The sequence below is a fragment of the Patella vulgata genome, chromosome 3, assembly GCF_932274485.2.
Source record: "Patella vulgata chromosome 3, xgPatVulg1.2, whole genome shotgun sequence".
In the NCBI taxonomy this organism is placed as follows: Eukaryota; Metazoa; Mollusca; class Gastropoda; family Patellidae; genus Patella; species Patella vulgata.
The window spans coordinates 19,389,477-19,461,565 of NC_065881.2; the positions used below are offsets into that span (position 1 = coordinate 19,389,477).

Below are 72,089 nucleotides of genomic sequence, written 5' to 3' on the forward strand. Positions count from 1 at the left end.
GGTTTAGGGAGGTCAAATGGTCTAAAGTGTGACAAACAGGATATTTCCATGCGAATCAATGTGGTAACATGACGTAAAAAAAACATATCTTCTGATTTAACCGTGAAAGTGTTACATGAAGTTTTTAATTTATGTAACTGTAGGTCAAGAAACAGTCTCTTGAACACAAAGAAGAAAGAGAAAAGAAACAAGTGGAACTTGAAGCTGAATTAACATCCTCTAAAAAAATGATTTGTGAATTAGAGCAGGTTCTCGAAGCTCACAAATTAAAAAGTAGAATTGAAAGAGAAGCACTGAGTGATATGCATGCACAGACACTAAAGGTATGAAAACATATACAATATGGTCAACACAAGCTAACACAACCTATGATTGCAAAAACTTTTGAGGAACCTTCCTTTAATCCATGTTAATCCAATCCTGGAGATTATCAACCATTGATATTTTCAATTTCTAAAAAATTATATGTTAAATAATCAATTTGAATACCAATCTGATTAGAATATATTTCGTTTCGTTTTTATACGCCCACATTGAAATGTGGACGTATATTGACGTCACCCCCGTCCGTCTGTCAGTCCGCCCGTCCATCGTCCACAATTTCTTGTGAACGCTCTAACGCCAAAAGTTATCATCCAATTGTAAAATTGATATACGTTGTTTACATTAGTGAGACGAAGAAACCTATTTAATTTCAATATTTTCTGTTTATTATGTCTAGAGTTATGGCCCTTGTTTCACTTTGTTGAACCTTGTGAACGCTCTAATGCCAAAAGTTAACATACGATCTTTGTGAAATTTATATGCAATATTTAAGTTAGTGAAACAAAGAAGCCTATTGAATTTTAACAATTTCTGTTTATGACGTCTAGAGTTATGGCCCTTGTTTCACTTTATTGAACCTTGTGAACGCTCTAACGTCAAAAGTTATCATCCTATCTTTCTGAAATTTACATGCATTATTTAAATTGGTGATACGAAGAAGCCTATTGAATTTCAGCAATTTCCGTTTATTACATCTAGAGTTATGGCCCTTGTTTCACTTTATTGATCCTTGTGAACGCTCTAACGTCAAAAGTTATCATTCGATCTTTCTGAAAATTATATGCATTATTTGAATTAGTGAGACGAAGAATCCTATTGAATTTCAGCAATTTCCATGTATTACGTCTAGAGTTATGGCCCTTGTTTCACTTTATTGATCCTTGTGAACGCTCTAACGCAAAAAGTTATCACCCGATCTTTGTGAAATTTATATGTATGATTTAAATTAGTGAAACGAAAAAGCCTATTGGATTTCAGCAATTTACAATAATTACTTCTAGAGTTATTGCTCTTGTTTCACTTTGTTAAACCTTGTTAATGCTCGATTGATGATAGTTATCATCCAAAATGTATGAAATTTATATGCATCATTTAAATTTGTGAAACAGGTCTGTTGAATTTCAGCAATTTCCGTCAATAATTTCTAGAGTTATGGCGATTGTGAATGTTTGAATGACAAAAGTCATCATGTGATCTGTATGAAATGTATATGCATTATTTAAATTAGTAAATCGAAAAAGCCTGTCAAATTTCAACAATTTCTATAGATTACTTCCAGAGTTGAGACCCTTGTTTCAGTTTGTAGAACCTTGTAAACCCTCAAACCTCAAAATTTATAATCTGATCTGTATGGAACTGTCTTGTAAAGGCCCCCAATTACCTACAAAGGAATAAATATGCGACAACCCTTGACGACCGCTCGGACGATTTAGCTGCTGTGGGCGTATGTTTTGTTGCCTGGCAACCTATCTTTTATACTTTCGATGGCCTACACTACATGAAGGTCTGACCAGTTGTAGTGATAGGTCATGTCAGAGGTCATACGAGCAGGTTTTGACTCTATGATGTTAGATATTTAATTGATCAATCAGCATTGATGTTTCTAGTGGATTACCCACGGTTCCATGCAGCTCACGCCAAAAGCTTGCCGTAACAAACTGTTTAATTGGCTAATCTCTCACATCACCTAGAACACGTCAATGATAACAACTCTTCCAGATCCTAGTGTAGTAAAGATAAGTAAAACGAAATTTTGAACTATAAAAAATGAAACGAAATAGGATCTGTGTTTTAATCAGATTGTTACATTTTAACATGGACTAAGTTGTGGAGAACTCAGTATTTTCAAAATAATGCAAATGAGGGACAGATGTCATTTTAGAACCTATTTGTTCTTTTTTCGACATTTCTAGGTGATGACGACACCAACAAGAGCTAAATATCATTTAAGAAATCGTACTATAGTTGCCAGATGTTCTGGAGATAAACCACCGAGTACATTAATGGATGATTCTATAGAAGAAGAAGATAATAGTTTATTAAATGAAACACAACCAACTGTTATGATGGAAATGGCTAACGAAGCCTTAACAGAGGAAATTAAATTATTACAGGTAAAAAATACATATATCTTTAAAATAGTCGTTATAGTATTGAATTGGGTTTTAATGTCTCACCATCACAAACTTTTTTTGGTTATTTTGAGACAAAGAAGGGAATTTTGTTTTTCTGTGTTTACGAGAGCAAAGCGAGGTATGGAATTTCGATCTACCTGTGTGCTTTAGATCATAAATTTTGTCAATTGGTCAAGTGGTGTAATAAATGACAGATGTGTGGGGGGGTGGATGGCCGAATGGTTAGCACGCGCGCGTTGTATCATAAGGCCTGTTATTAAGTCATCTGGCGTGGTTTCAAATCCCCGGTTGTACGTGACAAGGAGTAGGGTCGCCTGTCCAACCTCGTGGGTTTTCTCCAGGTCCTCCGGTTTCCTCCCACTGCTAAAGACCCTTACGCGCAAGCAAATTATTGAAATAAAATTAAAACCATATGTTAGTCCCGAAATGACCTAGTTTGTGTCGAGTGGATGTAAAAACCCCATCTCTCTCTCTCTCTTTCTCTCTCTCTCTCTCTCTGTATGAGGTGTTCTAGAAGGAGTGTGTATGTTTGACACCTGTCTCTATTTTCAGTTGTCTTCATTGGCCCAGTCTGTGTAGAAAACCCCATTTCATTTCTATTTTCAGTTTTGAGTGATAACCAATACATGACCATTCTAAAAATATCTTTTAACTCACCTAATTATTAATTTCATTTCATATGTTGAATATTTGTTGACGATGTATGTTGTTTGTTTTTTTAAAAGGACACCAATAATAAAATGTCTGAAAGATTAGAAGAATTTGAGGCTGACCAGATTCGATTACGTCAACAAATGACGAAGATTGGACTTGAAAATAGCCAGTTAAATGAAGTAAGGAGGCTTTACTATTTCTGTTAGGGATTACATTTCATTTGACAAAATAAAAACCTCATTCCTGCTGCGGCTGAAATCAGATATTTAGTAATGATTGTATGGAAACAAGAATATTTTTTTGTCATGCTATTTACAGTGAAATAGATTAGGTTTCCATTAGTGGCTTTTATATTAATAGTTTATTGAATATTTCCTAAGATCAGTTTTTTTCATTAAATATTACCTAAGATCAGTGTTTTATTAAATATTACCTAAGATCAGTGTTTTATTAAATATTTCCTAAGATCATTGTTTTATTAAATATTACCTAAGATCAGTGTTTTATTAAATATTACCTAAGATCAGTGTTTTATTAAATATTTCCTAAGATCAGTGTTTTATTAAATAATACCTAAGATCAGTGTTTTATTAAATATTACCTAAGATCAGTGTTTTATTAAATATTACGTAAGATCAGTGTTTTATTAAATATTTCCTAAGATCAGTGTTTTATTAAATATTTCCTAAGATCAGTGATGAGAAACATTTGAATTCATTTCAGATATTAAGTAATGAAAGAAGTAGTTGGACAGAAAAAGAAGAAACTATGACAGCAAGAATTAATAAATTAAAATCAGAATATGATGAAGCTGAGAGTAACTCTAGTAGTAAGTTATATTTCATTTTACATTACTAACATTACATACATCAATCAAAATTGGGACTTTTAGAGGGGGTGTTCTCACTTTCCCAGCAGCTATTGTTTTCCAGGTAAAATCATTAGACCAGTACTAATTAGGGTAACAATGGTGTTAAAACTATAGTCCTTTTCATATCAATATTAACCACTTTACATAAAAGTTATTTTATTAACAAATTTAGCATGTACATATATATTTTTCATATCAATATTAACTACTTATTAACAAATTTAGTATTGTACATGTATACATGTATTTAAAATCCGACTAAATGTGATATCGAATTTCCGTATTCATATAAAGTTGTGAAACCAGTTAATAATCTTTGTTTTTCATCATGTATTCTTCTGCTTAATTCTATGTATTTTCTTTTCTTTGGACGTGAAACGCCTCCATTTCCATATTGTTAATTTCTTCTTGGTAAACTGCTGGAATTGGCTTAGAATCTGCTTTAACCGATTCCTTCATTTGCTGATAAAAACATGTCAACTTTTAATTTGGTCCCCCTTGTCATTGATGCAGGACGGAGGGCCTGACAAGGACAGCTGTCTAGTCATTCGGATGAGACGAAAAACCGAGGTCCCGTGTACACATTGGAGTGCACGTAAAAGATCCCTTGACAGTTGGAATTCGATATAAGAGTAGTCCGTAGTGCCGCTGTCCGGGCAAAATTTCCCTCATAGCACACTGTATGGCGTATGCCCGTCTTCATTAGCCCAGTTCGGAGCAAAACAGTAGGACGTTAAACCCCATTTCATTTCATTTTAATTTGGTTGGATCAGCTTGATAATTATGGATGTTTCTGTAAGTAGTAACGAGGTCATTCCTGGTATTGCAAGTAGCAGGGAAATCACGAACAGTACACCTCCAATGAATGGTGGCTCCTCTTCTTGTCTTAACACTAAACTTATAATTATCATAAACTAGGCTTTGAGAACCTCTCAAGTTTGGAATGAACCTAATGTTTACCTGTACACTAGCCATTTTGGAATGACATACAATTTGAATTTCAACTATTTAATAAACTTTTATCATAAACATTGTTCATCGTAATTAAGTATAAAATTAAACTGACATATGAACGAAAATTTATAGTTCACACATGTCATAGGTTAAATTGAACTGTTCATGCAATAATTAAAACAGAGTATAACTCACTAATCTATAACTAATCCCTAATCCGCTTAATTAGTAGGGTTAATCTGCTGGGAAAGTGAGAACAAACCTTTTAGAGTAACCATGAGTCTTTTAAAATCAGAATCAGTTTTAATTTTATAATGAGTTTTAATTTACTAGCTGCATTTGAGTTCATAATGAATTTTAATTTTACTAGTTGAGTTTGAGTTTATAATGAGTTATGATCTATTGGCAGTGTTTGAGTTCATAATGAGTTTTAATTTTACTAGTTGCGTTTGAGTTTATAATGAGTTTTGATCTATTAGCAGTGTTTGAGTTTATGAATTTTAATTCATTAGCTCTTTTTGAGTTTATAATGAGGTTTGATTTATTAGCGAGTTTAAAATGAGTTTTAATTTACTAGCTGTGTTTGAGTTTATAATGAGTTTTAATTTATTAGCTGTGTTTGAGTTTATAATGAGTTTTAATTTTATTAGCCGTGTTTGAGTTTAAAATAATTTTTATTTCAGTGTATAAACTAGAAGTGAGAGATTTAAAGATCATATTATCTGGTGCTGATAAAGAATTACGGGAATATAAACAAAAAAGTAAATTAGCTGAATGTGAAAAAGATAAAGTTATACAAACTTTAGAAACTAAGGTATGAAGAATTTGTCTCCAGAGATTAGGGCCCAGAATGACTGAATTAATGAAATGGGGGTTTAACATCCTACTTTTCTGCTCCAACGGGCATACACAATACAGTGTGCTATGAGGGAAATTTTGCCTGGACTGCAATTAAATTCCAACTATCAAATGTTCTTTTACAGGCAAGACAACACTTAGGGTTAATAGTCTGACATAACTTAATGAAAAGTAGAGTTATATGCTGAAATGTGTAGGCTTTCATTCAAGTTTTGTATTACAAAACAAATTCATAAAAATAATACTTGATGATAATTTTAGTTGTAACAGCAAAATATCAGGCATGACATCTTAAACCTGATATTTAAAACTTGATGTATTACAAACATCATTGAAAACATGGATAAAAAGACATATCTGGGCCAGATTACGTGACAGACAAAATCATAGGGATTTGGATGACTTATGTTCCTGACAATTTCTATGACACGTATCTTATTTCCAGACTAAAAGCTAGATTCACTTTGTAATGTAAGATATGTTTTTGTAGATTTTACAAGTTGACATGGAGTTAGATAGGTTTTCCAAAGAGCTTGATTCGGTTACCAAGGAGAAAGAAATATTGCAGGTAACTAAAAGCTTTTTATTTATTTTTTAATCTCCAGGAATGAAGGTTTGATTAAATTAAATTACAGATTCAAGTTTTAAACTTCAGTCTAATTATTTAACCTGTTTTTGAAAACTAATTTGCAATACATGTAGAAATCTATTGTAAAACAATTATAAAATAAAATGACATGAGATTTAATGTTGTAAATTTCTGTACCAACCAGTCTACTGAAGATGGGTATACATACGCCATGCATGTGCTATGAGAGAAATTTTGCCTTGACAGTGGTAAACTGTTTTTGATCCCATCCAAACAACTAGACAAGATGTTTGTCCTTGCCAGGCCCTCTTTGACAAAGGGAAACCAAGCAGGATAATCACAAGAAACTTTCTCAGCCAATATCAAGAACGAATCTAAGTCCTTATAGTTAATGAGCCAGCATCATTTTCCCCCAGCTACCAAGCTTGATTGTAGATTATATATCTAGTATTGATCTTGATCTTGATTGTAGATTATATCTAGTCTTTATCTTGATTGTAGATTACATATCTAGTATTGATCTTGATTGTAGATTATATATCTAGTATTGATCTCGATTGTAGATTATATATCTAGTCTTGATCTTGATTGTAGATTATATATCTAGTCTTGATCTTGATCTCGATTGTAGATTATATATCTAGTATTGATCTTGATTGTAGATTATATATCTAGTATTGATCTCGATTGTAGATTATATATCTAGTCTTGATCTCGATTGTAGATTATATATCTAGTCTTGATCTCGATTGTAGATTATATATCTAGTATTGATCTCGATTGTAGATTATATATCTAGTCTTGATCTTGATTGTAGATTATATATCTAGTCTTGATCTCGATTGTAGATTATATATCTAGTATTGATCTTGATCTTGATTGTAGATTATATATCTAGTATTGATCTTGATCTATTTTTGAACAACTAGAAACAACAAGATTGATTGATGATTATTACTAGAATTTTTCTGTTGATCATTTTATATCTAGGAACAACTAGAAACAACAAGAGTGATTATAGATTATTACTAGAATTGATCTTGTATTTAGGAACAACTAAGACAGCAAGATTGATTGTAGATTATTGCTAGAATTTTTATATTTAGGAACAACTCGAAACAACAAGGGAGACGTTGACATTTAATGAAGATTGTATGACAGACCTGAGTGACAAACTGAAAGAAGAAAGTGCATTACGAGAAAAAACTCAAACCGAATTAGAGGTAAAATTATTATCTGTTTTAAATGCCACAAATAATATTGCTTACAGTCCAGAAAAGATTAATGTTTGTTGTATCAGACACAGTATCTGTAGCACTACTGAAGTTGTCCCTGATATTTAAGTCTGTCCGGGGTTAAATGAAGGGAAACAGAGGATTTGTGTGATTTGTGTCTGCAATTGTTTATAAAATATTGCACATTTCCACTCTTAGTGAAAATATTAGGACTATGATTTATTAAAGCAATTACTTAAGATTATTTTATAACAGACACTGTTTTTAGTCTACATTTTAGGACACTATTTAATTGTATTTCTACTATTTCTAGTCAACATTTTATAACAGAACACTATTTGTTTTTAGTCTATATTTTACAAAAGACACTTGATGTTTTTAGTTTATATTTTATATTTTGTAAAGAAGACTGTTTGTTTTTAGTCTATATTTTATAAAGACACTGTTTTTAGTGTATATTTTATGAAAGGCACTGGTTGTTTTTAGTCTATATTTTATAGAGGACACTATTTAATTGTATTTTTAGTCTACATTAGATATGTTACATCTAGAAGAGAGTAGATTACAACAATTGAAACAACAAATGTCACAGGAAGGTCAAGAACAGGTCAGTAACTATAATATATACAGTATTGTACTACATTATTTACGATTCAGGGTCTTTTTCACGAAATCTCAAATAGATTTTATGGTCTGGGAACCTGCTGTGAATGGTAAACAAAGGTCCTTGGTTTCTCGTCCGAACAACTACTTGCTTTTGATTGCACTTCTAACAGAGAGAACCTGGCTGAGAAATCCTCAAAAAATTTCTCCACCAACACAGGGATTAAATTGTGAACTTCCTGGTATGTGAGCCACAACAAACTCACTGAACCAAGATGTAGGATGTACAAATACCAAGTTCAAGTTTTTAAGAAATCTATAAAAATGTGACAAGGACACGTAAATTGCGAAAAACACAAACATATCTTTTGTTTGAAACTCTTAAGATGATATTTTTATGATTTTGAATATGTGCAGGAGAAACAGTTGGTGAATGTAATGGCAGAAGTTACTAGTTTACAGAATCAGAATTCATCTCTACAGAATATGTGTGATGTACAGACACAGAATACCAATATGTTACGCAAAGAATTAGATCATGCTTTAGCAAATATAACAAGCCAAGAAAAACAACTCACAGAGGAAAAGGTTAGAAATCTTAATGGTTTTATAGGATTAAAGGCAAAATTTTGGGTGATTTGTGTCTATGCAAGTAAATATCTTGTCTTTGGGTTTGATAAAATTGTGTTTTGAAATACGATATCCAAATGATTTATGGTTCAGGAAAATAAGTGTAGAGAAGATAGGATGCCAGCATTTACAAATGAATTGATCAAAATGTTGAACTAGTTGTTAAGTGCTCCTCCATTGTAGGTAAATTGTGCTGGATTAATTGCTAGATTATTAAATAATTTTATATTGTTATTGTTCAGGCGGCCATGGCAAGTTTAATTACTAAAGTTCAGGAACTAAAATCAAATTTAAGTGTGGAGAATGAGAGAAATATATCATTAACGTCGGCCCTTCAAACATCTGAACAAAATTCGACAGAACTACAGATACAATGTGAAGATCAACAGATGAAACTTGAGGCTTTACGGAACCAATTAAATGACCTTGGAAGTCAACTTGATCGAGAAAAAAATTCTAATAATGTTGAGGTAAGATATAATTGAACAGGAATTCCCCCCTCCATCTTCAGTAATGTCTAGCAAGTACTACCATAGTGGAGTGGTCATAATTAAACACTTGACAGCTTGGACTTAATGAAGAAAAGTTGGAAATTCAACTATTCAGGCAAAATTGGCCTTCATGGCAAGTTCACTTGCCTTATCAAAAATGACCGACAGTCAAATTTTTTAAGTGGAAGCCCTGCACTTGACCATAGGAATAATTCAAAATGACCGATACATAGTGTTGATAGAGGTTAAAACTCAAGTTTTTAGCCTTTATATGATTTTTTTGATTATGTTGTAGATGAGTATGTTGAAAGATGATTATGAGTGTATGACAGAAGCCTATAATAAAATAAACAGTGAACTTGAATTCTCTCAAAAATCTGTTGAATTAGCACAGGTAAACCTTTCATGTCTTTTTTTTTTACAAATAGTATGATAAATCTTCTTTAGAAATAATAAAAGAAGTAAATATGAGAAAGTAAAACAGGGTTGGGGTGTCCAACTTTAGATTTGTAGTTAATCACATGATGTAGTAAGGTCTTTGAATGTGTAATACACTGGCACCTGGTACACTGGTACAGGTTAGTAGCAAATAGAGTAATTATATGATAGTCAAGATGTGGACTAAAATATGATGTTTTATCCTGCAGTTTTCTTTGAAGGAGAATCTAGAAACTGTATGTGTTGTTATTGTCTCTAATTATATGACCACACATTCAAAGACATCTCCCAAAAGAATGCTTATTTTCTGATGGAAAAATCCTGAATATCTCTGTCTTAAAACATTTAACTGTTCAGTTTGAAATATAAATCTAGCACAATGTTTATTACGATGTTCTATATCTATGTCTATTAAATTAATATTATTTTTTTCACCCCAGGAAGAACAAGAGATAATGAATCAACAGATACTGTTATTAAAGAAAGAGGTATTATAATTGTTCAGTTATTGAATTAATGATATTATAAGGCTATATATAAAAAAAATATTCTATTCTCTGATACCACTGCATCACTTATAAATGGCTGCATGATAAACATTTTTATTGATTACCGCATGTTCATATTTCCTATGTTGAGGTGGGTGGAGGGTACCTCTACGAAATATTTACGATTGTATTCAGAAGTGTTAAATAGAGCTACACTTTGTAATGAGAACTGAAATTATACTCCATGGATATAGGAGATTGAAGGAACAGCATTCACATTAGAACAACAAAATCTGTGCTTAATCTGTAGACCAAGACCACCATTAAATAAACTTGTCTTCAGTTTAAAGTACAGCAACAGTAAAGTTTAGATATGTAAATAGAGTGAATTCCTGTAAACAACATGAATAAATGATGATTAGATAGATGATTGAACTTTGAAATGTGATGTTAAGTAATTTAGCCTCATGATCCTTTCATGAAATAAAAAACAACCCCACCCCGCCCTTTCTCATCAGATTTGTCGAGAACCAGGGTATTGTTTTGTATAGCTTATAGCACACTGTATAGTGTAAGCCCGTCTTTATTAGCCAGGGGGGGGTTGGATGGCTGAATGGTTAGCGTGTGCGCGCTGTATCATAAAGTCTGTCATTGAGTCAACTGGCGTGGTTTCGATTCCCCAGTTGTACGTGACAAGGAGTAAGGTCTCCTGTCCAACCTCGTGGGTTTTCTCCAGGTCATTTGGTTAGTCCCGAAATGACCTAGTTTGTGTCGAGTGGACGTTAAGCCCCATTTCTCTCTCTCTCTCATTAGCCCAGTTGGTGTAGAAAAGTAGGAAGTTAAACCCCATTACATTTTAATTCAATTCAGATGGTCAATCCATTATACTGGTAATAAATGTACATAGACTTTGAGAACTTAATAGCAAAAGCTAGAATTAGAATGTTAATCAAAACTAATTAACTTGGATGTTTTTATTTCTGATTTAGTTGAAAGAAAGTGAAGAAATTCAAATAAAACTGAAGGAAAGTTATGAAGTAAAAATAAAAGAAGTAGAATCAAATATTACAACAAAAGGTTCAGAATCTGAAGCAGAACTCACCAAGATGTTAGATGAAAAATCTCAAGAAGTTAACAAATATCCTTTCTTAAATGCATAAAGTAACGATTTAGGGATTTTGATTTTACAGTTTTCCAAATGATTTGTTTTGATTTTATAGCTTTTTCATAGTATGTACATGCATTAGGAGAAAACGGGGGATAACTTAAATGTGTTTGTTCCTTTATCAGTCACACATTATCAACCACAATAACTCTGCTTTTAGTTGAGGTAAAATGTCCACATATGAATTTTTTTACTGCTTAAGCAATTTGATTGTTTGAGACTTTAGATCACACAAACTTTGGATTCTAGTGAGGTAGAATGTTTAAACTTGCTGTGTATATGAATGGCTTGACTGAGTTTGTTGATGAGCACCTCATGGATATGCTAAACAGACATTAGCAAGTTTGTTTGTCAAGAATTGTAGATCAAAAAAAACTGCTTCGCGTACCACAATTCGCAGAACGCCATTTTCAAAATGAAAATCGGTGGGCGCATGATCACGGTAACGACTTTCCATCCATCCAACATCAATTACAGCTACAAGAAAACAAGCTGGGACTGCCATACTTGATGGTTTGATGTATTTGTGTTAGCAGGACTTTCATGGAAATTTAAAGATGGCTTCAAACCCCACGAATGATAATTAATGACATTGATTGATTTCCTTAATTATATCACTATGAAAGATAACCAAGCCAAACTACAGAAGATGTTGGATGGATATGAATCAAGTCGGAAAGAGAAAAATGAAGAGATACAGACCTTAAAGGTATAAAAAGGCAAATTATATCCAAATTATCGTTGATTTATGAAGGCGTGCCATATTTAATATTTAAGATGTGTCAACTGTCAATTCTTGACAAAATTGTTGTCTTTTCTTCTAAATTCATAGGGCTTAGCTTCAATATTCTCTTCTCTTCTCTTTATCTCTGGAATCAACAGTTCATCACCAGAATCTCCTGTTTAAGACAGAAACTTGACGAAACTCCCTGGAAACCATGCCTGGGTTCTAAATGTAGTTGAAATGTAGCATAATGAGACACATTATTTAAGTTTTTAAGTACATATGTAGATGTTATTGATTAATATATTATTTTTCTTCCTAGAATCAACTGTTAGTAGCAGAGGGTTATAAAACAGAAGTAGAGTGTCTACAGGCTAAAAATAGAGAACATGAATTTAATCTACAAAATTTAAAGACCAACTTCGAGGAAAGGTATGTTATTATAAATGATTAACTTGGTTGGCAATTTACTAAATTAAGACATTAGTTCAATTTATAATCTGTGGTGACTCATTGAGTATGGCAAAAAAGTTTCTCTGGGTGGAAAAGCGTCTAATTGCTGAATGATATGAAAAACTTGCAGCATTTCCCCATAGCACACTGCATGATGACATATGCCTGTCTTCATTTAACCCCCATTTTATTTCATTTTAAAAATGTATCTTTATTGTTACAAAATACAAACTTTTTTTTTCTATTTTAGAATAAATGATTTAGAAGCCAGTGTAAATCTAAAGAATTCTGAATTAGAGAGAGTGGTAGAGGCCTTGAAAGTATCAGAGGTTGAAAGGAAGAAAATCTTTGAATCTAAAGAAGAAATGAAAAACAGGTGAATTTTTAATGATATAAATTTAAAAGTAATCAAGAGTTTACAACCAGGTTGTACTTAAAACCGTTTATCGTCATTTGAGGGATTCTGAATGCTTGTAATACATAATATTGTGAAAATTAAATCTTTAGCGGAAATAGGGGTCTAAGTGAGTAAGCAATGGAAATATCAGTCTAAAATGGTTCAATTCTGTTTGCTATCTTTGGTAAAAAAAAATTAAACTAATTGAATCCATGTTGGGAGATTATCTTCCTTTGATATTTTAGACTACTGTTGTTTTTTTTCTCTTAAAGTTGCAATTTCATATTTTTAAGTTATATTTTTAAAATTTATTAAAATAAAGCCTTAAAATAGATGGTATCTATAAACAGTCCTACCTTGTTAAAGAATAATCCTATGAATCCTATAATTCACTATTGCCAGTTGAGAAATTTGCAAAAATATCATTTTCATCTTCAAATTCAAATGTTTGAAGATAACTACTCCATGGTGGAGAATAGAAAATGAGGGAGGTAATTGTGTTATTATTTCTGGTGTAAATGAGTTTTAAGTGTGAGAATGACACCTATGATCATATAATAGTGAGTTGACAACCTATTGAGCAAAAGACATAGAAATAATTATGTTTTGACTTTCTTAAAAATAAGAAATTGTTACTTTAATTAAAAGTTAATTAATTGATTCCGAGTACATTTTAGTTTGAATTAAACTGTGGAAAATTTGAAGTTGTCTGAAATAATCATTTGAATTCCTGCTAATTCTAAATCCAAATTATAATGGTCAGATTTGGATATTATTGAATTTTAGTGTAGATTTTTTTTTTTTTTTTTTTGAAACAGAATTTCGGATCTCACCCAAACATTTGAAACTCAAAATCTGGTCAGTTCACAACTTCAAGGAGATGTCAAAAGGTATGTTACGCAAATAAACATATACATTTTATATGGCTATTTATTTTATAGCTAAGATTTATTACTTCAGACTGGGGTTGGATGGCTGAATCGTTAGTTTGTGCATGTTGTTTCATAAGGTCTGTCATTGAGTCAACTGGTGTGGTTTCGATTCCATGGTTGTATGTAACAAGGAGTAGGGTCGCCTGTCCAACCTCGTAGGTTTTCTCTGGGTCATCTGGTTTCCTCCAACTGCTAAAGCCCCTCCGCCCAAGCGAATTATTGAAATAAAATTGAACCATATGTTAGTCATTTAATATTTTTGTGATACACAATAAAACCAGCGGCTGCCAGGCAGGATACGCCCACATTTTCGAGAGATCGATTGAGAACAATCTAAAAAGAAAGTGATTTTTCCTACAATCAAGGGCCATAATTCAGAAAATTACACTTCGATATGCACAAATATCGTAAGGAACCGAGATCTTTGGGTTATAAACTTACATTTCAAGTTTCAACAAAATTGAATAAAATTTGTGACCTCTATAGGGTCCACAACCTTGATATACCATATTTTTTACGCTATTTGAGAATGAGGGGCGGCCATAATGTATCTTTAACTAATTTTTTCCCTTTATATTGATATTGACTACTAGAAGGATGCCCGGTTTCGCTTGTGGTCGAAAATTGCCTGGGCCAAAATGCTGGGGGTCACAACTCCGAAACCGGAAGTGGTAGACCATAACCACCAGGCGTATGTTACTCCATGGTCCGAGCTACCTCTACATGTATACACCAAATTTCACCCTGGGGACAACCCTAGTGTAGCCGCCAACCCTGAACAGACAGGCGACAGTTAAAAATATTAGTGTATATAAATTATATCTATTTGAAGGTTAACAGCTGTGGCTACTAAAGATCAAGAAGAGAAACAGAGATTAACAGCATTAAATGAAGAAATATTAAGTGAAAAGACCAAGATATCTAAGGTTTGTCTTTCTTTATACAAGGCTTTTGATATGTATGATGTGGCTTCTGTGTCTTGTCTCTTGAATGGGACAAAAAATCCTAAAGTGCATGAATAAGAACCATTCACATCTAGAAATAGAAGGGGAGTTGGAAACGTCACCTAGGTATAATTCATCTACCATTGCATACATAATCATGGAAATAAAAAAGTTAGTCTAAAAATGACCAAAGTATTTCCAGTCTTGTTGCACATAAACATAAAAAATATTTTCTACTCATTGTATTCGGGAAAAGCTATTTAAGTTTTCCCTGTTCAGTCGTGCTAAAGCCTACTCTTATTTCGATTTCCAACTGTCAAGGGTTCTTTTTTTGTGCAAGCTAATGTCTACACTGACAAGGGGGGGACCACGATGGAAAATTTCACGACCAACACAGGGATCGAACACAGGACTTCCAGGTTAGCGAGTAGTGTAATACTGTGTTTATTGTAGGAAATGGAAGAAATGAAAGAAGAGATGAATAAATTAACAATAGAGAATGCACGACTTGTTGGACATCAGAATCACAAACAGAAAATACAATATCATGTCCAGCTTAAAGAAGAAAATAATACTTTAAAAGAGGTAGATATTTTTTTTACACCCCCATTTAATGCGAATGTATACACACTGTGGTAGTATTCCATCTGTCCAGAATTTCTTTTAGATGCTCCACAGATTAGGTGTTTTTAAATAGGGATTATTTATAAAATCTCTAGTGGTTGTTCATTGGATAGAAATGAAGAGGCCTATCTGAAATCAGAATTTTTTTCAATCGCAAAACAAGTACAGTATAGTTATCTCCCTGTTATGAATTCTTGTGAACTCAATACTAGTCAAAGTTCATGTTAATATCCGACCTGGGTAATGAAGACAGACATACACCATATAGTGTGCTATGAGGTATATTTTGCCCGGACTATGGCCTACTCTTAATTTAAATTCCAACTGTTTGGTTTACTGTCCAATCCGAACAACTAGATAGGGTTCCTTGTCAGGTACTCTGTCCTGTTACACTGTGTTCAGGTTAAAGTGTGCGTGAAAACATCCCTCATAGCACACTGCACATCTTCATTAGCCAGATTTTAGCACAAAGTAGGAATTGAACTGGGTTAATGAAGACAAGCATACACCATGCAGAGTACTATGAAGGAACTTTTGCTTGGACAGTTGTGCTACGGCATACTCTTACATCAAATTCCAACTGCCAAGGGATCTTTTATGAACACAACGATGTGTACATGGGACCTCGGTTATTCGTCCCTTGCCATGCTCTCTGTCCTGCACCACGCAGAAATCGAACACAGGACCTCATGCCATTTCATCTTTTAATATCGCTTTGGAAGCTGGACATTAGAGTTTTATGCATTATTTTAAATTTGAATTAATTGATAGAATGTAGATTGTGTTTTTGTTTAAATATTTGAAATCTAGATGATTTTTTTATAGCAACTGCAGAGGCTTCAGCAAGATATTCAAAAGATGAAGTTATTACGAACACCAGACTCAGCATACAAGGAAAACTTCAGACCACAAGATCTGAAAATGAATGGAAAACCGGCGCAAGCTCGATTGTTTGCTTCTGGAGAATATTCTTTAAATAGAATGGACAAATGATTATATCAGGATCCTGATTGATAAAGTTTAAAATCAGAACTGTAGGTGTCATATTTATAAACCAATATTGGTGCTTTATTTGTGTGTGACAATGATCAATAATATTGGGTGGTGCTTGTATGTTATTATCAATAGCACTATGTTAGTGCACTAGTAAATACTGAGTCAAACTGACTCACAACATATTAATTCCCTTGCAAACTAAACTACAATGTTAACCAACAAGTGCCACCTGTAAGTCTTGGGTAAAATCTTTTGATGTGCCTCTTTTTAATCCAAGCCAGGAGATTATCTACCATTATTATTTTGGATTAGGTAAATGATTAATCTGAGGGTGAAAATTGAGATACTGTCAAAATACAATAGATGATCAGTGCCTTTAATTAATATTTCTTTTTTCTTTATTTTGTTATATTTAATTTGTTACATTTGCACTATTTAATATATATATTTTTTTTAATAACCTATCAGATAAATACATCTCTTTCAACCATGTATTAAATACTTTATATATGTCAATAATAAATTTATTAATATTAATAAAACATTAAAGACAAAGTTACAGATCATGAGCTAAATAGATTCTTAAGAGTTGACCTATTTAAATATATTCTAAGAGCAGGCCTAATTAAAGTTACAGTTACAGCTCATAAGCTAAATAGAAACTACCGTCAGAGTGGCCTGTTTAAAAGTTACAAATCATGGGTTAAAATAGATTCTAAAAGTAGGCCTGTTTTAAATTAACAAATCATAGTTTAAATAGATTCTAAAAGTAGGCCTGTTTTAAAAGTTACCAATCATGGGTTAAATTGATTCTAAAAGTACGCCTGTTTTAAAGTTACAAATCATGGGTTAAATATATTCTAAGAGTAGCCTGTTAAATAGTTACAGATACTAAGAGTTGGCCTATTTAAAAGAAACGATCATAGAATTCACAGAACACTATAAATAATAATGGGTCTAAAGTCTCAGGTTGTTATGGGAGAGATTGTTAATCCTTTGCAATTTGAAATAATGTGAAAGTTGAATCTCTGAAAAGCATATTAGTCCAAATATGTTTCCGTTCCTTTCTCAGTATTTACAAAGATGTCATGGATTGAAAATTTGTAAATATTTGGTATCCATTGCAGACAATATTTAGGATATGCATATCTGGAAAAGCTCCTTTAAATATATAGAACCACAATATTTATTAACTGTACTATGAGTTCTAAGTATTACTTCATCATGTTGTTTAAGGGGAGGTACAGGTCTAATGTTATTTTTGTGCAATGTAATTAATAATTTGTTAAATGTTTGTTATTATTATTGTGTAAACTAGTTTAAAGATAGCGATAATTGTAAATATATCATAATTTTGGTAGTATATAGTGCCATATTATAGTAAAAACTTGTAATGATTTGCATCAAATTTGTACATGTATATTCTCGAGTAAAGCCATTTCAACATAGGGGGCCACAGTGACTCCGTAAGTCAGGCGCTGACTTGTGAATCAGGAGGTCCCAGTTTCGATTAGGGTGCTGTTTGAGAAAGTTCCTCAGGATTTTCCGCCAAAGTTTCTCTTGTCAGTGGTGCGGGATGACATGCCAAGCAATGGACAGCCTTTAGTCGTTATTTCAATTTCCAGCTTTAACATCCTGCCAGTAGTACACACAGGACCTAAGTGTTTTTGTAGCCATCCAAACAACTAGACTCTATTCCTTGCTAGACCCCATGCCCTACACCAAGGAGAAACTAGGCTGAAAAATCCTGAGGAACAGTCTTGGCCAACACTGGGATCGAACCCAGGACCACTTGGTTTATTAAGCCAGCTACATACTTACCTAACCACCTTAACTCCCATCTTCAATTGAACTTCATTAATGCCCGCATTTAATAGATTTATGTAACTATCTTTTATATTGATATCTCTGTAAAAAATACTCATCAAAATATAATTTCATACACCAATTGAAACATTCCCATCTTTCATATACATTCTGTCATACAGAATGATAAAATCATACTTCTACAACATTCATTTGCTGGTTAGTTTTACATCTTCTAAAAAGAGAAGGATTATTCTTCAATGTCAATAACACCTACACCCTGAAGTTGTTACAAATGAAGAGTTAAGTCATCTCTTATGATTGAATAAGATATAGAAGACTTCTGAAATTTATAGACACAAGTTTGTCTTCCACCTTGATAGCTCTTCTAATGTATAACTCAAATCAGCTAAATGTCATCAATTAAAATTGTTTTAAAACATGAAAGTATTTGAATAAATGGGTGGATAGATTGTTTTATATTTAAATAATATGTAACATTTGTTTATTAATACATTCATGTTAATCAATCAACATAGAATTCGTCAAGCGCAAACGATACTTCAGTTAAAAGTTCCATAATATGCGATTTTAAGTTTATATGGATTCTTCTATTGTTTATTCTTGTCAATTAGATGTCTTTAATTGTGATTTAAAGATGCCTAGAATTTTTGATTTTTTAATGCCTAAGGATGGAGAATTCCAGAGAAAAGGTGCTGCAAAGTGAATAGACCATTTTACATGTTAGAGTTTGACATCAGCAATGATCTTAAGGTCATACATGATTCATAATCACATGGGAGTAAATAGACCTTGAATCTTGACTACATTGTGGAGATTGATTATTGAGTATATGTGTGTTTTAGACTAATGTGTATGTTTAATAAACTGTCTATTTATACATTTATTGGTTTTGAGTAAAGAACCACAAATTGATTGATCTCTGATAATATAGAATATACTGAAATTGTAGATTGTTATTAAATATTGTAAATACAAGATAATTATAGAATATAATAGTTCACCAAGTGAACATAATAAATACAGTAGAAAATGGAAGAATATCTTATTTATTTGTAAGATATTGAACAGTGATGTTTATACCTAGTGTTCTCACCGCATGGATCACAAAACACAATCTGTAAGGTATTAACCTTTGCTGTTAATACTTACAGTTCCCACCACAATTTGTTGGTTTTCCTATTGTCATTAGTGTAGGATGGAGGATTTGTAAAGGAAAAGCCTACAAAGAACACCACCGGCAGCACTTAAATATCCCCTGATAGTTGCACACATTCTAATCTGAGCTGTATGCCTTCTGTCCCCACGACAAAAATCACAAGCTCAATTTGTGCCTTGAATTCTCAAATTCCCGAAATTGTATTGCAATATGCAATTTACACTCTGCCCCAATGTATTGAAAACTGTTTGACCCACTTACACTAGGGTACTAAAAATTTGGTGGAACAGTTCCAGGATTTTTCACCAATTGAGGTTTTTATCCCATAACTATACATTAGTTAAGATTTCAATAAAGAATCGGTCGCAGTTCAGAAATAGACTATAAAAAAAGAAAATATTGAAAATTTCAGTCAAGTTACCTTATTCTGGATGAAATTATCACTGTTGGAAGTTTGGACTAGAAATAGGCATCAACTGTCTCCGCGCCGTTTCCGAGAATTGCTGATCGTTTAATTGAAAGACGATAACTCCGCCCATATATTCTTGATTATCAAGTAACATTCTCAATTCGACAGTCAGTGATTAATGGTAAATGTTAGCTTGCTCAGCCATTTAGGGGGGTTGGGTGGCCGAATGGTTAGCACACTCGCGCTGTATCATAAGGCCTGTCATAGAGTCAACTGGCGTGGTTTCGAATCCCCGGTTGTACGTGACAAGGAGTAGGGTCGCCTGTCCAACCTTGTGGGTTTTCTCCTGGTCCTCCGGATTCCTCCCACTGCTAAAGACCTCTGCGCAAGCGAATTATTGAAATAAAATTAAACCATATGTTAGTCCCGAAATGACCTAGTTTGTGTCGAGTATACGTTAAAAACCATCTCTCTTTCTCTCACAGCCATTTAATGATTTAATTGTTAAATGGACGACTATTTAAAGTTACAATTTCATATTTTCTAAGAAAGTCAAAACATAATTATTTCTATGTCTTTTGCTCAATAGGTTGTCAACTTACTATTATACGATCATAGGTGTCATTCTCACACTTAAAACTCATTTACACCTGAAATAATAACACGATTACCTCCCAGTTACCTCCCTTGTTTTCTATTCTCCACCATGGAGTAGCTATCTTCAAACGTTTGAATTTGAAAATGAAAATGATATTTTTGCCAATTTCTCAACTGGCAATAGTGAATTATAAGATTAATAGGATTATTCTTTAACAAGGTCGGACTGTTTATAGATACCATCTATTTTAAGGCTTTATTTTAATAAATTTTAAAAATATAACTTAAAAATATGAAATTGCAACTTTAAATCTAAGCTGCATCCAAGCCATCCAAGGGTCCCTAGAAATTAATAATTTCTATAACATTTGAAGCCTATAGAAAGACTTGCAATAGGCATATTTAGCATCTTTAACAGTTAGCACCATTTAGCAGTAGCACCCATTTAACCCTAACCAGTTAGCGGTAGCACTCATTTAACTTAACGGGGGGGTGCGAATGGTTAGCGGGTGCGCGCTGTATCCTAAGGTGCTACTGGTGTGGTTTTGGTTCCCCGGTTGTACCTGACAAGAAGTAAGGTCGCCTGTCCAACCTCGTGGGTTTTCTCATGGTCCTCCAGTTTCCTCCAACTACTAAAGACCTCTATGCGCAAAAGAATTATTGAAATAAAATTGAACCATATGTTAGACATGAAATGACCTAGTTTGTGTCGAATTTCTCTCTCTCTAACCCCCCAAATAAGAAGCTGTTGGATCTCTCTCTCTCACAAATAAAAAGAAGCTGATGGAATAATAAGCAACAACAATAAACATATTTTTTAAAATAAATAAATTACAGATGTCTTGTAAAATAAAATATCAAAAATATATCTAGTAAATGTCTATTTACACATGATTAAAATGGGTAGTCCCTGTCATTTATAAATGTTTTTTCTGGTCATCAGTTTGAGTTCCTTTATGTATTAACAATAAACCCAGTAATATTAATAAACTTCCTATCCACCATAAAAATTCTAGTACTTCTCCAAATAAAACTTTACCTATAATTGCCTGAAATAAAAGATGCAGATATTCTTAAGCATTAAAATGAAACACATTTAGTGGAGACAAATCCAGAATAAATACATGTACACTCATTTTATTCTGTTGGGGTTATCCCCCTTTAATGCACAGATAGGGTATGCTCGATTCACAGTCCGGAACGTCCCGAATTGACAGAATTGCAATTGAGCGATGCGGAATTCAGTCCTGTCACAGTTCTGTCAGTCCCGACGACGGATGTGGTGTGAGTAGAATTGTGACGTAAATGAACACGACGAACAGGTTTCGGCTGCATGGTTCGATGAGATATTTATATATCCAGTCGACGCATGTGTTGTAGCCCGAAGTACCCATTTTCACTCGATTGTCACTATTTTTGGGATTGAGAGAATTCAATTCCGGAACGTTCAATCGAGTACGCCCATAGTCTCATATATGACCGATACTCAAGCAACTGAGTCTCACATAATGACCGACACTCAAGCAACTGAGTGTTCAGTAGAGATATAGTCATAGAAATTTGGGCAATCATTCAACATACCTGTTCCACTAACCACTTTTTGAACATTAATGGTCAATTTGAAACTTCAAGATTAATATTCCAATATATAATACCAAGAATCTTTCAAATGTTATCCATACTATTCTGGCATATTTGGCTAAATTCATGTACAGGGATATCTGAGTAAAAATAAAGAAATTTGGGGACCTGTACCTGTGCCACCCCTCAAAACATAGCCCCGTCAAATCAAATAATCCTGACTCTGTTCCAATATGTGCGATAAAAATTATTTGGGTTTTACTCACTGAAACTAGGAAATTAGCTGCTGTATTAGTAATGGTGGCCTGTAATGATGGTAAATGTTGTAGAGATTTAGTAAATAAAGTCCACATCAATGCATTGCATAAAAATATTTCACATATTGATATCACTCTGATTACTAACGTCACCTGAAAATAAAACAAAACATGTAAAAATATTTGTTGCACTAAGATGTCTAGCATTGGGGTGGGGAGGGTCGATGGACGATTCCTGTTGGTGGTGCCCGCTGGGCTGAAAGTTTCTTGACATTTGGATGGACTGGCAAACTAAGGTAATTGGCTGTTGCAAATGATGACATCCTCTCCTGTCAACTTCTTACTAAAGGCGTTTTTATCGACCACTGATTAGCCAAAGTGATTTGCATTCAATCAAATTTTCATCTTTAACGTCCATCTAATTCAAATTGGTTACCCTGATCAACGAATTTATCGACACCGATTTCCGAAGCGATTACATCAAATCGCCAAATCACTTCAGGGTGCGATTTGATCAGGTGATCACATGTTTTTTTTCCAACTGTGTCCAGCCACAACAATTGTTTATAGCTAATCGGAGCATTTAACAAACTCGCCAAAGTACTTTGAAATCGACTATACTGTCACATGACATCTCCACTAAATTCAAATCGATTTGGCAAGTCGATAAAAAAGCCTTAAGTTAAGTAAGTTACTAACATTAAAGGAGCTTAATCGCTAACATTTGGGACCTAGAAATTGACACAAGTGGGTCGCAACTCATATAATACTGTAATATGAATGAATATAAACTGATTTACATTCAATCGTTTCCGTTTTTACTCTAATTTCAAATCAGTTATGTTCCGTGAAATAAGCCAGCAGTCTCAATCGAATGCAAATTCCTAGCGTCTGGTTATTCCAGTCTACAAACGGCGTTTGGTTTGGTGCAATATGTCTAGCCTTGTTCCTCGAGTCTCTTGCTAGAACTGGGGCTGAAACGCATTATGGTACACGATTCGTGTACCAATGGTAAAATATTTATTTTGTCTTAAATATTGGATATCAGAAGCCAATCTTTTTCCGGTAAGATCATAGCATCAATGTTGATTTAAATTAACAAATAATTCGTTTTTTCAATGTTGAAGATTTTGGATGATATTGAGTTAGAGACTTAGCTACTTTAACAAGCACTTACAGAATCTTGGTCAATTTGTTTGCTATTATCGATCAACAAAATGAATTTGCTTAATTTATCTGCTTCACTGCTGGTGGCTAACTTAGCACTGACTGAAGCTAAAGCTGCCGTAGTCCCCGCTGACAACGATAACAATATGCCTTTGCTTTTTATATCTGCCATTCCTGAAAATAGTATTTATTTTCTGTAATGTCAGTCACCCATGGCGGAAGAGGGACAACTCCATTTAAGGCCAAACCTAGTCGCCTCCCTTTGAATATTGACCTGTAAACTTTCAGATTAAATTGCTAATCCTTGATTCTAAACAATTGTAAAAAATTACAAAAACACAAATTCTTCTAGTATGTGGTACTGGTAAATTTTATGGAGCAGCAGACTTATTAACTGGAAAAATAGTTTTTGACATGAAGCTCCGCAGTAAATGTGTACCGTATGTATTAAAAATGGCGGATGTCACGCTGAACGTGCAAGCGTATTGTAAAGTCATACTTCACGCCGCCAAATATCCACATGCGGGTGTTTGTGGTGTCTTGTTGGCAGAAGAGAATAAAGTAAAGGAATCAAAATCTCTAAAATTCGTAGACTGTGTGCCTCTCTTCCATATATCGCTTGGTTTGGCACCGATGTTGGAAGCTGCACTTCTTCAGGTACAGCCACTTATGAAAATGATGGAGATGCGATTGTGCTATTGAAGTTGACCCGAGTGATAATTGATTTCAAATAAAGAATAGTCTGAATGGTTAATTTTATGGTTTGCCATTTGGGAATTTGGAATTCTGCATATCAGTGATGTTCATATCAAATTTTGTAAAGCTCGAGTCGAAAGAAAGAAAGACTTTATTTTTATTTTTGTGTTCTTTTTTGTTTGAGAAAGAAACAAATTGAAATTTGGGCTGTTCAAATTGATGTGACAAGAGAAACGTCTCAATTCCAATAAGTTTTGATAAATAATTCCCAAAACATGTCAAATAGCAAATCCATTACAAGCTCATAAACGATGCACAAATAACTCTCAAAACATGTTAAATAGCATATATATCTATTAGTATTATTAGTTCATGACATGAACAATGAACAAATATACATAATACAGGCATTTAAATATAGAACTGTGGTTCTTGTCACACTACACTGGTCAACTTTTATGACACCGGTTGGTATGTGTATATTATGATACAGAGATGCATTGGCTTAGTAAGGCACCGGCTCACTAACCAGGGGGTACGGGATTTGATTCCAGTGTTGGTTGACAAAGTTCCTTGGAATTTCCTACCGTGGTTTCCCCTTCTCATTGGTGCAGGATGGAGAGCCTAACAAGGACAGGGTCTATTCGTTCAGATAGGATGAAGAGCTGACTTCCCATAAGTTGGTCTGCACGTTAAAGATGCCCTTACAGATGTATATCCGGGCAAAATTCCGCTCATTAGCCCAGTTGATGCAGAAAAGTAGGATGTTAAACCCTCTTTTTTTTTTTTAAAACTACCATGTACAAAATGTCGAAAGCTCTGGTGCCAGGCCAGTGTAATAAATTTAATTTTATTTATATTTAGTTTTCTCTTAACTTATTTTAACAGATTCTGATATATTAGACCCACATACTTAAAGATGATGTACAAATATACACTTTGTATTTGTGTTGAGAACCCTGTTCTACTTTTATATATTTTACTTATTTCAGATTGAAGGTTATTGTAAAACAAAAGGTTTAGTGATAGGAGGATATTATCAAGCTAATCCAAACTATGATGATCAAATGTAAGTAAAAGGGCAGTTTATTTATGTACATACCTGTATATTGAAATAATATATTTCGGTCCAAAATTCGTCATTTCGTATCTTTTCATTATTTACAATGAACACAAACCTATGATTTTCTCTGAAATCTTTTGATGGACCTACTTTTAATCTGATTTAATCTAAGCCGGGTGATTCTAATGTTGATATTTTGATTTTGTTTTCTTAATGAAATGTTCAATAATCGATTAAAGTACATTTTAGGATGGATTTAGCCAACTAAAATTTAAAGTTTATAAAAAAATGCAATTGATGCTTAGAAACTAGTTATATATAAAATTTATCTTCAAAATGTCGACATGTTGTAAAATTGTTAATAATTTTTCTTCCTATTTCAAGGTTAAATCATTCGGCTAAAACAGTAGGAAGAAAACTATCTGACCATATACCTGAAGCATGCGTATTTATGGTGGGTTTTATATAACATTGAAATAATAAAATTCTTTAGCATCTTAAAAATTATAACTCAATCCATCCAGCTTTGAAAGATGAAATTAAAGGGAAAGTTAAAGCTGACGTTCATGGTTTGGGGGATTTTGAATCCCTTAAAAAGTACAATGTTGTAATATTTGAATCTCTTAAAAAAGGGATATCAGCCCCAAAATAGTTTAATTTCTTTCAGTATTCACCAAGACAGAATGAATTGCTAATAAATTGAGTACAAATTTTTAATGGGCCACTTGATTGCATTGAGTACTCATTGCCTATATATACATGGTCTCAAAACAGACCCTTTACCAATTCTCAGAACATTCTCAAACCTAATTGTCTGACAATCTGTGGCACTGTCAGTTTTATTTTTTGGGATATTCCAACCTTGTTTCCCCTTGTCAGTGGTGCAGTACGGAGGGCTTGGCATTGCAAAGCATATAGTTATCTGAAAGAGACAACTAAAACAATTCCTGTGTATGCCAGGCTTCGTTAGCCTGGTTGGTGTAGAAATGTACGACATTCAAACTTCATTAGTCATTTTTCTTTTAATGTATACAAGTACTTGTATGTTTTACAGAAACAGTATTTTGTTTAATCCTTAGAATGTACAAAATAATTGTTGATTCTTCCAGATTGATAATAGAAGAATATTTCCTGAAAGTGTATCAGAAGCCTATAAGGTTTATTTATTTAAGGATAATAATTTTAAAGAATCCGATAAAAGGTTAGTATTACACCACAGCAATTTGAATTTTTTTTCTTCAGGAATACCTATTAAAATTTTTACTTGCTATTTTTCTGGGAAAGGAAAATATGCATGGAATTTAACATCTCCCTATTTGGTGCCAACCATGCTAATACGCCATGCAGTGTGCTATGAGCGAATTCCAACGTAAAGGGTGCACATCAACATGTCGACAGGACCTTGTTTTTTTGTACCATCTGAATGATTAGGCACTGTTCCTTGCTGGGTTCTCCGCCCTGCACTGCTGATAAGAAAGCCATTGTTGGAAAAATATGAGATTTCTTGGCGAACACCAACACTGTACTCACTGAGCCACAGTGGCTCCTATTATCAAGAGCCCAAAAAACTAAAAATTACATTGACTTGGACTTGCAGTGCATTTCAATATTTTATAAAAACCAACCTTTTATTGCCAAATTTTCTTGGCATAATATGGTTTTGCAGTTTTACCAATAAAGTATTCTATTGGAACAGTACATTCAATGCAGTTGCTTGATAATTCACAATTATATTGAACTTAATTTTCCTTTAATTCAGAGAGTAATTTTAATTTAATTTAATTTTCTGTATTTTCAGAGAAACAGTAGAAGAAGACACCATACAGAAAGCATCAGATTTATTACGTGCAGAAGCTTATAGAAAACTAATAGACTTTGATAATCATTTAGATGATTTAAGTAATGACTGGAGAAATCTAGAAATTAATCAATTAATTAGTCAGTGTGTCTAGTAATTAAACAAATTATTTATCTTATTATGAATATCTATTATCAAAAATAAACATTGTCATACATTATTAAATATATTTGGGTGATTCTCTTATCATATCTTGTAATAGCATTTAAGGAGGTTAATTCTTTAAATGCCATCTAGAACTATGGTATGTGTCTAGATATAACTACTTCTCTGTTATAGGAGTTTGTCAATTGTTATTCAAATCTCATCATATTAATACACACAATATACAAAATTTCATGGTCACTGCAATTTGTAACCTTGAAGTTGCTGATCGTGGGGCATTATTCTTACAATTTGCATTTTCTGTGGCTTAATCCACACTAAAATGTACTCAAATTGATTATTTAAAATTTAATTTAAAGAAGAAAACCAGTAGATATCTCCTGGGTTGGATGCAATTGGTTTAAAAGAGGCCCATCAAAAGATATTACCCAGTAGTTATGGCTGGCTTATATTGTCAGTTCACTATATCTTTTTAAATACTGAACAGAATTAAACTATTTTTGAACTGTGTTCCTTTTTAAAGATTTAACTTTCACAATATTGTAGTTTGCAAGAGATTAGAAATCCTGCAAATGATGATCATCAGCTTTAAATTTTTATGAAGGAATCTTTGTGTTTTGTCCTTAATAACACAATTACAGGACATAAAGCACTGGACTTTAGTAATTGATTGTAATAATGAATATTTGTAATATTTATTTCCTCATACATCTTTTTTGAATTTCTTTTATTTTTGATTTAAACCATGGATTTGATTGACTTATCATTTAGTTGTAATCTAAGTTGCTTAATTGTGTCATGGGTGAGATATAACCATTTATTTATACTATTTGATTCTAGTGAGAAGGGGGAGGGGGGGGGGGCATTAAACTTCAGGCTTATGCAAAACAATAACTAAATGCAGTTGGAATCTGCTGCTCAATTTATAATTATTTTATTTTTTTGTATTGGTAGGTTTAATAATCCGATAAATTGAATGGTTAATTCCCTTGTATAGGGTTTGTTGTTTTAATTGCTATAGTATACAAAGGATATATGTTATGTTTGTATATAAATAATTGTACATTTATGAATGTATAGCATTTTATTTCCCCAAAGAAATCGTGGAATAATAATAATACTGATATTGTATATACACGGTATATAAGCACGGCTGTAAGTAAAGCTGATTGTCGATGAGCGTACTGAAATTGTCTGTTATAATGGTAAGTTGAGAGGAAAAATGTGTTTTATTTAAAGGCATGAATTTTTTTTTGAAAAGGAATAGAAATGAAAGTGGCTAATTGAACAGATCCATATGGACACAGACTAGTAATTTTTTCTCCATTGCAAAGTGGGTAAGACGCTGGCTCACTACTAGCCTGGAGGTCGCGGTCTAGTTGTTCGGATGTGACGAAAAACCGAGGTCCCGTGTACACGTAAAAGATCCCTTGACAGTTGGAATTCGATATAAAAGTAGGCCATTGTGTCACTGTCCGGGCAAAATTTCCCTCATAGCACACTGTCTGGTGTATGCCTGTCTTCATTAGCCCAGTTCGGAGCAGAACAGTAGGACGTTAAACTTCATTTCATTTCTCTCCATTGACTTCAATGTTAAATGCATGCCATTTATTGGCCTATATGTATAACATATTTTGGAGCATTCTGATGACTTTAATCTTTATAACCACAAAGAGCCCAACATTTCTCAGTCATCTGATAACAATATTGAAGGGGGGGAGGGGGAGGCATCCAGTCAGAGGAATCTATAGTCTCTGACATGATTTTCGTACGGTTTCCCTAATTCATGCCTGTTGATGTCCCGTTATGTCTGCATCAGATCATTAATATTCACCAAAACTGGACAAAAAATATAAATTTGATTCAGAACCAAAAGTATCCAAAAAAGGGGAGAAAAAGAATTGCTATAAATAGCTGAACTACATTCATGGTTACAGAGATACTAGTCTGAGTCCATATCCACAAATATAGACACAGGGTTATTATTTACTGCTGTCAATTTTTTGTTTAAAATTGGTGAAAGAGAATATAAATGATAATATTGCTTTATAAATATGATAAATTTGCGGTTGTTTAATGTCAAAATTCAAAATTAAGGGCATTGATTTTAGATATTCAGTTAAATATAAATGATATTTTATGTATAAAGTATGGTAATACTGTGAAATATAATTACTGTGTAATGTTTCAGGTAGGATTCATCTTTATCAAAGGCCTGTATTTTCATTTTATTTACTAAATGCATAAAACAGTTTTATAAAATGATAGTGTGCTTAAAAATGTTGATTCATTGAAGTGTATGTATGATTATCACATGTAAGATATAAATTACCATATATGTTAGTCTCAGAATGACCAAAGCATTGTTTTGAGGTGTATACTCATTCCTTTGATTCTCCTGACAATTACAAAACAATCTGATTAAAACACAGATCCTATTTTGTTTTTTTTTTTTTTTTTTGTAGTTCAAAATTTCGTTTTACTTGTTTTTACTACACAAGGATCTGGAAAAGTTGTTATATTACTGGCATTCTGATTGAAGTGAGGGATTAGCCAATGAAATGGTCTGTTACAGCAAGTTCTTGGCGTGCGTTACACTGAACTGTGGGTAAACCACTAGAAATGTCATCGCTGATTGATTAATCAATGTCGGACGTCGTAGGGTCAAAAGCCGCTTGTATGACCCCTGACACGACCTTCTAGTACAACTGTTCAGATCTTCATGTAGTGTAGGCCATCGAAAGTATAATAAAATGAAACGAAATGTAGATCTGTATTTTAATCAGATTGATTACGAAGTAGAGAATTTTAAGTGTTTAACATGAAGATTCTATAGCATTTATTTCATCATCACAAATTAATGTTTGGTAATGACATTATAAAAACAAAACTCTTAAAACTTACACAGGATATTTTTTGTCACTAGCCTTTCTAGAAAGCAGGGGTTTATTAAAGTTGGTTTGTTTGTCCGTTTGCTTAACACAATAACTCAATCATTTTTAAAATTGGTTTAGATATTTAGGTGAGTATCTAGAGTTTAATAAACATTTTTGAGGATGCAAGACCAATTAACAGTTGGTTTTGTCAGTGCTTTGGAACATGATCATGAGAGTGATGAACCAAAAAAGTCCTCCATGCTTTATAAAAACAATCTTTAAGTAATTAGTTAGCTATTTTGGGATTGAGGCGGTGTCCTCACTGTTGACTTTTCTCCCAATTATTATCCATTGTAACTTTTGATTGTCTTGAGCTGTGGTGACTAAGATATATTTGATTAAAAGCTAACCCTGCATCGACTGAGAATGGCTAAATGTTTCTCCTTTTCTTTTTGAGTGTGAATAATATGAGAGATTGTTATTTGTCTGTATAAATATGTTTTAGATGGATCTCTTGTATATATATATACAAAAAATGAATTATTAATAATTGTATATGTATATATGTCTATTATTAAATCATACACTGTTTTATTTATTCATCCTTTTCTAAATAAATTAAAACTGTATAAAAAAAGATCCATGTCAAGTAATGTGTTCCCCGATTAGTTATTGTTGTGCTTTACATGAAATGGGTATGACATTCTACTTTCCTGCACAAACCGGCTAATGAAGAAGGACATATGCTATACAGTGTTCTATGAGACAAATTTTGCACCCAGGATTAAAGGGGTACTATTTATATGATTGATCAGTCTGCAAAGACTATGCAATAGATTTAATCTTGAACCTAAACATTGTACTAAACAAGGGGGGTTGGGTGGCCGAATGGTTAGCACGTGCGCACTGTAAAATAAGGTCTTTTATTGAGTCAACTGGCGTGGTTTCGAATCCACGGTTGTACCTGACAAGGAGTAGGGTTGGCTGTCCAATCTCGTCGGTTCTCCAGGTCCCCCGGTTTCCTCCCACTGCTAAAGACCCCGAATCAAGGCACGCTCACTCACATTCTCAGCACTGACACCCATATGGCTTTCACTCTCATCCACACGGGGGATCACGTGGCTAAGTGGGTAAGACGCTGGCTCGCTAGCCTGGAGGTCGGGTGTTCGATCCCTGCATTGGCCGAGAAAGTTCATCCCGATTTTCCGGCGTGGTTTCTCTTGTCAGTGATGCAGGACAGAGGGCCTGACAAGGACAGCTGTCTAGTCGTTTGGATGGGGCGAAAAAACGAGGACCCGTGTACACATTGGCGTGCACGTAAAAGCCCTTGGCAGTTGGAATTCGATATAAGAGTAGGTCGTAGTGCCGCTGCCTGGGCAAAATTTCCCTCATAGCACACTGTATGGTAGGACGTTAAACCCCATTTCATTTCATTTTTCTCATTCACACTTTCAGACTCAGCTCCTAAGCAAATTATCATTGGTGAAAGTTCCTGATGCACGCCATCAATCTCTCTTAATTTTGTTTTCCACTTCATTGATGATATGCAAGCAGTACCTTTCTCAATCCTCCTGGATACCCCTTTCTTTGGCTTCTCTGTAGAGTGTTTCCACATCTGCAATTTTGAAAGCCGCTGATGATGTAGTCTTTTTCTTTGCCTAAAATATTAAAACAGAAATATAAGCTAAAACGCACTTTATCGCTACCCTCAATAATATTTTATAAACATAATATTAACTACTTGTACAAAGAGGGACAATCACTTTTGGTAACTCTTAAATCGAACATACTTATACATCTGACACAAATCTGCACATATTTGCCGACGATGCGCCATGTGCAAATATCAAATTTTCACAGCTGAATATACGCTAAAGTAGTCAGATTGACTATTTAAAGGAGCTAAATCGCTAATATTCTGGACCTAGAAATTGACACAAATGGGTCGTAACGCATATAATAATGTAATATGAATATATATTAACTGATTTACATTCAATCTTTTCTGTTTTTATTGTAATTTCTAATCAGTTTTGTTCGGCGAAATACTCCAGAAGTCTCAATCGAATGGAAATCTCTAGCGTCTGGTTATTCCAGTCTACACGGATAGTATTTATTGCGTATGCTCTTAAGATAAGAATATTACGTCACCGTTTGAGATGACTTGTGGAATATGCCTAGCCTCGTTCTTCGAGTCCCTTGTTACAAATGGCGCTGAAACGCATTATGGTACACGATTTGTGTACCAATGGTAAAATGTTTATTTTGTCTAATATATTGGATATCAGAAGCCCATCTTTTCCCGGTGAGATCACAACATCACTGTTGTTTTAAATTTGCAAATAATACACGTTTTCAATTCCAAAGACTTTGGGCGATATCAGGGTCGTATTTAGCGGGGGTGCAGGGGGTACATTGCACCCCCAGAAAAATAGGGCGCCCCGAGAAATTGCACCCCCCCACCCTATCCCAAAAAACAAAAATTATTTGACAATCTTTCAATTATAAAATAATACACTTGATTATGATCACACAGTAATGCTCTTAAGGCACTGATCGGTCGATCGGTTTTAAGGGCGATCACACGCCAATGGGTTCGTTTGCCCTGATCGAAACTTTCTTATATCACATACGTGGAGGCTATGGGGCCCCACCACTCGGCTGCATCCCCACTTTTAAAATCCTACATACGGCCCTGGGCGATACTGAGTTAGAGACTTAGCTACTTTAACATTCAGAAAACATAAATCAAAATGTTAAATTAATATGTTTCCGGGCTTGGATTCAAGTAAGGACTTTTGAACAGTTTCTGTTCGACGACTACAAAATGGCGCCGGGCTTTTTACTTAGTTTCAATTCCACATATTTTTGCAAATATAGAACTGAACGGAACAATTTTTAACCGATATTCTTATTAGAGACACATCTTCACAATTTTGTTTGTAAGGGATTCATATTGCTTAAACGGAAGCATCGAGACTTAAAGGGGCATTGTGGGAGATTAGATAAAAAGTCGACAGTTTCCGCTATAATAGTTAAAAAAAGATAACGTAAATAGAATATGCTGACAATTTTAGTTAAATTGCCCCACTCTGAACCGAGATATTAGCTTTTGAATTTTAGGCTAGCCTCGATCATTATTACTAAAGTCGGTACGATAAAAAAAAAACAAACTCTATTATCCATTTCTACATTTAATTATTTTTCAAAAACTGTATTCCAATCCGCTAAATATCGAAGACTGCATCGAGAGTTGATTATGGTCTGGTTAAGTTAAGTAACGTCTAATTAATAATGTAGATAACATTTCTGGCCTAAAGAAAGACCTGCAATAGGCAGATTTAGCGCCTGCATAATGTATGTCTAAGTTGCAAATAGGCTAAAGAAAATGCTTTACTTTATGTAAGTATGTGAGTAGATGTTTTTTTTATAGTTTGTCGAGTCAATTTCATTTTAATTTAGGATGATTGATAGTGGTAATATTTCTTTAAATTAAAAAAAAAGCCACCTTGAATGTTTAAATCAAATTGGTGACACTGGAAGTCTCCTGATTAAGTGGCCGTTAAAAATGGCCAATCGGTCTGTTTCGTATTCCTGGTTTGACTTATTTACTGGAACCCGTTTTAATAGTGCTGCCTATGAAAAAATATACCGTATTTCAAATAAGTGTAAGTATTTAAAACGTATTGTCTTATTCTGTCACGACAAGGTATCCCTGCATTGGCCGAGAAAGTTCATCCTGAATTTTCCGACGTGGTTTCCCCTTGTCAGTGGTGCAGAACGGAGGGCCTGACAAGGACAGTTGTCTAGTCCTTCGGATGAGACGAAAAACCGAGGTCCCGTGTATACATTAGAATGCACGTAAAAGATCCCTTGGCAGTTGGAATTCGATATAAGAGTAGGCGATAGTGCCGCTGCCCGGGCAAAATTTCCCTCATAGCACACTGTATGGCATATGCCCGTCTTCATTAGCCCCAGTATAGGAGCAGAACAGTAGGACGTTAAACCCCATTTCATTTCATTTTCGGTTTTTAGCATGTCTTCTATTTAAAATGAAACTGCCCATTACACCGTAATTAAAAGGAGTGTTTATCCTTTGTTTCAGATGGACCAAATTCTATCCCTTTATTTGTTTTGTTTTTTTTTTGTTTTAGAGTATATGAGGATGATTTGATATTGTGATATGGCCGTTGTCTAAAACAATCAAAGCTGATTCTGGAAGTGATGGTAATAATGTATCTGCAAACCAGTCAATGAAATATCCGAAAATACAAATGAAATCAACATATATAATAAAAATTTATAATATGTTGACTAAGGCCAAAACAAAGCGTAGTTTTACGAAACATTTGTATTCAGGATTACTAATTTTCGAAAGTATAATTAATTGCAAATAACAATAGGAAATATGCTTACTTCCCGTTATCTCATGATAGTCGGACGATTTTGCCTTCGACCGAAACACCCTCCCTATACGTCTGCGATAAATCCTCTGGTTGTACATCCTGCGTCCAGAAGGAATGCACCACCCACAGGGAGGAAAATCTGGAAGCAATACGCTAATGGGACCCGGAAATATAAAATAAGAAAAGCACATATAAATAGTGTTCGAATACTAAAAACTTAGAATTTATTTTGCATTTAAAAAAAAATAATCTTAGTTTTACCTTTTCGACTTTCCGTCCAAACGCTAGTAATCTGGAGGCTCAGCGCGGGGGGTGTCAATGAACGGGCACAAAACCAGACCCAACATTTCTAGAGTAAAGTTTTGCGTAATACGATGCCGAGTGGTAATCAGTCCACCTTTGGGGAGTTTTCTCGAGATATTCGGGGTCAGTTGAGGTCATTTGTACTGAAAGTGAATGTGGAGCCATTCTTGTACCATGAAAACATGCTGAAAATGATCGAAAGTAATCAACCTTTCAACAAAAATGTAAAGTTTTAAAAGTTCCCATTATAAATTAGAACAGGCTTCGCCTTTAGTTTTTATATTTTACGCTAGCATTTGATTGCTTTAAATCTTCCTATTGCAAAAACGGAAAATTGACCTTTTGACGTCCGGGGTCACAAAGGACAAAGGTGGACTGATTACCACTCGGCATCATATTCTACGCAAAATTTTACTCTAGAAAAGTGGGTCTGGTTTTGTGCCCATTCGATGGGCCTCCGGTCTATATGTTTGCAATGATTTGCATCAAGCGTGTTTCATCACAATTTCATATTCTTCATTTCTACAATAAGGGAGAAATCTATAATACCTGTATTTTGCTAGATTTTTCAAATAATTGTATCTTGCTGTCAAAGTTGCCGTGGTTTATTTTGCGAATTATAGAACTTCTTTCAATACCATTTGCAAGTGGCTTTGAGAAATTATAATATCATTTTCTTTAAGCTCAGAGTACAGTCGTCTGGTTGAGAACTGGATAAAATACAAAAACTAAAATTCCATATATTTCAGCTGGAATCAGCGATTTTACAAATCTCCATGCTGATTACTGTACGAAATATTCCAAGTCTTCCGTCTCGCAGAGTAGAGCCCGAGTCTCTTGTGACCAAGAATGTCTGCAGACTCATTTCTTACTATGCCTACATAGGATGGTATTCATTTTTTTAATTCTACGTTTTTTTAATTTGAAGGAAATATTCTCAACAATTTCTGGTCTAGATGTTGTTTTGTCATGTTTAATTTACTCAATGCTGCCATGGGGGTCTAACACAATGGCGGTTCTTTGAATGGTTGATGACAAAAGCCAGTCAAAAGCTGTGGATATTGCCTTTAATTCTGCTGCACAGATTGAACATCTATCTGGTAACTTGTTTGGTATTAGCATTAAATTCAGGAATGATGAAACCTAACGTAGTTTTGCTTATGTTTGGATCGTGAGATCTGTCCGAGTATATTTTCACATGAGATTTTTAGATTTAAACGATATTTTATTTATAAATGAATGGGCTTGACACCTATAGCTCTTTCCATATACAAAAGTATATACAGATGAATATACTATTTACAAAATATGTCTAAAAGATTTTAAAGATCTGATTAAAGAATAATATTAGTCCGTCATTATCACATATGTGATAGAACTGGTTAAACACGTTCCAAAAAAAAAAAATTGCCCGTATGACCCCTGACACGACAATCCACTAAAATTGATCAGATCATCATGTAGTGGAGGCCAACGAAAGTATAAAAAAACCCGAAACGAAATATAGATTTGTATATAAATCAGATTGCCTTACATTATGATCACCATTCCATTTCAGTTCATGAGAAATAAATACATTTAGGACACGGTTGAGTACTTATGTAGAAGACGTGTCATTTTCGGTCATAAATTTCATCTTTCTAAAATGTTTGGCCAGTTTTACTGAGAAAATGGTACCAGGTAGAAAGCAAAATATACACCAACCAATACAAAACCAAAAATCCAATCAGAAAAAAAGGCAATTACTCAGATATAACTAGGAAATTGCTGATATAAAACTAGAAATTTTCTCAAATTTAAGATGCTAATTGTCTCAAAATGCACATATCCACTCTACTTTGAACATAATCATTGTAATTATAATCGTCAAATAATGTCAAATGGAAAGTTTTACGTAAATGTGATGAAATTATCATAATGTCGGCACCTTTTCTTTACAAGCAAAGCGATTACCCTCAGTTCGCACAGTAGCAGGTCTGTAAATAACTATTTTAGTCGTACCTGACATTTTTAACCTTGTGCCGGATACGAATTCACAGAAAAAGACAAATCTGTGCTAGAAAACCAAACGAATTTGTGTCTGATAATGTCCGCGAGTGACATGTGCCGTATTTCCAGGGTTGCCCAATAGTCGCAACACCCGGGTAATAACTCGCTTTTAATCAAGGCCGTCTTAAAAGTACATAACCCCCGATTTCACGTTAAGACCACTGTTATTTAATAACATTAACCTTAATGTTTATTTTCAAAATTGAATCTGTGGTGCCTAAAACTGGCCAGTTTGCCAACGAGATAAAAGAGCTCTGAATAATGGTTGGCTCTATATATTATGTTCTTTGAACATATTATCAATGTTGCATATTAACAATATTGCTAAGTTTTAAAAACATATTACAAAAGGATCAATGACGTATTTACAAAATCCAACGACTATAAGAGACTGGTAAACATTATAAATAGGTGTACATGGAGCGATGTCATTCTTCAACTGAAATGTAGTCTCTATCATTCAGACGAATATTGAAATGCGGATGACTTGTCCAGTCCCTCTTTGAGTTGAAGACTTGGGGTTCTGGACGAGAAAGACTATGTAATGTTGCAATTACAGAACACCAACAATTACTTTCAGTAAAATAAGCACACTGATCAGAAGTGAATATTCGATAGGCCGCTACAAATCACTGATAGGGATGACATCAGTGCAGGTTAATGAGCTCGCAATATTAACTTTTTATTTTTCCATCTGCAAATTATATTCTATAAATCTTATTTGAAAGTATTAGACAAATAAATAAAGGTGTTTGAAGTATATGTAGGTAACAAATGTTACCTATTTAGTGTAAATGGGCATTTAAAATGAGTAAAAGGCACCATTCTGCCTGAGCCAGTACTACGTTACAACGTCTTATGTAATCTATACAATCAATTGAAGAGTCCAGGTGAAGAACGATCTAAGTCACATTTTTGTCTTTTCGCGTAAAAGGCAAAACAGAAATGAAATGAAATGAAATGAAATGGGGTTTAACCTCCTACTGTTCTGCTCCTAACCTGGGCTAATGAAGACGGGCATACGCCATACAGTGTGCTATGAGGGAAATTTGGCCCGGGCAGCGGCACTATGGCCAACTCTTATATCGAATTCCAACTGCCAAGGGATCTTTTGCGTGCACGCCAATGTGTACACGGTACCTCGTTTTTCTGTCCCATCCGAACGACTAGACAGCTGTCCTTGTCAGGCCCTCCGTCCTGCATCACTGATAAGGGGAAACCACGCCGGAAAATCGGAATGAACTTTCTCGGCCAATGCAGGGATCGAACACCCGACCTCCAGGCTAGCGAGCCAGCGTCTTACCAACTTAAGGCAAAACAGACTTTTGGACGAGAATGCTTGACGCGAACAGAACAACGAGTGGGTTTAATTACAACTTCAAAATGATGTTTAATACGAATCATAATTACCAGTACAACAACTTACTTCCACTTTTCAGCAAAATTAAGGTCAAATAAAGGGTACGATGGACTTATTTGTCCGGGAGGCCATTTAAGAAGGGCATTGGTTCGATGTGACTCCGATCGTTTTTACCTGAAATTGATTAATTGTTCCACAGAAAGCTTATACAATTTGCTTCCAGTTGGCGCCATTAACTGGGGTTCGTTGAGAAAGTGACTTAGATCGTTCTTCCCCGGGGCTCTTCAATAGTATGCGAGTAGAGCCCTATCACCAACAGAGCCAAATTATAGCCAATTTGAAAAAGAACGTTACAGAGTAACAAAATTTTCACAAACGACTTATCCCAATAAAGGATAAATCATTTTTAACTGCACCTAAACGTTCGCAACGTTTGTTACCAGGAATACAAAAATACGGCGTAGACATTATATATAAACCTGGAACTGAACCCTATCTAACGGACACACTATCTAGGACGTATTTAACAAAAAATAATAAACATCCCAAAATTGATTGCTAAGGAATAAACTCATTCACTTTGTTATAAAATTGTTTAGATTTACAATTTGTTATTAAAAAAACTATAGAAAAAATAATTGGTTGTCGTTTTCTCTGTATTGAGCATCCAGTGTACGAATCCATTAGTCTTCTCAACAAACTCACAGGCGGAGGCTTTGTGTCTGGCAGAATGGACTAGACTTTATTTTGCATACATTTAAGGCGAATGATTGGAAAAAGATTAATTCTATGAAACACCATTTACATGTCTACAAATATATCAGCCATAAGCTCCTCCTACTACACTGTATTAATTTTTTAAAATGCCCGTTCGTTCAGTCATGTGTTGTCAAATATATACTATTCAAAAAAAGTAGGGGATATTTGATTTTTAAGTGTTATTAAAGTCACCTAATGAAACTGACGAAGAAACAAATGACAAAATGAAATGAAGTTCACATTCATCGATTTATTCCAAATGATCGTTAGACTAAGTAAGGCACAGACTGACCATTATAAGGGTAAAATGATACCCGGGGTCAAACAGCAAAGTTACCACAGCATCACAACCAAGTCAGTAACGGGTAAATCCTCCTATGTTTGCCAAACAAGCATTGATCCGACGTGGCATACTCCTAATGAGACGTCTAAGGTCATTTTGGTCCAGATTGTCCCATTCCTGTTGCAACGCAGCAGCAAGTTCTTGGACATTGGCAGGACGTTGTTGACGTTGACGTAACCTCTGTCCAAGCATGTCCCAGACATGCTCGATGGGGGAGAGGTCGGGACTCAGTGCTGGCCAAAGTAATGTGGTGATGTTCTGTTGTTGGAGGTAACCTGTAACGATCCTGGCCCTGTGACATCTTGCGTTGTCATCCCGGAAGATGAAACGGCGGCCATGACGTCGTGCGAACGGCACAACATGGACTGCCAAGATATTGTCCCGGTAGTACTGGCCTTTAACACGCCCTGCAACAACATGTAAAGCCGTTCTTCCAGCAACAGTGATGCCTCCCCACACCATAACAGAACCACCCCCAAATCGATCATGTCTGATGACGTTAACGTCTTGGAAGCGCTCGTGAACCTTGACTCATCTGAAAACATCACATTGCTCCAGCGTCGATTATCCCAGTGTTGACGATCCCTACACCAACGACGTCTTGCCTGAATGTGATGATCTCTCAAACAAGGGATCACGCGAGGACGTCGGACGCGAAGGTGACCCCTATGCAGTCGATTCCGAATCGTCTGGTCACTCACTCTCACACCAGTGTCTGTTTGAAGACGAGCGCTGATCTGATTTGCTGTGATGACACGATTTCTCAAGGCCAAGGTACGGATAAATCGATCCTGGGCTTGAGTTGTCGCCCTTGGTCGACCTGAGCGTGGTCTGTCCTGTACAGATTGTGTATCACGGTATCTGGACCATAGCCTGCTTATGACAGACTGAGAAACATTCATCGTCCGCGCCACAACCGCCTGTGTTGTGCCGATCTGTAGCATGCCAAGGGCACGTAACCTTTCATTTTGGGTAAGCCGACGCATATCAAAATTTGTTTTCTGGTCACTAAAACAATTAAACTGATGTTTCCACCCTGGAATTCAATGCCACAATGACTGTAACATTCAAAGTCAGAGTCGTGCAAATCTTGGGTTGGACCCCCATGATGATCCCAAGCATCACCTGCATTCCATGCGGTAGCTATTGGTGCGTTTGGGCGTCACATGTAACTGGAAATGTTTCTTCTGTTAGGTTCTATAGTGACTTTTTTCGTAGTCATTTGCATATTTTAGTATTATGCCCCCAAAATCAAATATCCCCTACTTTTTTTGAATAGTATAACAGAGTCTCTGAAACTTATATTTTATTTACTGCAGTGTGGTGAAGCCGTTTATGGTGAACTTGCTTTTAAACTGAACAACAAGAATGATAGAATGAAGACTGATAAATGCATTATAGAATTATGTATTATTTTGTTATCTCCAACAGGTAAGCTCTAGAAAATCGTAATTTATATTTTAATAATATCCTCATTTATCTTTGAATTTTACAAAATGTATAGCATAGAACAGGTAGAAAAAGGTGAATAATAAAATATGGTTCAGTTTCTTAAACAGGCGTGTTTATCTACCTTAAATACATGTAATGTGATTTAAAAACCTACCGGATTAATTAATAGAAAATAAGATTTATTATAACTTGAAATAAATATCTGAACATATGGTCTTTGCAGGGTGGTCTCGCTCAGGTGCCATTTACAACCATTTCGGGCTTCGAACCCCCTAATTCAAGCCTTACTGAACAGGGTAGTGGGGGTATGGGGCGCGACCCCTGGATCCGCGCCTGGGTTGCGGGCATGCACTTTATTTTGCTTAAAGTAAGATGCACAGAGCAGAACGGATGTAACTTGCTGATATATGTATAGCGTGATTTGACTATCCTGTTATTTCGGCTGTGTTCAAAATAGAATGAATGCAACTCTGAAACAATGTGTACTAAGTAAGCGCTCATGACGAATTGACTCTAAACTTTCTGGAGAATTCTCAGATTCCACTCCATCTCAAAAGTTAAAGTATGTAATATAAATGTATTGGCTGATTAGCATGCAGTCTAATTTAAACACCATACAAACCAGATCTATTCACTATTTCAGTGCTAGGAAAACGCACCAACCTTGCACTGAATAAAAAGGCCTACCAGAGTAGTTTGTTTTACAAGAAAGGCGATGCTTCTAACGCTGTTGATGGAAATACAGCCCCTATATATGCAGATAATTCGTGCTCACACACCAATAACCAAACTGGAGGTTGGTGGGAGGTTGATTTGGGGTCAACATATATGCTATAAAAGAAGTGATCGTCTATAATAGACTCGATTGTTGCAGTAAGTCACTGATACCAGCCTAATGTTATTCTAAAAATAAAACAGTTTGTCATGGCAATTTGATTTATCATTCTAGTTTGGTCAATGTTTGCATTTACTATTGAGTCCAAATTCCAGAGAGTTCCAAAAACACAATTATTTAAATTGAACATAAAAGCTGTATATTCCAAACAATTCCGATATATGACGCTCAAAACACTGTTCAAGTCCTCGATTGCACTAATATTAAAGGAAATGGTCGGTGACGTAAAACATACTCCACCCAACCGAATCTTACATACATAAACATCTGTTTATTCACTCCATGGTTCAATAAATAACACGACGACTTATCATTCGTATAGACTTATCATTACGCATTACGTATAGACTTATCATTACGTATAGACTTATCATTACGTATTTCCTGCTTATCGTGATCGTATAAAACGTGTCAACAAAAAGTTTATATATAATAAATCACTCATGGCATGGGAATTCAATCCATTTTGTTCATTTTTAATTATATTCAATTATAAGTCAGATAAAACTTTATTTTAAGTCAATTGTGTCACAAAAATTACAGCACAGACTTCCAGTTATAAAGTCTTACTTGATAACCCACAATTACCCATCAAGATTGTGGATCATAGCTCAATGTGAATTTAATTAGCGCCTAAAGGATAAAATGTGTTGAATGACTAATCACAGTGCATGCGTGAATTGCTAAAAAAAATCGCGTAAGGAGGATTATTCTATCTTCATTTCTAGTTGACCAACTAATATGTTTTAGTAGCAACAATTAATTCATTTTAAACAACAGTGACTAATTTATCAGGCTTATTTGCGTATTATTTATAACTCTAGAAAAATTTGCGAAGTTAATGTTATCACAATTTTGAAAATGGGAACCCCAAAATAAGATAAGCCAAATACTCGCGCTTATATTTCCAGAAATAGAGCGATTTGTGTAAGAATACCCGATTTGCATCAGGGGCATGACTTTTTCGGTTGTGAAGACAATACAGTTTTTGATAATTTGTAGTTTTACTTTACGGTACACGACTGATAAGTGGTATTGTTTAATTGTAAGACCAAATTATTTTCAGTTGTGTTATTTATTTATACAGAGTGGCTATTGTTACGACGAGTCTGAGCCCAGTTTAGAACGAATTCCAAAATGGCTGCCAATCTCCCCAACACCAGCTTTGAAAAAGGAGCAGTATTTTCAACGTTGTCAGAACTCAAGGCAGCAATTAAGGGATGGGAAGGGTTAGGGTTAGGACTATTTTTACGACTATTCAGTTTTTAACTTCGCCGATGAAGGGCTGTGAAAGCATCGTCGTAACAATAGCCTGAAGACTATTTTTACGACTCGTAACAATAGCCACTGCCTTATTTATATTTGAAATTGTTTTAGAGTCTAGATTAGGTAACTATATTCTGTCAGGAGGAATTGATTGTGCTCATACTGAATCCAGAAAATGTTATACTGAATGTTATCATCAACAAACAGCGGATCTTGTACAAGTTCTTAGACCAAACAACTGTACAGCTAGATACATCAGAATAACAACCCAGCTTCAAGCAGCCCTAACCATTTGCGAAATTGAGGTTTTTGGTGAATTATTAAGAGGTAAGTTTCAATGAAGTTAAACTTTCTCTATTATTTAAAGAAACAAATTACGTGTAGTTTATGAATCAGCTACCATCTCATGTGTATATTATTCATTACCCCCACTAGTGTAAACACTGGGGAATACTATATTGGAAGCTGATTATTATTGATTGCGACATTTTTACAATTTAAGTTTTATATATAACCAACTATTACTCTGAAGTCGGTTTTGAGTTTGGGCGCACACAGGACGATATTTACCTACTTGTGGATTCTAGGCCAAATGTAATGAAATATTGGTTTTACGCTGGCACGCCACGTCATAAATTAGTTTCATATTATCGGTAAAAACTCCCGATAACTTCTGACGTGAGCTTCATTTTTCTTTTGGTCATATTATTCTTTTAATGGTTTCCGCCAAATCAATGATATATTCATAATGAATAAAATTCCGAGAATTGTGTTACATAATGACAGATGTTATAGACGCTTCGTGCCATCTCGACACGTGAAAGCGGAAGGGTTTATAAACCCAGAGACGAAACGGGGCAGACTAGGCGAGAGCCTAGAAGTTAACTTGGGACCAGGCAGGTCTCGAGTTAAAACCGGGCAGCGGCCATGTAAGTTAGTTACGAGTTGGCACCCAAGGGTGCCAAGCCAAGCTAGAATCATGGCTCCCTCAACACAAGTTAATTCCGGAGTCTTTAGCCATAAGACGTTTTGTACATGATATGGTTGAAGAACAATGAAAGTATTATATGAAGTTTAAACCAGTATTGTCGCCAAGAACCTGTCTTAAAGACCCAATATTGTAACAATTGTGATCTCAATTTGAATCTCCTATGTAATAGTCTTACAACCCCCAGATCCGTGACCATTTCTCATGGAACAAGGCTTGATGATGGTTTCTAAATGAAGAAACCTTAGTATTTGTAGTTTGCTATCTCTAAAAACTAAGGGCTAACTTCAATAACCTACTCAAAACACAAAACGATGCACCGTTTAATAAAACAATGTGAATATACGTCTTTCTATCAATTAGAAACGGTTTTAGTATAATTCATCTTCCCTAGGAAATTATTTACAAAATTATAAGTACATTGTTTAAAATTATAAATCGTTTAATAATTATTATATTGGTTTTAGAATACAAAGAAGAACGTATATTATCAAAGAACTGTGCAGCGTAACTGCTGTTTTGTCGCTTGAATTTGACACAATGACTACTTACTGCGGTGCGTTTTCAGTCTGTATGTGAACAATCGAGGACTCGCACACAATGGATTACATGGGCGATGCTATACAATTTGAAGCGGGTAATTCTGATCTCGATTTTGTTCTCTGACAGCAACATAAATTACCATCATCATCAGTTTTGTACTGTGCTTAGGACGGATGGAGCAGGAGACAAGAGAGGCGCCATAAGGGGAACAGTTGAGGGGGGGGGGGGATATGAAGAAATTTAAACTCTAGTTATGATTATGAGGTCTATTTATTGCAAGCAATTATAAAGTTATTTTGAAATTGCAACCAAATATTTATTGCGGATCAGTTTGACGCAAGCCTTGATCGAATATCAACACTTGTCTGAGGACTGAATAGCACCTTGAAGTAGGAACAAGACTGGCGCCAATTAGTGCAAGTTATCCCATCTGGGTCCAGAAATAATATAAGTAAACTGGTCATCTCATGAACTTTACATTCCCCGGGCAGGAATTAAATACACTAAAATCAAATAAATATACGTCTGCGTGTTGTATTTCTAAATCCAAGTGTCTCATTTATGTAAATATTTCAGTACAGGGATTAAGTAACTATATTCTGTCAGGGGGAGTAGATTGTAATCATACTAACACCAGCAAATGTTATACGGAATGCTATCATCACCAGGGATTAAATATTATACAGCCTCTCACAATAAGTAACTGTTCAGCCAGATATATCAGAATAACATCCCAACTTCCTGATTACCTCCATATTTGTGAAGTTGGAGTTTTTGGTAAATTAGCACACGGTACGTTTTTATACTAATACTGAGAGAGAGAGAGAGAAATGGGGTTGATGTCCACCCGACGCAGACTAGGTCATTTCGGGACTAACACATGCTTCAATGTTCAATGGGAGGAAACTGGAGGACCCAGAGAAAACCCGGGAGGTTGGATAGGCGACCCTACGCCTTGTCACGTACAACCGGGGAATCGAAACACGCCAGTTGACTCAATGGCAAACCTTATGATATAGCGCGCACGTGCTAACCATTCGGCCGTACCCTCCCCACCACCCCACCACCATACACAAAAGAAGACTAAGAACAATATACAAGACATAATTCGTTGTTTTATTATTTGCTGTTAAATATATCAAAACTCATAAGTTGTTCCATTACAACAGAACACTGTTGGTAACATACCACATAGAACAGTGTCAGATATGAGGCAGATGTTTAGGCACTTACTCGAAACAATGTTTGGAACAATCTCAATAGAACTTTGAAACTTTTCACAAAACATGAGACCCGGGATTCAAAAATAACCGACGTGGCCCTGAACGGGTGATCCCAATAAGAGACGGGAAAGGGTAAGACTTGGTCGTAATGATTAGTAAACGTCAACTAGTATCTAGAGGTAATATTCGCATTCATTATATTTACTGTTGAAGCTGGTAAACTGTTACAACAATCTTTATACGATGCCACATTTAGGTGTGATAAACAGTTAAATTCATATTTGATGTTACTACATGGAACAAGTTGATATTATCTAGGTGATTGGGCCACAATATTCAAATTTGGCACTAAAAGTTAGTTATTGACACCTTTAGCAGGAGCATTCAAAATAAAATTCTACATTTGAATTTTACAGACACCACAGTAACTACTACAGAAGACACTTCGGCTACTATGCCAGACACAATAACTTCTACAACAGACGTTGTAACAACCCCAGAAATGAGTTCATTTACTACAGAAGAGAGTTTAACTACTACGGAAGATATAACTACTAATCAAGTCACACCAGCTATTACGGAAAATATGGTAACTACTACAGAAGTCACAACAGGTACTACGACAGACACGACGACTACCACTGCTAGAGAAAGCAGTTTAGCTTACACAGAAGACAGTTTAGCCTCCACAGAAGCCATATTAACTACGATAGAAGGCTCACCCATTATTACAGAAGACATTACTACTACTACAGACGATACAGATGTGGTAACGACCCCAGAAGTGAGTTCATTTACTACAGAAGAGAGTTTAACTACTATCGAAGATATAACTACTAATCAAGTCACACCAGCTAATACGGAAGATATGGTAACTACTACAGAAGTCACAACAGGTACTACGACAGACACGACGACTACCACTACTAGCGAAAGCAGTTTAGCTTCTACAGAAGACAGTTTAGCTTCCACAGAAGCCATATTAACTACAATAGAAGGCTCACCCATTATTACAGAAGACATTACTACTACTAAAGACGATACAGATGTGGCAACTATCCCAGAAGTGAGTTCATTTACTACAGAAGAGAGTTTAACAAATATGGAAGATATAACTACTAATCAAGTCACACCTGCTACTACGGAATATATGGTAACTACTACAGAAATCACAACAGGTACTACGACAGACACGACGACTACCACTACTAGCGAAAGCAGTTTAGCTTCTACAGAAGACAGTTTAGCTTCCACAGAAGCCATATTAACTACGATAGAAGACTCACCCATTATTACAAAAGACATTACTACTACAACTACTACTACTACTACAGACGATACTTTATCTACTACAAAGGACATTACCAATACAGACGATATAACAACTACTCCAGAATACATAATAAATGCTACAGAAAACATGAAAATAACCGCAGAACACATGAGAACTGCTACAGAAGCGGCATCAACTACAACAAAAGATATAACCAAAACAAACTACACGCTTACTACGACGGAATATATAACTACCGCAGAAGATACTAAAAATACCACAGAAGATAAAACCGATACCATAAAGGAAATTAATATGCCCACCACAGAGTGGACTTCACCAGAATGGCAGATGAACAACTCTATTAAAGCCCCATCTTGTGGATGTTTCTGTCACGTGGTTTATCAAGAACAGCAGGACAACAATCATATTATTGAGGCGTTTAAAGCAGAAATAAGTAGAAAGTTGGTAGTTCCAGTGAAGACATTGTCAAAAACAATACAAAAGAAAATGAGTACAGAAGACAGACGTCCATCAGCCGTGTATTGTGGCTATATAGGAATTCTAGCGATTGTTGTTTCACTTGGTAGTTTTGTCATAGCTGATTTCGTTTCACTTCTATCTTATATCCATAGACATATTAGGCAATAATCAGTGACATATCCACGTGATCTGGGGTGTTCAATACCCAAACATTAATTGAACAGTTAATTCCAGCAATTCGAAATCATGTTACCATTAGGCATTTCGGTAATGGAGACTTCTGTGCATGGGAAGCGGATTCAACTTTTCCTTGTATAATAAACATGTAAACAGACATCTTACAAAAACTTTACATAGTTATGTCGCATTTATGGGCGACCTGCTCTTGGATCCTGTAGTGCTTTTGTCTATTTTTGAGAAGTTAGTTTACATGTATACAGTTTACATGTATAATTTACGTGTATTTCGAATAGATTATTAAGAGAATGTATTTATTTTGAAGTTTTGAATGTATTTATTTTGAAGTTTGAATGTATTTATTTTGAAGTTTTGAATGTATTTATTTTGAAGTTTTGAATTTGGGATTTTATCGTCAGGAACCATCCATCATATTAATATAATATGAATGTATATTATTCAATTGTAATGAATGTATAATATTCAATTTTTAAACATCTTTTGTGATCTCTAATGCATTAATTGTGTTCGGTAAATACGTGAACAGTTCAAATTGAATGACAGTCGTTTGCGCCATTCGACACCTGTTTTTCTATTACTATTTTGTGGTTTGTTAATCAGCCATTTTTAATTACTTTCACATCGTTTTATTGGATATGTTTTTTCTTTTTTTATAACAAATGGCGCTCGAAACGACATATTTTAAATTGTCCATTGTATCTTAAATATAGGACATCTCACCGAACCATGGTTGTTATGATGTCTTTGTTATATGCATTTAATGAAACATTGTCATGTGGACATTTATAAGCAATTATATTATATAAAGATACTATATGAAACTTTCATTGATCACAAAGGTATAATGCATGATCGAACTTCTGATTTATTTATTGATATAGGAGTTGTTGCTTTGTTTTGATATTCGTCTGTACACTAAAGAGATACGCTATTGTGTATAGAGTCCAATGATACGTGACTGCACCGTTTGAAACCGTGGCCCCTCTCGTTGATCAAGATACCCGTTAAACCCCAGCAGATATTTTTTAATTGAAACACTCGTCGGGTTCCTTAAAGTTACAATTTCATATTTTTAAGTTATATTTTTAAAACGTATTAAAATAAAGACCTAAAATAGATGGTATCTATAAACAGTCCTACCTTGTTAAAGAATAACGCTATTAATCCTATAATTCACTATTGCCACTTGAGAAATTGGCAAAAATATCATTTTCAACTTCAAATTCAAATGTTTGAAGATAGCTATTCCATGATTGGAATAGGAAAACAAGGGAGGTAATTCTGTTATTATTTCCGGTGTGAAGATTTTTAAGTGTGAGAAAGATAACCTATGATCGTATAATAGTGAGCTGACAACCTATTGAGCAAAAGACATAGAAATAATTATGTTTTGACTTTCTTAGAAAATATGAAATTGTAACTTTAACTATCTATCTATGCGTGTATGAATTAGTAACTATTATTTGTATATAAATTCAGAAAGTTTCATATTTGGATTACCGTTTCAGAACGTTTCATACATTAGACTTATAGCACTCGGAATCATCGTTGAATATTGTGGCAACATTTTCTAGACGAATGAGAAAAGGAAACTGGCTTGATTCACCTTTCCTATTTGTCTCCTGGGATTTATACCATGGTATTGTTTAATAGATACGAGCACAAATAAGTCAAAACTGTGTTTTTTTCTCAATCTGGCCGTTGTGCCCCTCAGCCAGTCCGCTCCTGGATATTATCGCGTGCCGTTCTATGGGGCTTATTCCTTTCAGCTAATGTCCATGCATGCCACATTTGTTAGCTCTCTACATTTATAAATACAAGAAAATAAAGAGTAATATGAAGCAGCAAATGAATAGGTTTTTCGGTTAAGGAAGGGGCTTTCATTTGATTGGCACCTTTGCAGAAGGAAGATCTGTATGCAAACGATTTTTCTTAAAGTCTTTTAGAATGTATATTTAAAAGACATTAATTTTGCTCCCCGCGAGTTCGTTATGGTTGTAAGCACGCTACTAAGGTTATGAAATTAATTTTGCTCCCCGTGAGTTCGTTATGGTTGTAAGCACGCTACTAAGGTTAAGACGGCTTTTCCATTAAGGAACTTATAGTCTATACAAAGAAGCTTAAAATCGATTCTGTGGTTGACTGGGAATCAATGAAGATCTTTAAGGCATGGCGTCACTTAGTGAATTCTGGTCGAATGAGAATCAATCCTACCGATATAATTTATTAATAAGTTTTAGATTTATACTATTGCAATAATCAATGCTTGAAAAATAAAAAGCCAGAAAAATAGAAAAGGATACCAGTGATTTTAGTTAATTTTGTCCTTAAATTCTAAACGATAGTAAAATCATTAGTTCAGTATAAATCAATTTGTTTTACCGTAACATTACTACTACTATCCCGATTACATGTATTACAAATCGCATTATTGCGCACACGACCAGAGAGAACTGATATCCTTTCATGATTGTCTCCTAAAAGAAATCTTCGCCTTCAAGTCTATATTATACTGCCAGGATCTTTCAAATACCTCTAAATATTTTGCGTATAGCGTCAGGATTTTAATTAATTCATGTCTGTAAACTTGTAAACTTATATACTCTTCAAAAAAGGTAGGGGATACTCAGAAACAATACAAAACTGCGGAAATGCACTGCTGTTTTTATAAGAGGTAACCAGTGTATGTTAATAACAGGCCAATTGCCTACACATGAACATAAACAGTTCATATGGGCGGCTTATCTGACAGCCCCATTTCACTCGCAAAGAGATACACTGTTAAAAGTGAAAATGGACGTTTTTGATTTCGGTCTTAATGAGTACGGTAATTGCTCCACCAATCCTCAGACATTCAGCAATTCGTCGTGGCATGCTCCTAATCACGATTTGGGGCAATCTGACCTACTCCTCTTGCAGTGCCACGGCCAATTCTTGCAGTTTTGTCGGTTGACGTTGACGTCGACGAACACGTCTCCCGGTGGTCAAATTAAACGTAACACACTAAAGCAAAGATACGCTAAACAGTAAATCTTATGCAAGAACCGATAGGAAAGCAAACATGGATATGATAAACCAGCAAGCGGCAGTTTTCACCAACCCTTCCTTGAAGTGTCACATTTGACAATGAACCCCTCCCACGTGTATGTGAAGCTCGGTGGTTCAGTTGGGGCGATAAGTTCTTCATCTGTGAACATACTCTCAAAGCATGCCAAGTGTCCATGACTATTTATCACATCACAACCTGTATAGGTAATTGCATTTCAATATCCCCTACCATTTTTGAAGAGTATATAAAGAACAGGTTAATAATAATCTTATAATGCTGGTAATATTGGTTTTACTTGTCAATGTTTCTGAACTAGATCGTAGAGTGATAAACCTATATTTCAAGTTTCATTGAAATCGGATAAAAATTGTGACCTGTAGAGTGTTCACAAACAATTGTGGACGGACGTCCGGAGGTCCAACGAACAGGGGCAACGACAATATACGTCCACATAAAAATGTGGGCGTATAAAAAATGTGGATGTGACACCGCCCGAGAAGTTCTGGGTGTGCACCAAATAAATAGTTGCTGTCTTTGAGATATAAGGAATAAATATGCAAAGATCCAAGAGATGATTCATTCAGAAATACACAAAGAAAAACAATGGGTTTGGCTTAGCCACTGGGGGCCGGGAATTCACCAAAAACAATAGGGATCATCCCTAGGGTATAAGGAATAGGTATGCAAAGTTTCAAAAGGATCTGTTAGGAATTTTGGCCTATAGCCGACACAAAGTCACACACAAAATCGGGCTTGGTCGGACAAGCACCAAAAATAATTCCATTGATGTGAGGGATTCATGAATACCCTATTTTGATGGCTGGGAATGCATGTAAAATTACGGGGTGTGAACAATCAGTGTAATTCAAGCAGATGAAGAAAATGTAAAAATACTTTGTAAAACCTGTTTAGAAATGACATGCAGGGTAAGCTTACTCTTCCGGACACCTGTTACCACTGTTTGTCGTGTAATTTGTACACGAGGAGCAGTCCATTTGCTGATTACACTATTTTGCTTGAATACACTATTTTGCCTATAACGTTTTTTAGGACTTCGAATTCTGTCTTATGGTTTGGATTGTTCGTACTTGTTTTTTTTTATTGATTTGTTGGTGTCTGCTCGTCACATATAATAGATAGTCCTTGTCATTTATTTATTGGTGTATATATTTTAAAGTCCGTCTAGACTGGATAACAAGATTATTGGAGTTTTACCATGGAGAGTGATAAATACATTATAGAATTATGTATTATTTTGTTATGGACACAAGGTAAGCTAGAGAAATTATTAATTTAAACTCCAGTTTGATAGCGTCTACATTTATCTTTGTATTTTACAAAAACGTTTGTCAATCACGAATCCCCAGGTTAGAATGATCTGTATTTTTAAAAAATTCAGCACGCGGAGAAGAGGAATGATTTGACTAAGTATAAGACAAGCATACGGACATGAAAGACATATTTCTTAGACAGCGGGCTACTCTTATTTCGCTGGATATTCCCAGGAATTTTCTCAAGACAACGCCGGGATCGAACCCCGGAACTCCAGGTAGAGAAGATGTAGGATGTATAGCAGACTGACTCGATCCACAAACTGAGAAGCATCGATTTTAAAGATTGAATGTATGAAATATGGTTTAATAGCACGTCAGCACCAACCGGGCATTATTGCGCCAAAATATGTTGTTTTACATGAGAAAAACTAAATAATAATATATCCAAAAATATTAGCACAATCATATATAACCCAGCTCTGCTCTCTGTCTGGCGACGGGGATCACGTGGCTAAGTGGGTAAGACGCTGGCTCGCTAGCCTGGAGGTCGGGTGTTCGATCCCTGCATTGGCCGTAGCGCCGGTGCCCCGCCAAAGTTTTCCATATAGCACACTGCATGGCGTATGCCCGTCTTCATTAGCCCAGGTTAGGAGCAGACCAGTATGATGTTAAACCCCATTTCATTTCATTTCATTTCTGTCTGGCGACGGCAGTCTCGATCCGAGTCTTTAATTATCATCCATTTACAAATATCAGTGCAATAGTGTTACAACAAATTATACGGGTTCGAAACCCTTCCCTCTAATGATTATGTCGGAGATAGGCCCAAGTAAACCAGTCCCGAGGCCCTCAGAAGGTAATCCGACTCTGACACACAAGAGCTCCAACTACGACCGCAAGCCAGAGTTGACCGGTCAGCTAGAGCTCGAAGCACGAGACTCTAGACCACTAGACCATCCCCGCATCCATAAATTTACAAACTATCTGGGAATAATAAATGTCAGGACAACACCAGACAGGGGCGACAGTAGTTTCGAACTACGAATTACCTGAGCGGAAGTTTTCAAAAATAATTACATAGCGCAACAGGCGCGCTCAAAATAGACTTTGATTCAAAATCCCAATTGACGGTGTTTTCAGTTTTAGGAGAAAGAACCAACCTTGCATTGAATAAAATGGCTTCCCAGAGTACTTTGTATCACGCAGGCTATGCGTCTAAAGCTGTTGATGGAAATACAGCCGCCAATTATATTGATAATTCGTGTGCACACACCAATGCCCTAAATGGCGATTGGTGGGAGGTTGATTTGGGGTCAACATATAATATAAAAGAAGTGATTGTGTATAACAGAGCCGATTTTTGTTGCGGTAAGTTTGTATATTACTGATACCAATGTAATGTTATTCTGAAAGTAAAATTGTACCCAAATTTTCACCTCGTTAATTTGAATTACCATTGTATGGTTGGTTAATTCAGGACTGGGGAAAGCAATTCGTGATCGTGGGGGGGGGGGGGGCTACCATCCTAGGTCCTTGGGCAAGGGTCCAGGTCTAGATCGTCGGAGACGATTTCTGGAGATTAAAATTAATCAGCAATGAAGTGAAATTTTATATTTCTTACCCAACTCCCTTACCATGAAAACCCGATATATCGTGGTTTAATCCTGTGATGCTGAACTTGACAAATCTATACTAATATTTGTGACTCGTTTGTCTGTCTGTTTGTCTGTCTGTTCGGAGTTGGCGGCTACACTAGGTCTGCCCCGAGTCTGAAATTTGGGGTATAGGGGTAGCTCGGACCGGGGAGTAACATAGGCCAGGTGGCGTTAGTCTACCACTTCCGGTTTCGGAGTTATGACCCCCGAGCGAAGCAGGGTATCCTGCTAGTGCATAATAATACCAAGGTTGTGGACACCCCTAGAGGTCACAATTTTTATCCGATTTTGATGAAACTTACAACGTATCTTTATTGGCTCATATAGGACCGTCACTTCCTGGATTATGGCCCCTGACTGTACTAACAAGCACATTTTAGTTTGTGGACCCTGTAGAAGTAACAGGTTTTATTTGATTGTAAAAACCGTTCAATTTACCAGGTCTCCAATTTTTATCCCATATTGACGAAACTTGAAATATAGGTCTATCTCCCAAAGATCTGGGTTCCTTTCGAAATTGGCATGTATAGGGTCGTAACTTCATGGATTATGACCTCTGATTGTACGAAAAATCACGATTTTAGGTTACGGACACTATTATAATAGAGGTCACAATTTTTATCCAATTTTGATGGAACTTGAAATGTATGTTTGGTTCCTTACCATATTTGATTGTACGAAAATCACGCATTTAGCTTGTGGTTCCTCTAGAGGTTACAATTTTTATCAGATTTAAAAAGGGGTTCGAGTATATCACCGTTATACCATAACGCTGAGTTCACATTTCCTGAAAATCGGACCGAGCTGCCCGATTAAATGGCCGTTCCCCTAAACGCATGTAATACCCAGGTTAGATCTTAATATTAAGACCACCTGCAGATTTCGCCAAGGTCACGGGATGTAAACTGGGCTAGGGGCAATCCTAACCCAAGATCTAGACCCTACCCTAACCCACAATCCTCGGCAACAATCACGTGCCTTAAGTTACATATCGTGACCTTGACAAAATTGGCCGGTGGCTTTAATATTTAGATCTGACCGTAATACCAGGTTGCAGACCATCAAGCGGTTCGAATGTTTTATTATACGCCCACATTTTCATGTGGACGTATATTATTGTCGTCGCCCCTGTCCGTCCGTCCGGACGTCCGTCTTACACAATTGTTTGTGAACACTCTACAGGTCACAATTTTTATCCGATTTAAATGAAACTTGAAATATAGGTTTATCACCATAAGATCTCGGTTCCTTTCGATATTGGCATGTATTGGACTGTACCTTCATGGATTATGGCCCCTTATTGTACGAAAAATCACATTTTTAGCTTGTGAACACTGTAGAGGTCACAGTTTTTATGTTTGTGAACACTCTACAGGTCACAATTTTTATCCGATTTAAATGAAACTTGAAATATAGGTTTATCACCATAAGATCTCGGTTCCTTTCGATATTGGCATGTATTGGACTGTACCTTCATGGATTATGGCCCCTTATTGTACGAAAAATCACATTTTTAGCTTGTGAACACTGTAGAGGTCACAGTTTTTATCCGATTTGGCTTAAACTTAAAACGTATGTTTATAACCCACAGATCGTGGTCTCTTTCGCGCAAATCGGACCATAACTTTCTGAATTATGGCCCCTGATTGTACGAAAAATCGCGGTTTTAGCTTGTGGACCACAAAGAGGTCACAATTTTTATCAGATTTGAAAAACCGTTACAATATATCACAGTTACACCCTAAGTATGGTTGAGTTCGAATTTCGTAAAAATCGGACCGAAACTGACGGACAAAATGGCCGCCTCTCTTTCGCAAATAGTATCAAAATATCGGATCGTAACTTCCTGAATTATGGCAAAATCGCGTTTTTAGCTTGTGGTCCCTCTAGAGGTCACAATTATTATTCGATATGAAAAAACGTTCGCATATATAACCGTTACACCGTAATGTTTGTTGAGTTCGAATTTCGTGAAAATGGGGCCAAAACTGCCGGACAAAATGGCCGCCCCTCTTACGCAAATAGTGTAAACATCTGGTAAATCAACGTTGTAGACCCTCTAAAGGTCACAATTTTGATCCGAATTCAATGAAACTTGAAATACATGTTTATAACCCAACGATATTCGTTCCTGTTGATATTCTCTCATATCGGATTATAACTTCCTGATTTATGACCCTTGATTGCACAAAAAAATCACGTTTTTAGCTTGTGGTCCCTGTAGAGGTCACAATTTTGTAGCCTATTAACCCCCCCCCCCCAAAAAAAAAACGTGTGAATAAATCACCATTACACACTAAGATCTTGGTTCCTTTTGATGATAGCGGATACCCGAAGTTAACTTCAAGGATTATGTCCCCTGATTGTTCGAAAAATCGCATTTTTTTTCCGATTTTAAAAAACATTTAAATACATCACCATTACACCATAATGAAGGTTGAATTCGTATTTCGGGAAAATCGAATTAAACTGCTTGACAAAATGGCCGCTCTTCGTACGCAAATTGTCTAGAAGTGTGTAATACGAAGGTTGTGTATGGACCCTCTAGAGGTCACAATTTTTATGCGATTTTGATGAAACTTAAAACATATCTTTATATCCCAAAGATCTCTGTCCTTTTTGATGTTTTCACATTTCAGGCCATAACTTTCTGGATTATTGCCCCTGATTGTACAAAAAATCACGTTTGTTTTTAGCTTGTTCTCCATCCATCTCTTGCAAAATGTGGGCGTATCCTGCCTGGCAGGCGCTGGTCCAATTTTGATGAAACTTAAAATATATATTTACATCCCAAATATCTGGTTTCCTTTCGATATTGGCGGGTATTGGCTCGTACCTTTCTGAATTATGACCCCCTGATTTTACGAAATATCACGTTTTTAGCTTATGGGCCCTCTAGAGTTCACAATTTGTATCTTATTTTAAAAACTGGTCAAATATATCACCGTTACACCATAATTATTTTTTCCTAAAAATCGGACCGAAACATCCTCGTCAAATATCTACTCCCCTTTACGAAAAAAGTATAATAAAAGCATGTGGACCATATATAGGCCACAATTATAATATACTCGATTTAGATGAAACTTACACATACATTATGTAAGAGCTAAATTTGTCTATTGCAGGTCTTTCTTTAAGCCTGAAACGTTATATAAATTATTAACTAGACATTAATTAACCTATCCCGACCACAATCAACTCTAGATCGATGGCATAGGTAGTCTGCGATCTTTAGTAGATTATGAGGCGATTTACTCCATAACTTTCCTTCACGATTTAACGATTAAATGGATAATCGAGACAATGCTGTTTATCGTACTGACTTAAAGATACATTATGGGAGATAAGATAAAGAGATGGCAGTTCTCGCTATAATAGTTAAAAACTAGATAGTGTAACGGTAATTTGCTGAAAATTTCAGTCAAATTGATCCACTATGAGCCGAGAAAGAAGCAGGTGAAATTTTTGCATAGTCTCGGTCATCATTACTAAAATCATTTTATAAACGGCATAGTCTCGATTATCCACTTTTTTCAGATTTAATTATCAACGGCCGTTAGCGGCATATAGGAATCTAATCCAGCAAACATCGATGGCTAGCCTTGACATCGAGAGTTTATTATGGTCTGGATAAGTTAATTTTAATTAACTTATCCAGACATTAAAATGTCTAATTGATAATTTAGATAACATTTCAGGCCTAAAGAAAGACTTGTAATAAGCAGATTTTGCCCTTGCATAATGCATGTTTAAGTAATGATGATCGAGGCAAGGCGGAAATTTCAATGGCTTAGTTCTCGGTTCACAGTGGATCAATTTGAATGAAATTTTACGCAAATTGCCTTTACGTTATCTAGTTTTTAACTTATATACTGAGAACTGCCAACTCGTTATCGAATTTTCCATAATGTATCTTTAAAGCGAGTATCACTAGTTCTTTGGTGAGTTCAATTTCCATGCCCATCTGCCCCTGCCTTTTACACAAAATGTGAAATATGAATGAAGTTTGTGCACCTTTCATCACGATGAAACTTAAACTGTGTGTTAAGGATCACCAGACCTTACATAAGCTATAGCCCCTACCTTTCACGCGAAATTTGAAATATGTAAAGATTTTATAGGCCCCCCCGGGGGGGGGGGGGGGCTACCATTGTTGTCCCATTCTGTCGAAACTTACATATTTTAAGGATCAAAAGATCTTGAATGAGAGGATAAGCCCTATTGAATTTACCTCCTCCCCATCTATTTCTTGGAAAATGTGGGCATATCTTGCATGGCAACGGCTTGTTTTAACTGGTCATAACTGATAGCAGTGAATTATTTGGTGGATAAGCGACACAATTAAAATCTATCCCGTCGTTTTTCTAATTAACTAGTTGTCAAAGATACAACGGACGTGAGATGGACTTGAAATAAAGATCGGCTGTTCAGTTATCTAATCACGACCCTCGCAACCGTGGGTTTCTTATCCCAGGGATCAGTATAGGACATGGCAGGATTTTCGTCTTCTGAAAGTCTACTTTCTAGAAGTCTCACTTCTACTCACTTTCATGTTAAAAATCAAGCCTATTTGTTTTTTATTGAATAGTTATTTGCGTGCAATTACCTGGAGAAACGAGTACTTGCGGCCAAATTATTGCCCCCCCCCTCCTCTCCGAGGGCCTGTTAATTATTTATTTAAAGTTAAAGGGTACATAAAAGTCATATGTGCTTGACGCCAGTTTGAATATACGAACTATATATACATCGATTAGAGACAAATCCGATTGAAATTATCCGATATATGACCGTTTATATGTCATTTAATTTTTTAATTAAGATGATTCACGAGGAGATGATCTTGTGATAAGAATAAGTTTATTGCAGTAATACAGGCCAAAAACCAAAAGTTAAACTTTGAATTGAGTCTGGATAGTAAATTTTATAAACGTTTGTTTATATTTCACATATTGACCGAGGGTATTAGGGTAATATTTGTCTTACATACCGACATGATTTCACCTGTAAGAGAATGGTTTAGCCCATATCGGCCCTGAGACTGATACGACAAAATTAAGAAAACAAGTCGTAAGTTGCACGTACATTACATTTTAGTAATCGTGTGCTCACAAACTAGCATTCATTTTGTGCAATGTTTTCAAACGATTCGGACGACGAACTGATCCGAGCAAGTCAGTTTATAGAAAATATGGTTGAAAAAGAAAACGTAGAATCTGACAAAGAATTATATATATAAAGCTAGCCAAACTGCAGAATTTATGCAGAAAATATTGAACCTTTCGAGTGACAGGACGTCAGTGAATGTGCCTACAATGTCGTGCCCATAAATACCTAATGCAGAAATCAGTAGACTGTGAACTTTTGTAACAGTTGGTCAGTGTGGCGGAATAATAAACACGATAGTGAGCTAAAAACTCCCGTGTCCGCTGGAAGATATCACTATATAAGATCTTATTTTTTGGATGTCTAGATTCGTCTTGGAAGTAAGCAAAATAAAATGATGAACATTATCCACTCAATTCCTATTTAGTTACGGGGACTAGTTTCACATTTACGGATTAAGAATAAAACTGATGTGGATATACTATACAATCCAGAATTTGAGAGTTTCAGATAAGTTCTTTATGGTCATATGAAAAAACTAAGTAACATGGTCCTGGCAAAGTTCGTCGTCCGAATCGTTTCACAACATTGTAAAAAAAGGGAATAAAATGTTAAATGAAAGAATTTGTGTCCTTTTTCATTGCAGATTGATGTAAACCTGTTGTGACGTCATCAGAGGGTGATATCTGATAATTATCGTCCATAGGGCCGATATCAGATATCCCCCTTTAATGACGTCACAAAAGTTGATATATTTCATAACATGCATGGAGATCAAAGGGAATAGCATCCCGAGGTGTGTAAAGTATACCTGTGAAGTAACAAATGCAAACGCATATATATTATAAAAATCGTGTTATTTATTTATTTACATTAAAACTTTTCAGTACATAAATTAGGTAACTATATTCTGTCAGGAGGAATTGATTGTGCTCATACTGAATCCAGAAAATGTTATACAGAATGTTATCATCAACAAACAGCAGATCTTGTACAAGTTCTTAGACCAAACAACTGTACAGCTAGATACATCAGAATAACAACCCAGCTTCAAGAAAAACTAAACATTTGTGAAGTTGAGGTTTTTGGTGAATTATTACATGGTAAGATCTAAGGTAGTATTTGGAGTATTCGCTTTGTGGCCAAAAAGAAAGTACTCAAATTAAATGCGTAACATAAAGAAACAACTTATCTAAATATTGAGCCGTTTGGAAATAGCTTATACTTGTAACTATTAGTGAATTATGTCTATATAGCAAAAATATATTCTTCAAAAATCGTAGGGGATATTCAGAAACAATACAAAACTGCGGAAATGCACTGCTGTTTTTATTAGAGGTAACCAGTGTATGTTAATAACAGGCCAATTGCCTACACATGAACATAAACAGTTCATATGGGCCCCATTTCACTCGCAAAGAGATACAACGTTTTTGATTTTTGTCTTAATAATATTGCTCCACCAATCCTCAGACATTAAGCAATTCGTCGTGGCATGCTCCTAATCAACCGTCCAATCACGATTTGGGGCAATCTGACCCACTCCTCTTGCAGTGCAACGACCAATTCTTGCAGTGTTGTCGGTTGACGTTGACGAACACGTCTCCCGATCAAATTAAACGTAACACACTAAAGCAAAGATACGCTAAACAGTAAATCTTATGCAAGAACCGATAGGAAAGCAAACATGGATAGATAAACCAGCACGCGGCAGTTTTCATCAACCGTTCTATACCGACGATAAATGCTCTACAGGTAACAGGTTTGACAATTTACTGGTTAATCTTGTAAACAGTGCTCGGCCAGCCATACGGTCAAAGTCATGTATTAATTTTATGCAGCGTCATTTCCTTTGTCACCGAAACTTTGTAAACGCTCTACATGTGTTGTTGCCTGTAATGATTAGCGAACGACTAGAGGTGAAATTCACATTCATTATATTTACTGTCGAATTTGATAAAACTATCACATCAATCTTTACACGATGCTACTTTTGGATTTGATAAATAGTCAAATTCATATTTGATGTTACATGTATTGTCGGTGAAATGAAATGGGGTTTAACGTCCTACTGTTCTGCTCTGGCTGGGCTAATGAAGACGGTGTATTGTCGGTTTAATTCTACCCTTGCATTTTACAGATTCCACAGTAACTCCTACAGAAGACACTTCAGCTATTACACAAAACACAATGACTACAACAGCAGATGTGGTAACTACTCCAGAAGTGAGTTCATTTACTACAGTAGAGAGTTTAACTACTACGGAAAATATGGTAACTACTACACAAGTCACCCCAGGTACTGCGAACGACACAAAGACAGTCACAGAAGACTCACCCACTATTACAACAGCAGATTTGGTAACTACTCCAGAAGTGAGTTCATTTACTACAGTAGAGAGATTAACTACTACGGAAAATATGGTAACTACTACACAAGTCACCCCAGGTACTGCGAACGACACAAAGACTGTCACAGAAGACTCATCCACTATTACAACAGCAGATTTGGTAACTAATCCAGAAGTGAGTTCATTTACTACAGTAGAGAGATTAACTACTACGGAAAATATGGTAACTACTACACAAGTCACCCCAGGTACTGCGAACGACACAAAGACTGTCACAGAAGACTCACCCACTATTACAACAGCAGATTTGGTAACTACTCCAGAAGTGAGTTCATTTACTACAGTAGAGAGATTAACAACTACGGAAAATATGGTAACTACTACACAAGTCACACCGGGTACTGCAAAAGACACAACGACTGTCACAGAAAACTCGTCCACTATTACACAAGACGTTACTACTACTACAGACGATTATGTATCTTCTACAAAGAACGTCACAATTACCTACGATATGACAACTTCAAAATACATAATAAATGCTACAGAAAACATGGAAACCACTGCAGAACACATAACTGCTACAGAAGATTCATCAACTACAACAAAAGATATAACCAAAACAAACTCCAGGCTTACTACCACGGAAGATATTATGAGTACCGCAGAAGATATAAGTACCGCAGAAGATATTACAGATACCACAAAATACATGACGATACCAGGGGAAATTAATATGCCCACCACAGAGTGGACTTCAGCAAAATGGCAGATAAACAACTCTATTAAAGCCCCATCTTGTGGATGTTTCTGTCACGTGGTTTATCAAGAACAACAGGACAACAATAATATTATCGAGGCGTTTAAAGCAGAAATAAGTAGAAAGTTGGTAGTTCCAGTGAAGACATTGTCAAAAATAATACAAAAGAAAATAAGTGCAGAAGACAGACGTCCATCAGCCGTGTATTGTGGCTATATCGGAATACTAGTGATTGCTGTGTCACTTGGTGGTTTTGTTATAGCCGATATAATTTCACTTATATCTTATATACATGGGTATCTTACGGAATAATTAGTGGGATATCCACGTGAGATGGGAGCTGGACCCCACACTTTTTTTTATAAACGGTTAATTCCAGTATTTGTCAATCGTGATACCATTAGACATTTCGGTACACCGGAGACCCACCAATTGGACTCTTCCGTACTTTGGAAGTAAGCAGATTCAGCGTTTCTTGTATAACACACATGTGCACTGACATCTTACAAAAACTTGACATAGTTATGTCGCATTGCTAGACGAGACGACCTGCTTTCGGATCCTTTGGATATTAAAGTGTTTTTCTTTTCTATTTTAAGAGAATTTAGCAATCCGTAATGTTAATTTCAAATAGATTATTAATATAACAGAAATCAGTCTAAGATAAAGAAATCACTTAATGTTTTGGAGGTTATAAATTTGGGATTTTATCGTCAATCATTTAAATTCGGAACCATGTTTTTCCCGCGCCTTTCGGATAAAGGAAAATAAAACAAGGAACTATCACGATGAGCCCTTCCCCCGCCACACCTTTTGGAACACAATTTTACACAATATCCCGATGAGAAAAAGACGAAACTTTGTATATAGTTCCAAAACATCAGTGCCTTGCTTAAGCTCGATGATGAACAATTTGTGCTTAGATTAAGTGGAAATAAGCAGTTAGATCAACACTAGGTGTATGCTTTCATTAAAACACCGGCTTCGTTAAATTCACTATATGTTTGACGCAATATAGCCCAGTTGCCGCTGACGTGCAATAAACTTCATTTCATGCATTCGTTACAATACTTTAGAAATAAAATCCTGAAAGGTTGGTAATTAAACATGTCGACATTGTATCTGAAATTTATCGCCGTATGCCATCTTGAAAATTCCATTATGGCTGCTACTGTAAGTGGATTTTAACAGTGTATGGGTTCGGATATATCTGGATGCATTTTCTTGGCCAATACAGGGATCGAACACCCGACAGCCAGGCTAGCGAGCCAGCGTCTTACCCAAATAGCCATCTGATCCCACTTGGTGTATAGTTTTATTGTAATACTTCAGAAATAAAGTCAGAAAGAGTTGGTAATTTCAAATCTCTGCATAGTATCGGAAAAGCCGTATGCAATGTTGGCCATCTTGAAGATTATATTATGGCGACTACTATAAATGGATGTTAGCAGCATATAGAGTCTAATATACTCTCCGAGTGGAGTAAGTATTTGAGTTTTTCTTCGGACGTTAATAAATTGTTTTTAGAAACAAATTATTAATGTATAAAAGCTAGTTACGGCTGTTTTGTCGAGCATGATTGCACTGTTTAACCGTGTATCTATGCACGTATAAATTATTAATTATTATTTTCGATTTTATATAAGAAATTTTGTTATTTTTATGAACATGTATCGCACTGTTGAGCGTGGCGCCGGTATCATCGTTGAATACACCCTAGGTATCCCCAGTGGAAACCGGAAAAAAATTGGGATAATGCGACTTGTTGATGGGTTGTACTTTATTCCTCTCGTATGTTTTTATTTGCTGTAAAATTAGAACTACCGGAAAATTTACAACGAAACGAAGAAATTCCGTGTGCTGATAAAACGAGAAGGCCTATATTTTTAAATGTCATTTAAAGACATGTCTTCTATTCACATAATTCATTAACGATACATTATGGGAGATTAGATAAAAGACTGACAGTTCTCACTAAAATAGTTAAAATCTAGATAATGTAAAGGGAATTTGCTGAAAATTTCAGTCAAATTGATTCACTCTGAATTGAGATTTTAGCGATTGAATTTTCATCATTACTAAAGCCGATACGATAAAAAACATAGTCTCGATTATCCAGTTCATGATTTAATTATGAATGGAAGTTGAACAGGAAATTGGAACCTAATCCAATAAATAGCGCAGGCTAGCGATAACACCGAGAGTTGATTATGGTCTGGATAAGTTAATATATGTCAGATTTAGCTCTTGCATAATGTTACGTTTAAATATTTGCTTATACGTGTTAATTATTCTACGCTGACGAAATAATTATTATTTACAGCTTTTCTACCAAAATTTGATTTAAAGATAATTTAATCTCTGAGTTCTCTCCTAACTTAAATATGAATGGCCAGATTCGTCTGAATTGTTTCATACGTTGTATTGTAAATATGTTCGACTAAATGAATAAAAAGAAAAAGAAACATTGCCGTTCAGTTAGATTTATTAAAATACACTTTGGCTACAAGCCACAGATAGGCAATGTTTCTTTTTTTTTCATTTGACTACACAGTTTAGTCTAATTTTGCTCGAAAAAAATGGTATATAAAATATACGCCTTCTCATATTATCAGGACAGTCATCACATTTTTTCGTTTCGTTTTGTATTTCCCGGTAGTTTTAATTTTTATAGCAGAATAAAATAAATAAAAAAAAAATAAATAAAAAAATACGCGGGAAATAAAGGAATCGTGATCGTCAAGTAGCATTATCCTTATTTTTTTGGGCGTTCGCCATTTTAGGAGAATTACAGACACCATTCCCAGTCATATTGTTCCATTTTACTCCACTAATTTATTTTCATTAAATTTATGCATAACAAACACAAATCAATTCAATTACTGTCCTTTGGCAGTTAAGCACATTTTGATTGAGTGCAAGCATTTCAAAGATATTAGATCGAATTTTTACCGTTGTCAGTCATTACATCAGATTTTTACCCAACCGGGTTTATATGGTAAAGCGTAAGACTTTTTAAAAGAGACAGGATTTTATCATAAATTTTAATTGTATATATATATATATATCATATCATTTTTGTATTTAATATTTATATGCATAAAAGTTGTATTTAATTTTATTAACTGTGATATTGATTTTATTTATGCATATAATGTTTTTCTGTGATATAATTTAGCCTGTCTCGTAATATTCACCATATGTTTGGCGCCATAAAACCACATTTCATTTCATTTTCAATTACTGTCTTTTTATGGCATGAAATTAAAGTCTCTAATTAGAGAAATTACCATTACCCCTAATAAAAAGATCGTAGTTTTTTAAATCTATAGATCTGGCAATCCAAATAGATCAGTGATTCCCAACCTTTTATGTACCATGCCCCACCACAACATCGCAAATTATTGAGTTTTGTAAAAGTACTTAATGAAATTAAATCCATCAAGTAAGATATCGATTCCTTTCAATAATATATTGTTCAAATAGAATAATAAAGAATCAGAAAATAATAATTGTAATAGGTTGAAGAAAAATCAAAAGTGAAGTTTTTTTTTCCAAATTGCCCCCCCCCCCCCATAATTTTCAAATTTTCCCATGTGGGGCGTGCACTGAAATAAATCCAAATAGATCAGTGGTTCTCAACCTTTTATGTACCATGCCCCATCTCAAATTACTGAGTTTTGTAAAAGTACTTAATGAAATTAAACCATCAAAAAAGATATCGATTCCTTCCAATAATATATTATTCAAATAGAATAATAAAGAATCAGAAAATAATAATTTTATATAGTAGTAAGTTGAAGAAAATCAAAAGTGAAGGGTTTTTTTCAGATTGCCCTCCACCTCCCCCCATAAAATTCAAATTGTTCCATGTGGGGCATGCGCCCCACGTCTGGAATCACTGAAATAAATGCAATGTACTCAGTTCATTATTTCAGCAGACTAATTACAAATAATTTTTTGAAAGACAAATGATTTTCGGGTAAGATGTCGCATTAAGTTTTTATTGGCTACTCATTTGAATAACGTAAACCAATTAGCACCAAACTTTACATACTTGTATAATATGCATAACATGACATTAATTTACAGAAATGTAACCTTACTTCTTTAGTTGCGTCACAGCGGTCATGGATCAATCCATTCATACACTGGATAAGTGAGGTGTGTTTTTCCCTTTTAATAAAATAACAACTAATGTACAAACGATGGGAAACGTATTTTCAAAATCCTTTTCCTATATATCTTTATATATCCGAAAATAAAATAAATCTTTCAAGTTGTATTGATTGAACTAGATTTGATTCATATCCAACCATAAGCGTAAAAGGCCCTGTTTGCAAACAAATTGTACATTTTCGGGGTAAACAATTCACTTTTAAACCACCGAAACGTTTCTACGCTGGCATCATGTTTCTAGTACGCAGAAAATCGGATTTTTATTGACAAAGAGTGGACACTTCTTGTTTTACTTTTTATCAAACAGCTCAAAAGATGGCATTTTCATGTTGATCTTAAATCCTAATGCAGCTGACAAGGGCTTCAGTCTTAAAAAAATATATATACTTTTACGGATGTTCTGGCTGAATGGATCTGAGAGCATCTCACCGTTTTTCAGAATGCAGAACTGATAAATACAAATGATTATAATAATTCAACTATTTTACCACTTAAGCCTAAAGTGACACTAACATTAGTAGGACCATCTAAAGTTAGTTTAATGAACTAAGAAGTGCATGGCATTCTTTCTAATACGACAGTCCATAATTTTAGGCATGGTAAAAATACTTTTGGGTCTAAAAGAGTTAAACCCAACTGAATTATATGACCAAGGCAGGCATATTTATTTTTATATGTAGGCTAAATGTAGGCATATATTTTAATACACTGAGGAGTGATTTGATATAAAATAGGCCTCCTCTGAAAAGTAAATTATGACATGTATTATCTATAAGCTTTTGAATTATGTTACCTGGCACAGACAAGACAGTTGAATGGCTTTTATAGGCTATGTACTCTAAGCAGTATTATTAAATTTGATGAAACCATGTCTTTACTTCCAGAAAAAATGGCGTACAGTGTTGTGCAATATCAATAATACTAGTCCTTTGTGAGGCGGCGAATTAAGCCATCCATTGCTTGGTCCATGCGCAAATACGCCCGGGAATCACGTGGCTAAGACGCTGGATCGCTAGCATGGAGGTCGGGTGTTCGATCCCATCATTGGACGAGAAAGTTCATCTAGATTTTCCGGCGTGGTTTCCCCTTGTCAGTGATGCAGGATGGAAAGCCTGACAAGGACAGCTGTCTAGTCGTTCGGATGGGACGAAAAACCGAGGTCCCGTGTACATATTGGCGTGCACGTAAAATATCCTTTGGCAGTTTGAATTCGATATAAGAGTAGGCCGTAGCGCCGCTGCCCGGGCAAAATTTCCCTCATAGCACACTGTATGGCGTATGCCCCTCTTCATTAGCCCAGTTTAGGAGCAGAACAGTAGGACGTTAAACCCCATTTCATTTCATTTCATTTTTGCAAATACGCCCGTGCATTGAGCAAGCAGGCGATGGCACAGTCAGACATTCCTAGCCATAGTTATATTCAATGACATTGTTTAGTGTAACTTTACCTTTACCTGCAATTTCAAAAATAGTATGCCATTTGCTAAGACAAGAACGACAACAGTTAAGACTTTTCAGTTTCATACAAACTAAGCATGACGTTATTCTTATAAACGATCATGATTCATTTATTCTCACATATGAATGATTTTATAATGTTAAAAACATACTACTTTACAAAGAAGAATTCAAAATGTGTTAATGTTTCAGTGCAATCGACAAAAAGTCCTGCCAAATTAGATAACGATATTGTCTGAGCATGTTGTAACATACTGTTCTACCAATATCACACATCTGACGCGTATCTGAGGGAATAGGGCGAATGATATTTCCGTGATGCCACTGTCTTGCATATTTATTATCCTTGCCAGGCAAACGGGTCTCGAGTGCCTACCGATCCATCGCCTCGATTAATAGGTTTCAAATATTTTATATGTCCTAAGTCCTACATACGAACGTTGTGGCTGACGTGTACTCACTATTAAATAGACGAATCCAGTTTCTGTATGTTGGTTAACTTTACGACGATTGGTTTACCTTTCAAAGCAAATTGCAGCGATTTCATTGGATAAGTCGGCCAGCAGTTATTTGCCAGTTGTCATCGCTGAATCTAAGACAAATTATAGTTTTTAAATGCCACGGATATTTCAACCATCGGGTAGGTATTTTCCCCAATTACATTTTCGCAAAGTGTGCAATAACGATTCGGTGGAAGATGTTCCGTCATATTTGTGGCAACAAGATTCGAGTTACTTCCCTTCGCCAACTTTATATTTATCGATTTTTGATTGACCGATAAAAATAGCACATTTTGAATATGTGCCTCCCCAGTGAATGGACCTATGGGTTAGCGATGTAGAACAGAACTGTTCTGTTGTGCCAAACAGAGAAACCAAAAACACACAATAGTCAGTTGACTCGATGCATTCGGTCAAGAAACAAGAGTATTCAAACATTTCTCAAATTTAATACAGTATCTTGACGTAAAAACATAGGTAAAAACTCTGTGAAACGATCGCACCTTCAGAATTATCAAAACATCGAAGCTCGCGGAATTCACTCAATTCCTATCCCATAATTCCGAGTTACTAAATTTAGACGATACACCCAAATAATAATTATGAAATTAGCAAATAATTAAATTATCGAATAATGAACCTTTCTTAAATGCATAAAAAATATGTCAAGAAGTTACTTAACTAAAATCAACAAGCTATTTGCTAAAATAAGAAATAAATGCAAATGACGTCATATTCAAGGCAAAGGGACGGAACTCAATTTAGGAAAATAACAGACCACATCAAATCACAAATGTTCGCTACACAATGTCTCAACACACAAAAAATCACAACAGCACATTCCCCACTTAAAAGTTTTAACTTTTACTAAGTTCCTTCTCGGTAGAGAAGTATAAGTTCAGAAGTTGGTCTTGGGTAAACTTTTCTTTTTCCCGTAAGAGTAGGTGATCCTGGTTTATCGTCTTCGTAAACTAGAACTTCAACTTGACGTACAACATCATCACTACTTGGAACAACTTTCTTAATACGACCTTTCGGCCAAACTCATCTTGGTGAGTTTTTATCGTGAATAAGTACAATGTCATCAATTTTCAAATTTGGTATGTCTTTGTTCCACTTTCGTCGTCGTTGTTGTTCTTGGAGGTATTCCTTCCCCCACCTCAGCCAAAATTGATCCGCTAAGTATTGGGATCTTCTCCATCGATGCTGACTGTACAAATCTGGCCTTGTGAAATTACCAGGTGCAAGATTATATGGTCTCGATTTCATGGTCAAGAGGTTTGCTGGTGACAAAGGAACTGGATTGTCCGAATCTGATGGAATTGCTGTTATCGGTCTTGAGTTGACGATCGCAGCAGCTTCCAACATTAAGGTTGATAACAAGTCATCGGTGAGCTGGGCTGTTCCAATTTCAACAAACATCCCTTCCAAAACACGTCTGACTGTTCCGATCTGCCGCTCCCAAATTCCCCCAAAGTGGCTGGAGTGAGGAGGGTTAAATATCAATTGACAATCATGATCCAATAAGTAATTTTTCACTTCATCTTCTTTGACCTCATTCAAAGCGCCAATGAGTTCGTACCACAATCTGATCTGATGGTAGAAGCAGGACCTCTAATTGCGAAAAATCTTCTCATCGCGTTGATAAAGGCGGAGGTGTCCATGGAATTGACCACCTCAATATGTACAGCGCGGGAATAGAGACAACTAAAAATGATTCCCCAGCGCTTGGCGTTGGTTGTTACTCCTCTGGTCTTCCTTGTTACTTGCCAAGGACCAAACGCATCAAGTCCAACATGAGAAAAAGGAGGAGTTGCTGACAATCTATCGAGAGGTAGATCAGCCATATTTGGAACATCTGGAATTTTGCGTAACAGTTTACTTCTGATACATTTGTGAATCACTGAATTTACCACACTGGCCCCAGCAATAATCCAGTATCCAGCCATCCTTATTGAACCATGGTTGATGGATCTTCCTTGATGGTATACCAATCCATGATAATGGTAAAAAATCAGATGTGAGACATGGTTGTTTTTTGGTAAAACCACGTGATGCTTCTCTACTAAAGAGAGATTTGCCTTGCGAAGGCGGCCACCAACTCTAATTAATTCATCTTCCATATAAGGGTCTAGCCTGTAGATGTTAGAGTTTGGTGGACAGGTAGCATTTTCTCTTGCAAGTTCTCTGTATTCCAAAGTAAAGGCATGTTGCTGAACATGTTTAAGTATAAAAGATTCAGCTTCTTTCTTCAAGACCAAATCAATGTTATTATCTTTAGTTTTACCGGTCTTCTGTCTGATGACTAGTTTCAGGTTAGCAATGACTTTCTGCAATTTGTTCCAACTACCATAATGACTAAACAATTTACAGATCAGACATTCTTCCTTAGCGTCAGCGTTTACTTTACCGGTTTTCACTGTTTTAACTTCTAAGTCGTCTTCTTCAATATCATGTGTACTGCAGGGAGCTGACTCTCCATTGCGAAGAAACTCTGGACCAGAATACCAAAGTGTATGTTGCAGTTTACTAGCTGGACATCCACGTGTGGCCACATCTGCAGGGTTATTAGCTGAATCACTGTATCTCCAACTATCAGGTGATGACGAACTTCTGATCAATTCTACTCTATTGGCCACATAGATGTAGAATCTTTTTGACTCATTTTGTATATAAGCCAAAACGACCTTGGAATCAGTGTAGTAGACTGTGTCATCAATAGTATATTCAAGCTCTGCTACAGTTTGTCTAACCAGAGTTATCAAAAGTACTGCAGCGCAGAGTTCCATTCGTGGAATGGACAAGTGTTTTTAAGGTTTCACTTTTGCAGAACCTCTAACAAAACTAACTACCCATTTTCCATCAGAGTCGTAGATTCTTAAATATATAACAGCAGCAATAGAGTCTTTACTTACGTCCGAAAAGGCGTGTAGCTGTATCTTCGCAGTTTTGTCAAAATGTTGAGGAACAAAACAACGAGGTATCTTCAATTCAGCCAGTGATCCAAGATCTTCAAACCACTTGTACCATTCCTTCTCCAGATCAGGTGGAAGCGGATCGTCCCAATTGGGGAGCTTACCATTGGCACTTCCAAGTTGTAATAAGTATTGAAGGATCAATTTAGCTGTTATCGAGTAAGGAGCCAAGAATCCAAAGGGGTCATAGAGTTTATGACTGACAAAATGCCTCGTCTTGTATAAGGCTTATCCTTGGCTGATACTTGAAACACGAAAACATCTTCATCCAAATTCCAAGTTACTCCAAGTGCACGTTTGGTTGGTAAAGCGTCCTGTGTAAAGTCCAAATCCATAAGACCTTTCGCAAGGTCTGTCCGAGGAAATGCCCTCATTACTTCCTTGTCGTTGGAAGCAACTTTGTGTAATCTAAGGTTAGATTCAATTAGCATCTGTTGAGCTGACGATAACAAATCAATGGCTTCTGAAGACGTGTCACACTAATAAACTCCGTCGTCTACGTAAAAGTCTTCTCTTATGAATTTCTGAACCTTATCTCTGTGTTTATGATGTTCATCTTCAGCCGCTTTTCTCAAACCAAATGTAGCTACAGCTGGACTTGGACCATTACCAAAAAGATGTACATTCATCCTATATTCAACAATTTGTGATTCTAAGTTGTCTTCGGGAAACCACAGAAACCTCAAAAAATCTCTATGATTTTTGTTGACGAAAAAACTATGGAACATTTGTTCGATGTCACAGGTAAATACGACTTTCGACTGTCTAAATCTTAAAAGTCTGCCAATCAGTCTGTTATATATAAGTCTGGGCCTTGTAAGAGCTCTCCATTTAGGGATGTTCCTCCAGACTCTGCACTAGAATCAAACACCACTCTTATCTCAGTTGGTTTTTGGGGATGGTACACACCAAAATGTGGGAGGTACCATTTCTTGCCAGGTTCTGTTGCTAATTGGTCATCTGGCACTCTGGAAGCATGACCTCTTTGCAGAATTTTACCCATGAACTTGAAATAATCTTCTTGTAGTTGTTTATTTCTGGAGAGGTTTTTCTGCAGAGATTGGAATCGTTTTTCCCCCTGGTGACGATTATTTGGCATCAAAACATTCGATTTACGAAAGGGTAACGGCGCTTCCCAATT

General features: G+C 35.5%; 3 protein-coding genes across 3 annotated transcripts in view; 2 read left to right on the top strand and 1 right to left on the bottom strand.

Annotated features, from left to right (window-relative positions):
* LOC126815291 (kinesin-like protein KIF15) overlaps window positions 1-7,417 on the top strand; it is an 18,333-nt gene extending 10,916 nt beyond the window's left edge. Inside the window, exons 18-24 of the mRNA XM_050540857.2 lie at window positions 144-323; window positions 2,238-2,438; window positions 3,185-3,292; window positions 3,837-3,942; window positions 5,622-5,752; window positions 6,287-6,364; window positions 7,376-7,417. Coding sequence (XP_050396814.1) covers window positions 144-323; window positions 2,238-2,438; window positions 3,185-3,292; window positions 3,837-3,942; window positions 5,622-5,752; window positions 6,287-6,364; window positions 7,376-7,417 — 846 coding nt within the window. The remainder of the gene's footprint in view (window positions 1-143; window positions 324-2,237; window positions 2,439-3,184; window positions 3,293-3,836; window positions 3,943-5,621; window positions 5,753-6,286; window positions 6,365-7,375) is intronic.
* A 13,866-nt stretch (window positions 7,418-21,283) lies between these two features.
* LOC126814344 (transmembrane protein 42) lies at window positions 21,284-33,057 on the bottom strand. The gene is made up of 5 exons (XM_050539438.2): window positions 32,094-33,057; window positions 31,658-31,758; window positions 23,513-23,676; window positions 22,345-22,488; window positions 21,284-21,546 (listed from the first exon to the last, which is right to left on the bottom strand). Coding segments are annotated over exons 1-5 (543 nt in total). The 5' UTR covers window positions 32,096-33,057; the 3' UTR covers window positions 21,284-21,414.
* On the top strand, window positions 23,949-30,735 carry LOC126814341 (ER membrane protein complex subunit 8). The gene is made up of 5 exons (XM_050539436.2): window positions 23,949-24,159; window positions 25,191-25,267; window positions 25,646-25,715; window positions 26,371-26,462; window positions 27,060-30,735. Exons 1-5 carry the CDS (start codon window positions 23,956-23,958, stop codon window positions 27,211-27,213), a joined length of 597 nt encoding a protein of 198 aa, XP_050395393.1. The 5' UTR covers window positions 23,949-23,955; the 3' UTR covers window positions 27,214-30,735.
* Window positions 33,058-72,089: the final 39,032 nt, after the last annotated feature.

What these genes read in the sequence shown, in the direction of transcription:
- LOC126814341 (XM_050539436.2), top strand. Translation starts at nt 23,956, where the DNA reads ATGGCGGATGTCACGCTGAACGTGCAAGCGTATTGTAAAGTCATACTT. An exon ending in CTGAAGCATGCGTATTTATG is followed by an intron (nt 25,716 to 26,370) that starts GTGGGTTTTATA and finishes TGATTCTTCCAG; the next exon opens with ATTGATAATAGAAGAATATT. An exon ending in TTTAAAGAATCCGATAAAAG is followed by an intron (nt 26,463 to 27,059) that starts GTTAGTATTACA and finishes CTGTATTTTCAG; the next exon opens with AGAAACAGTAGAAGAAGACA.
- LOC126814344 (XM_050539438.2), bottom strand. An exon ending in ATCCAGGAGGATTGAGAAAG is followed by an intron (nt 23,677 to 31,657) that starts GTACTGCTTGCA and finishes TACTATTTTCAG; the next exon opens with GAATGGCAGATATAAAAAGC. An exon ending in AACAAATTGACCAAGATTCT is followed by an intron (nt 22,489 to 23,512) that starts GTAAGTGCTTGT and finishes TTTTATTTTCAG; the next exon opens with GTGACGTTAGTAATCAGAGT.